General features: G+C 29.4%; 1 protein-coding gene across 2 annotated transcripts; it reads left to right on the forward strand.

Moving 5' to 3' along the window:
- Positions 1–13,667: 13,667 nt before the first annotated feature.
- LOC122504492 lies at positions 13,668–44,821 on the forward strand. Of its 2 annotated transcripts, XM_043615628.1 has the most exons (5): positions 13,668–13,944; positions 14,027–14,113; positions 24,154–24,276; positions 29,440–29,493; positions 41,946–44,821. In XM_043615628.1, exons 3-5 carry the CDS (start codon positions 24,157–24,159, stop codon positions 44,484–44,486), a joined length of 2,715 nt encoding a protein of 904 aa, XP_043471563.1. In that variant the 5' UTR covers positions 13,668–13,944; positions 14,027–14,113; positions 24,154–24,156; the 3' UTR covers positions 44,487–44,821. The 2 variants fall into 2 exon arrangements, with proteins under 2 accessions (XP_043471563.1, XP_043471564.1); XM_043615629.1 differs by lacking the exons at positions 13,668–13,944; positions 14,027–14,113 and having other exon boundaries at positions 24,200–24,276; positions 41,950–44,821.
- Positions 44,822–72,089: the final 27,268 nt, after the last annotated feature.

Genomic DNA, 72,089 nt, shown 5'->3' on the forward strand with positions numbered 1-72,089 from the left:
GATGTCTTGTGTCTATATTATTTAAAAGAGTTTACAGTCAATTTAAGACGTTATAAAGTCTCTAACACATTTAGCACTTCATTTTGAGAAACGATATGTGTTTTGAGTATCCGTCTCAAAGTAAGAAGACGTAATATTTGTCTTATACGCATTGTCACCTTTAATGTTTCAAAATAAGATACGAGATGAAATTAAATGTCTCAATATAAAACATATTTTGTATCTCAATGGTTTGAAACACTTAAAAGCAACTGATTTTTTTACACGAGTGAGATACCAGTTTTTGCAGTGCAGTACTTATACTATATTTCTAATTTTTAAAGCAAAAAATTTAATTATTTACCTCCTAAAAAGCTTATATTTGCTTTATAATATACTCCGTCGGTCCATTTTACTTTATATAATTTATCCTTTTGGAAATCCTTTAAATGCTTTGGTTGAAAATTTTTAACATTTTCAATTTCAGTAGTGAAAATACAATCATCATCGAAGAACCGACAATGAACGTGAGTAATCATCGTGAACACATTTAAGTTGAAAATTGCGGTTTGCCAAAACGTTACAATCTAAATAAGGAAAAGAGTTTCTTGTAATTTTTTAAGCATAACAATTGTATTAATCAGGTAATCTTCTTTCGAAATTTCAGAAAATAAATTTTAAACACTATAACGACAAGATATGCTGTTTTTCAACATGAATTCCAATCACTTACAATATTACATCTTTTTCGACTGGTGTGGTCAAAATTTTCAAAAAATGACATTAAAATCTTCTTTTTTTCAAAAATAGTAAATCTTTTTTAATGTAATTTTCTTCCAAAGAATTTTTTTCTCTGTCATAACATGACAAACTTTTTCAAGATTACTCAAATTTGATTAAAATGGATTACTTGGGGGTTTTTGGGGTCGCTGATTACGAATCTTAACTCAGATTTCGAAAATTCAAAATGGATGACTAATTTGACTAATTTTTAATATTACTCTATGGAGTAGTATAAGAAGACTTAACAGTCATGCCGGTATGATGTGAAAAGTGTGCCACCTTTTCGTACATTAAATTGTGCGCTACGTGGAGAATCACCCTTATACTACTCCATGTATTGCTCAAATCTGATAATACGTAAAAACAAGAAATTTCTTTAGCTATCGAACGCTATTTTAAATTAATGATTGAAAGAAATAAAAATTTGCAATGGATATTATTCTGTACAGCGATCGGAGAGACGTTTTTGATTGTTTTTGTTACATTTATAAAGCGTTATGACGGATAAAAAAGCTTTTGGAAAAAATAGCATTAAAAAAGCGACTTTTTCGACTTTTTTTGAAAAAATTTATTTACAGACTGTTGATTTTTATTTTAAATTACTATCAGAATTTGATATCTTGATTATTTTTGAGATCATGAATTCAATGTTTTACCATTATAAGCTATTTGTCGCTTGAGTTTCAAATGCTATACTTTCTATGCAGTTAAAGCGCAATGGTGATTGCGGTGAGGATAATACGAAAATATGTAATAAATTTTTTATATTTATCATTTTACCATGTTATAAGAAAATCATTAACAAAAAGGAAATAGTAACAAAAATATACAAAAATTTTATGACTTTTGATGACACGTAGGGAAAAAGCGGTTTTTTGAATGTAAAGTTTTGAAACTATCACCCAGTTATTAGCCCTAACTTACAATTAGAAATTAAATTTTTAAGTTAAATATTTTTTAAGAAGAAATATTATTAAACTAGCACTCGGTTATCAGCCCACTTAATTTTTCAAAATATTAAGATGTTGATATTAAATAAAAAAATATTTAACTTCAAAATTTAATTTCTAATTTTAAGTTAGTGCTAATAACTGGGTGATAGTTTTAGCGATTGTAGGACACTTTTCCCAAAACAAGTTTCCCAACGATTTCTTTTCCCAAAAATCTTTTTTCCCAAAAAAACTTTTCCCAAAGACAATTTTCCCAAAAAGTTTGAATAATTTAATTACTTATTTTTGAAATAAATTTTTCCAAAAAAATTTGAAACCGTAAAAGTATAATTAAAAAAATTCAAAAAATTATCATGAATATTAAAGTGTCAAAAAGGACAATGTAATAGTATATTGTGTGGCAAGGGCGGAAAGTTGTCAATTCCTGACCGAGTTCGAAATTTGCCGCACGAGCGAAGCGAGGGCGGCAATCGAACGAGGTCAGAATTGACATTTCCGCCCGAGTTGCACACGATATTTTTTGTCCAAATGCGCGATAAACAAGACGCATCCGTAAATTCAAAAATGAATATGCACTAATTATTAAATGTGTATGAAACATTTTTATTAAGCCAAAGGCGAGTCCGAATATTTTTGATAAATTTAACAATAAAATTTTACTTAAAAATTGACTCCGTTTTGATTTGAAGCAATAGAAAGTGATAATATAATAATTAGTAGTATTTATTTAATACTGCTAAAGCAGCGGGCGGAAAAGTCGGTTTCCGCCCGCTAAGGCCATGGAGGCGGGCGGAAAAGTGGGTTTTCCGCCCGCTGTTGGTAAGCGGGCGGAAAAGTAGTTTTTCCGCCCGCTGTTGGTAGTCGGGCGGCAAAAGCTTACTTTCCGCCCGCTATGCATGCACGGAAAGTCGAGTTTATCGCGCATGTAGGACAAAAAATATGTTCATTTAATAGATATACTAAAATTCAAAAAAGCTTTTTAATTACTTAATTATTTAATTAAAAAAAAAATTTTTTTTGTTGAAAAAGTATCGATTTGTTTTTCAAAATTTTTTTATCCGACTTTCACAGTTTCAAATTTTTTTGGAAAATTTTATATCACAATACCATTAATTAATTTAGATTCTACATTGAACAGAGATTGAAACAAGACCAAGAACGCTAGTGTACGTTGACCCAGCTTTGTCCATATTTAATCAAAATTTCAATTTATAAATTACTACGAATTTTGACAATCTTTCAAAAAAGGTAACTCACAAACAAATAATGAAACAAAAGTTGAATTTCATGTTTCCGAATATGAATAATTTCTATGAGACAATTTTGATTTGTTTGGGAAAAGGTTTTGGGAAAGTCATATTTTTTGGGAAAAAATATTTTTGGGAAAAGAAATCGTTGGAAAACTTGTTTTGGGAAAAGTGTCCCCCTACCAGTTTTAGCTTCATTTCTTGAAACTGTTAAAGATTACAATCTAAAACATGCAAAATGGATTTTTATAATGTCCGCGACTGATGTTATACATAGATTTTGGGTCAGTCCATTATACTTCATCTAAAGTCGTTGCGGCCTATTTTTAAAAAAATCTCATAATTTGTAAAAATGATGTTTAATATCCATAAAATTCAATTTTGAGAATTTATTTTATAAAATTTTTTGAATTTAACTTAGAATTTTAATTTTTAAGTTGAGTTGCACAGAAAAAAGGTTAGATTGACAGTTATGTAAATTTAGTAAAAAAGCATGGAAATAATTTAGAAAATAGAAATTTCTTGAATTATATTTGTTAAAAATGAGCTAATTTACTTGTATAAATAGATTATTATGTAAACATACTTAAAATAATAGATAAAAATTGATTTTAAAACTTAACTATGAAATGTCAAAAGTCACTACATTTTAATTACATTTTTCTAAAAAGTTTATAAATATTAAAAAATGTATTATTATTTAATGTAAAGTATTTTCAATGTACTTTCATAATATGTGCTAACTTTTTAATTTTATAATATAGAAATATGAAAAAATGTACCTTTAATATTGAGTGTTTCATGATTTTCAGTGATTTTAATCACTTTTTTTCTTCTCAGGTGCAAGACTAAAAAATCCAATTTTTGTCTTAATATTTAAGTTTGACCTTCTTTTCCATTCTATTAAATTTTGGTGATGGAGAACGAGCTACTTTTTAGTTTAAATTTAGTTTAAAAAATCTGCTGAAAAAACGAATTTGTTAGTTAAAATGCAGGTAATTTTATAATACTGAAGTTGGCTATCTCAATAGTCATGCAAAAATCTACTTGCATTTTAACCAACAAATTCGTTTTTTCAGCAGATTTTTTAAACTAAATTTAAACTGAAAAGTAGCTCGTTCTCCATCACCAAAATTTAATAGAATGGAAAAGAAGGCCACACTTAACTATTAAGACAAAAATTGGATTTTTTAGTCTTGCACCTGAAAAGAAATAAGTGATTAAAATCACTGAAAATCATGAAACACTCTATACTATAAAATTATAAAGTTAGCACATATTATGAAAGTACATTGAAAATACTTTACATTAAATAGTAATACATTTTTTAATATTTATAACCTTTTCAGAAAGATCTAATTAAAATGTAGTGACTTTTGACATTTCATAGTTAAGTTTTAAAATCAATTTTTATCTATTATTATAAGTATGTTTACATAATAATCTATTTATACAAGTAAATTAGCTCATTTTTAACAAATATCATTCAAGAAATTTCTATTTTCTAAATTATTTCCATGCTTTTTTACTAAATTTACATAACTGTCAATCTAACCTTTTTTCTATGCAACTCAACTTGAAAATTAAAATTCTAAGTTAAATTCAAAAAATTTTATAAAATAATTCTCAAATTTGAATTTTATGGATATTAAACATCATTTTTACAAATTATGAGATTTTTTTAAAAATAGGCCGCAACGACTTTAGATGAAGTATAATTGACTGACCCTTTTACTTTTATTTTTTTTATACATTTTCATGTTACTTTCCTTTTTCAAATCAATGTCCTCACAATCCTAACAAATCCAAGCTCGATATCTCAGTTTATTTAAAAGTGTGACGACACACGAGAAAGCATTTTTAGGACTATTTCCCTTAATTGAGAAATTTCATAACATGATATTAGTGTATAAATTGTTTCTTAGTGTGAATAAATAAAAGTACTTATCTATATGTAACAATTTTTGGTAAAAGGGGACATCTTTCGCGTTTGCGAACGAAGGAATTAACTTTGGTGGATTAGCCACAAAATAAAAAATTTTCTTAAGTTACAAATTGAACAAGGTTGCCACGCTTTTGTTTTTTTTAAATTCCCTAACTTTTCCAGGTTTTCCAGGTTAAAAAACGGAATTTTTCCAGGTTTTCAAAAATACAATTTTTCGAAAACATCAATAACTTCATTTTTAAATAAATATTTAATCATTATTTTTTATAGAAATTAAGATATTTAAAAATTTGAAATTCAATAACATACAAGAATATTATAAAACTTGTTACATTGTTACTGTAATTTCTTCAAAAATTATTTTTTGAAAAAGTTCTTTGTGAATTTTCAAATTCTTTTATTTACAATTTAATTTTACGAAATTTCGATTATTCTGAAATTCTTCAATTAAATATATTATAAATTAAAAACTTCAAATAATTAAAAAAAATTCCATTAAACTTATTAAGAAAAATTTATTCTATAGATTCTTAATTAAAAATATGAAAAGTTCAAATTTTCAAAGATTTTAATTTGAAATTTATATTTAAATCAATTTTTATTAGAAAATTGTACGAGAACTCAATTATTTAAATGCAAAAATAAATAATTTATTGAATAATTGAATGTTTTTTAAAATTTAACTCTGATAAAGAATGTTGTCAACAAATTTTTAAATAATTGAATTCTCTTGATAAATTTTAATAAAATTTATAAGAATAATTGCAGTTTTCGAGAAATTTGATGAAAATTATATTAAAAATAATTTAAATTCTGACAAGAATTTTGTTAAAAATTTTGAAAATAATTGAATTTCAGAGGAAAATTTTATTATTTATAAAGATAAATGAAATTTTGACGATAATTTTTGTAAATTTTTAAACATAATTATATTTCTTAGAAGAACTTGATTAAAATAATTTTGTAAAAAATTGAAAAGTTACGCAAAAAATTTCATTGAAATTTTTGAAAATAATTTTATTCTTTAAAAGTAATTTATTTAATAATTTATTGAAAATAATACTTAAACTTTAATAAATAAATTGTATCAAAAGTAATTAAAATAATTAAATTTCTTTGTTAAATTTTAATAAAATTTTTAAGAACAATAACTTTTTTCGAGGAATCCCATTAAGATTGTATTAAAAATAATTGAAATTCAGCAGTAAGTTTTATTATTTATAATAATAATTTAACTCCTGTAAAATGTTATTATTTATGAAAATAATTAAATGTTTGCGTAGAATTTTAATAAAATTTTTTTTAACTAATTGAATTCTTTTAGGAATTTTTATTAAAGTAGAAGATGTTAAAAATTATTGAATTGAGGAAAGTTATTGAAAATAATTAAAATTTTGAAATGAATTTTATTAAAATTTTTGGAAATAATTGAATTTCTGCAAACATTTGTAATTGCTTCAAAATTCAATTTGCTTGAGTGTTTTTAACTAAAATTCTTTTATAAATCGACTATTTTTGATAATTAATTAAACATATATTAAAAAATTTAATTAATTTCAGAAGAATTTTAGTTTAAAAAATTTTTTTAACTCTAAGTTTTTTTATATTTCTAATAAATTCATTTAAAATTGGACATTTTCAACTGAAATCTTTGGAAGTACATCTACTTTTTAAAGTTGTAAATGCAATTCTTTTAAAGTTGAATTAATTTTGAAATATTCAAGTGAAATTAGTTTTCAAGTTATTTTCAAAATAAATAAATACAAATATTTATAAAGTGGTGACTTACTTTTTCTATTAATTTTTTACAAATGTCTGTAAAAAAAGCTTGGTTCTACGAGGTACACAATTTTTTTTTATTCAATGTTTTTGCAAAATGCCAAACACACGGGGTACACAATACTTTTAACACGGAAACAAACAAAAAAACAGAATACAGGGTTGAGCACATTGTAAAAAACTAGCAGAAGTGTGCTTGAAAAACATAAAGGCCTTTCTCCAATAGGATCACTCAAAACTATATAGGCCTAAGGGTGGAGTCCCGCCATGACAGCGTTTTGCGTTGCGTCGTAATGGGAGAGAAAAAGACGCAAATATATGTTTGCTGCATTCTCTCTCATTACAACGCAACGCAAAACACTGCCATGGGACTGCGGCCTAAGGGTGCGATCCCATTAGGGTGGAGTCCCATGACAGCGTTTTGCGTTGCGTCGTAATGGGAGAGAAAAAGACGCAAATATATGTTTGCTGCATTCTCTCTCATTACAACGCAACGCAAAACACTGCCATGGGACTGCGGCCTAAGGGTGCGATCCCATTAGGGTGGAGTCCCATGACAGCGTTTTGCGTTGCGTCGTAATGGGAGAGAAAAAGACGCAAATATACGTTTGCTGCATTCTCTCTCATTACAACGCAACGCAAAACGCTGCCATGGGACTGCGGCCTTACAGCAGAATACGTCGACCGAAAACAGAAAATCATGAGTGCGAAAGAAATAGGTAGATATTGTTGTTCTTTTTACTCTCAGGATTTTCCGCTTTCGGTCGACGTATTCTGCTCACATGGGATCGCACCCTAATTAGGCTTTTTCAGTTGTGACGTCAGAGTCGATTTCAGGTGTGACGTCAGATAGCTGGAGGGACAACAAACAGACGACGCAATGTAATTCTTATGGGAGGAAAAAATTTTGCATTTTCTTTTCAATGTTTTACAAATTTAATGAATTTTAAACACTTTCTATCTACATATGTGTGATTTAAGTGAATTCTATAAAATAATTGTAGTGAAATTAACACTTTACACTTCACAGAAACTTGAAAATATGCTAAAATGTATGTTTTTGAGGTTAGAAACGTTTGTTTACCCATATTTTATACATAGAGATAATAGTTGTCAACAGACGTTTCTAACCTCAAAAACATACATTTTAGCATATTTTCAAGTTTCTGTGAAGTGTAAAGTGTTAATTTCACTACAATTATTTTATAGAATTCACTTAAATCACACATATGTAGATAGAAAGTGTTTAAAATTCATTAAATTTGCAAAACCTTGAAAAGAAAATGCAAAATTTTTTCTCCCATAAGAATTACATTGCGTCGTCTGTTTGTTGTCCCTCCAGCTATCTGACGTCATACTCGAACTCGAAATATCTCGATGTAGTGAAACAGCCTAATGGAGCGTTTACACCTTCTGTAAAAATTGTCCAGAAAGGAAAATTTGCATTGGAGTAAGAGAGACAGACTGTGTATCTGACTAAAAGAGTCAGATACACAGTCTGTCTCTCTTACTCCAGTCTCCAATGAAAAATTTTCCGTTCTGAAAATTTTTACCGAAGGTGTAAATGCTCCATAAGGGTACGCTTACATGTGAGGAGAATACGTCGACCGAAAGCAGAAAATCATGAGAGTGAATAGAACAACAATATCCACCTATCTCTTTTGCACTCATGGCTTTCTACTTTCTGTCGCGTCTGCATTTGCGTCGAGTCCATTCTGGATCATGGTAGTAGTAGTAGTAGAATTTAACATTGGCACTATACTAGCGTTGCTCTGGATCATGGTAACGATTCGCTCTGCATTTTGCAGATAGACCATAAGTGTAAGAGAGATGGAGATATATGTTGGCTATGTTTGCACTCATGTCCTAGTTACAAAACGCCATGAAAAACGGTGCCAAGGGACTACACCCTTAGGCTAGAGTCCCATGACAGCGTTTTGCGTTGCGTTGTAATGAGAGAGAATGCAGCAAACGTATATTTGCGTCTTTTTCTCTCCCATTACAACGCAACGCAAAACGCTACCATGGGATTCCAGCCTTAAGCTGTATCTACAATTAGAAAGTAAGACGCGAAACGCGAGAAATTGCCATGTATTTTTCTCGCGTTTCGCGTTTGCGTCGCGCGTTTCTCACTTTTTTTTCGTATTGTAGAGGCAGGTTTAGGGTGGAGTCCCATGACAGCGTTTTGCGTTGCGTTTTGTAACTACACTGTAAAAAAATCTGGTGTAAAATAACACGAAACTTGTAATTTCACACATCAAAATTATAGGTTGTACGTAGTAAATTTATTTCGTTCCAAAAGTAGTTTTACTATTTTTAATAATTTTACATTATACGACTATGTAATTTAATAGTTTTGTGTAAATTTACTACGTCCGAAGTAGGAAAATTTGATCACTATGTCCGACGTGGTATTTTTACATTGCGTGTATTTCTACACTTTGACGTAATATTACGTCGCACGATCTGTACAATTACATGGCGAATGTAATTTTCTTATTCCTTTAAGATTTTCAAAAAATTTTCAAGTTTTTATAAATAACTCTAAAAAAAGTGTATATAATGTACATTTATAGAAAGTATATGCTAATTTATAAGTAAATAATAATATAACAAACAAAATATTTCATAAATACAAAAAGTTACGACTGAAAATATTATTTCAAAAAATATTTGCAGGTTATGTAGATTACAGTCGGCGTGTAAAAATACCACGTCGGACATAGTGACCAAACTTTCCAACGTCGGACATAGTAAATTTACAGCAGATTTTTTTACAGTGTAGGCTATGAGTGCAAACATAGCCAACATATATCTGTATCTCTTTCACACTCATAGCCTAGTTACAAAACGCAACGCAAAACGCTGCCATGGGACTCCAGCCTTAGGGTACAGTCACACGATCAATGCATCTGCATGATGCATGCATGCACAAACATTTGACTGATCACACCTCAATTTTTCGCTCTCGAAAAATCATTTTTCTGGCGGGATATTTAAAATTGATTAAAATTTAAAAATAACGTATTACTAATTATTACAATAAAAAATAAAAAAAATTGAACGTTTATTATAAGGAATTAATTGTAAATAAATTTCTCTTAATTTGTGGCATATTTTAATATTGTGAATTTTTATAATTTAAAATATGCCACAAATTAAGAGAAATTTATTTACAATTGATTCCTTATAATAAACGTTCAATTTTTTTTATTTTTTATTGTAATAATACGTTATTTTTAAATTTTAATCAATTTTAAATATCCCGCCAGAAAAATGATTTTTCGAGAGCGAAAAATTGAGGTGTGAACAGTCAAATGTTTGTGCATGCATGCATCATGCAGATGCATTGATCGTGTGACTGTACCCTTAGGCTGGAGTCCTATGGTAGTGTTTTGCGTTGCGTTTTGTAACTAGGCCATGAGTGCAAATATAGCAAACATATATCTCCATCTCTCTCACACTCATGGCCTAGTTACAAAACGCAACGAAAAACGTGGTCATGGGACTCCAGCCTTAGGGTGAAGTCCCATGGCACCATGGCCTTACTAACCTAGGGTTTTAGGAAACTATTGGAGAAAGGCCTTTACAAACTACGTCACACTCCTAGGGGTGTGGGGTGTCGAGCTGTGCGTGACATAGTGTGAACATTTTTTTTTGTATACTCAAATGCTTTAATGCTGTCCTTCCGGTTTGATGGAATTTTGAAAAGTCGTGTCACTTCTATCAAATATTCTTAGTTCGTGACATACGAATGTTCATTTATGTCATGAACTGAAAACATTTTGACAGAAATCATACGACCTTAAGGTTGGTTCCAGAATGGACTTGACGCAAACGAAGACGCGACGCGTCCCAATGCTAATCAAAAGCTGTATCTACATAAAGCTGCCTCTACAATTAGAAAGTAAGACGCGAAACGCGAGAAATTGCCATGTATTTTTCTCGCGTTTCGCGTTTGCGTCGCGCGTTTCTCAACTTTTTTCCGTATTGTAGAGGCAGCATAACCTGCCTCTACAATACGAAAAAAAGTGAGAAACGCGCGACGCAAACGCGAAACGCGAGAAAAATACATGTCAATTTCTCGCGTTTCGCGTCTTACTTTCTAATTGTAGATACAGCTTTAAGGAAAAAAAATGAGAAACGCGCGACGCAAACGCGAAACGCGAGAAAAATACATGGCAATTTTTTGCGTTTCGCGTCTGCGTCACGCGTTTCTCATATTTTTTTCGTATTGTAGAGGCAGCAAAATGGGGACGCGTCGCATCTGCGTTTGCGTCGAGTCAATTTGAGTCCATTCTGGAACCAACCCTGGTTTGAAATTACGTAAAATTGGTTAACAATCATTTTCGAATGAGTTTTTTCTTTGCAAAGAGACACTTTTTACAAAATCTGCCCACAACCCAACAACATAAATCTTCTTAATTACCTAAATTCAAAATATTTTCTTAATCCGTGTAGAAACGCACTTACAAAATGAAAAAACGAAAGTAATGTAATAAGGCTGTTTCCAGAATAGATAGACGCAAAGCTGACGCAAACGCAGACGCGATGCTTCTCAGGGAGCATTTACACCTTCGGTAAAAATTTCCCGAACGGAAAATTTTTTATTGGAGTAAGAGAGACAGACTGTGTATCTGACTCTCTTACTCCAATGCAAATTTTCCTTTCTGGACAATTTTTACAGAAGGTGTAAACGCTCCATCAATGCTAATCATGTTGTATCTACATGGTAAAGATAACGCGAGACGCAACGCAAAACGCGCTAGAAATGCATGGTATTTTTGTGCGTTTCGCGTTGCGTCTTACGTTTGCGCCAGCTTTGCGTCTATCTATTCTGGAAACAGCCTAAAGCTGTATCTACAATTAGAAAGTAAGACGCGAAACGCGAGAAATTGCCATGTATTTTTCTCGCGTTTTGCGTTTGCGTCGCGCGTTTCTCAACTTTTTTCCGTATTGTAGAGGCAGCATTAGGGTCGTTCCAGAATGAGCCAAAACGCAACGAAGACGCGACGCGTCCCAATGCTAATCAAATGGGAACGCGTCGCGTCTGCGTTTGCGTCGAGTCCATTCTGGAACCAACCTTAAGCTGTATCTACAATTAGAAAGTTAGACGCGAAACGCGAGAAATTGACATGTATTTTTCTCGCGTTTCGCGTTTGCGTCGCGCGTTTCTCAACTTTTTTCCGTATTGTAGAGGCAGCATTAGGCTGGAGTCCCATGGCAGCGTTTTGCGTTGCGTTTTGTAACTAGGCCATGAGTGTGAGAGAGATCGAGATATATGTTTGCTGTATTTGCACTCATGGCCCAGTTACAAAACGCAACGCAAAACGGTACCATATGGGACTCCAGCCTTAGGCCGCAGTCCCATGGCAGCGTTTTGCGTTGCGTTGTAATAAGAGAGAATTTTTTTTTTTCAAATTTCAGAGAATGCACCCTTAAGGTGGAGTCCCATGACATCGCCTTTTAGAGTTTAACGTGCAGGACCTCCCGATACCGGTATACCCACACGGTCCCCCATGGGACACGGGGCCGAGATACGCTCGGCCAACGTCGATGACCAAGATGTTCTGGTCATCTACCGATTCCCGCAAGGTCAGTGAGGACCATTGCGGACCCTCGGTGGGGGCCGGGACCTTTCCAATCCCTAACGGCTATGCAGGCCGCTACCCGAGTTGAGACCGCAACTCACACGTCGTGACAGCGTTTTCGTTGCGTCGTAATGGGAGAGAAAAAGACGCAAATATACGTTTGCTGCATTCTCTCTCATTGCAACGCAACGCAAAACGCTGCCATGGGACGGTCGGTAGAAAAAAAATTTACCGAAAAAGTCAAAATCGCGTTCACACTTCGCTTTTCCGATATAATGGAAAAACTGTTTCTAGCGGAAATTTAAAAATTTATATTTTATTAAAATGAATTAACACTGTTTTAAGTAAGAAAAATCAAGTTTTTATTAGATGAATATTGTTTTTTAATGATTTACAATAGGAAGATGAATTTTCTTGATAAATAACCATGTAAATAAGTATTAATTAACTTTTGTTTTGAAAAGTTGTAAGCAACGTCACAGCTGTTGTTGATGCGGAATTTTGTGTGAAATTCTAAATATAATCACAAATTATTAAATAATATTTATATAATTTAAATAAAAATGTTTAATGGGGATATTTAATATGCATTTTATTATTAAGTATAAGTTATTTTTCGAAAAGTAGTAGATGTAATTGTGTACATAACCTATAAATGTATGACAAGCCTTCAACATAAAGCAAGTAAATTTTTTGTAAACAAAATATGCAGTTGTAATTTATTGTTTGATAATTTAAATCCCTAATAAATCTTTATTTAGTTTTGTTTAACTTAGACGAGGAACGTTCATAATGGATTTTTTTTCACATAAAATTCCGCATCAACAACAGCTGTGACGTTGCTTACAACTTTTCAAAACAAAAGTTAATTAATATTTATTTACATGGTTATTTATCAGGAAAATTCATCTTCCTATTGTAAATCATTAAAAAACAATATTCATCTAATAAAAACTTGATTTTTCTTACTTAAAACAGTGTTAATTCATTTTAATAAAATATAAATTTTTAAATTCCCGCTAGAAACAGTTTTTCCATTATATCGGAAAAGCAAAGTGTGAACGCGATTTTGACTTTTTCGGTAAATTTTTTTTTCTACCGACCGTCGTATAAATGTATCTACCTATCTCTTTTGCACTCATGATTTTCTGCTTTCGGTCGACGTATTCCGCTCACATGGGATCGCACCCTTACCCATCCCTTATCCCATGTGAGTAGAATACAGCTGCGGTTACCTCTGCAGGCTGCCTGCCTGCGCAGGCAGAGCAACGAGAGTAAGGGAGAAGTTTGAAGTCACTGACTCTCTTACTCTTGTACGTTACCATGACAACCTGCAGGCAGGCAGGCTGCTTGCAGAGGTGTAACCGCAGCCTACGTCGACAGAATCATGAGTGCGAAAGATGAACGGACCTTGCATTGATTGCTATGGTAACCCGTGCCACGCACACTTTTATTATCCTAAGTATTGGAGATAGCCATAATAAAGTAAAAAGTTTAAAGTGATGCTATAAAAATTGATTTTTCATAATAGTAATATTTAATAAAAAAAGATTCATAAGCAATCCTATTTTCGTACTTTAAGAATTTTGATCTGCAAAAGTGAAAAGTTGAAGATACTGTGTAAAATCACTCAGACTTCTAATTAACCCTGAAAATGATTTATTACTACAGTAAGTTTGAAAATTTTAATAATGAAAGATTTAATTATTATAGATACCTATTTAATATTAAACGTATATTTTTTATTTTCAGGATGGCGCAAAGTTGTTACTTGAACCGATTTACCGTAAATTTACGAATATAATCTTTGTGAATTTTTCATCTGATATGCAATCATAAGTAAGTTTATATGATTTATTTGAATAATAATTTATAAAAATTAAAATATAATGCGTTTTAATTAATCATACTTGTATCATTTAACAATATTTAAAAAAATTATTGAAATTTGACTTTGTTAATTTAATACATTGAAATGAACCAATTTAATTTTATAATTATAATCATAAAACATATTTTTTATTTATTTTTTTATTTTAAAAATGATGTATCGTTGATAGTTTTAAAAATCAGTTTAATTTTCAAAAAGATCTCTTATTGTTAGACTCTCATAGGGATAGCTCTTAACAGTGATTGCCATCATAATATTTATTTTTTAAATATTAAAGATACATCTATCTTTAATTGTCTCATATGCGTATTTTAGTTCTGCTTAAAAGTTTGTTTATTTAAGGTAAAATATTAATTATAACAAAAAAAGTCTTTTTTTTAATATTGTTAATATTTTATGCATTAATATAATTAATTTATTCAGAAATGCTATAATCATTTTAACTTGTTTTTGATCTAAAGTCACATATTCCCTTTCGGTCCCGTTAATATTTTAAACCGTTTTACTATCGGCCCCTCATTTACAATACAAGATCCCTTAAACTGGCAATCACTATACCGTTTACCCTTCCTTTAGTTTAATTAATTAATTAAAATGTTGTGCATGAATATAGCCCAAATATAATTTAATCAAACTGTCATATAAGACTATAATTATTACAATTAATTACTACAATTATTTTTTAATATCGAATAACCACTTAACTTAAATGTTATTCAATATAGAAACCATCAAAATGTATTTGTCATTTGCTTCAACTGTTATTTAACAAAGTTATCAGTTAACCGAATTGTCATGTGATAGAATTGTTATATAACCTGGACATGTGAACTGTTTCCAAAACATAAAACATGGAATAATTAATTCATACTTGAAAATAGGCTAGCAATTATTTATTTGAATTAAATATGTAATTTTTTCAGTGAATAAGCACTATTTCTTATACGTTGCAGAGAAATAAATGGATTTTCTGTTTTCATATGGTAAAATTGTTATTTTTGAGATTTATGCAGTTGGAAGAACCATATTTATTGATACTTATTAAGAATTTATTAATCTAGTTGCAAAAAATGGTTCTTTTCATTACATAATAATAAAATTAATATTAATATGTATAAGAAGTCAATCAATTGGATTGACTTGGAGGATTGATAACTTCTTATACATATTAATATAATTTCACCAAGTGATAAATTCAATAATATTAAATAAAATTAATAATTTTAAGCTGTTGGCCATATTATATGAAATAGTTACTGCAACTTAATGGAGTAATTCATACATGGAGAAAAATATAAAGTAACTTTTACTACTTTTATAGAAAAAAATTTCCGGTAAAGTATTTCTTGTAATTTTTTTTACTACTTTTGGAGTAAATTTTGCTACGTTCGAAGTAAATTTTACTACCCTGGTAAAAATTTCGGACTAATTCCGGATTAAATACGGACAGATTAGTTCGAAATTATAATTAGTTATTATATTATATTATTATATTATATTTTATTATATATTATATTATAATTATAATTAGTTCGAAAATTGTACGAAAAAGGTCCGAAAATGATCCGCGCTAGTCTGATATCAATCCGAACGAAAACCTGAATCCGAAAACACTCCGGAGTAATCCTAAATGTCTACGAATTCAGTCCGTAATTAGTCCGCAACAATCCAAATTTATGACCGGTGAAGAATTCTTCTAAAATAAGTATACAGAATTGTCCGATATCAATATGTAAAGAATACGGAATCAGTCCGCAACAATCCGAGTTTAATCTAGTTAAAAAAACTTAATCCGCAAAATTTCCGGACCAATCCGAACTCTGTAAGCAAGAAATCCGGTATTAGTCCGCAACAATTTGAAATTAAGTGTGGCAAAATCCTATTCCGAAAAAAGTACGAAACAATCCGAAATCTGTATGCTAAGAATCCGAAAATTGTCTGCAACAATCCGGATTTAATCCAACTAAAAGGAATAATCCGAAACAAATACGAAATAATCCGAAATCTGTACACAAAGAATCCGACATTAGTCCGCTTCAATTCGGCATTAGTGTGGTAAAATCATATTCCGAAACAAATACGAAACAATCCGAAATATGTATGCTAAGAATCCGGTAATAGACGGCAACCCGAATCATATTATATCCCTGGTAAAAATTTCAGAGTAATCCGGGTTAATCTAACATCAATCCGAATGAAATTGTGAATCCTAAAAATCAGTCTGGAGTAATCTTAAATGTCTATGAATTAAATCCGTAATTATTACTCAACAATCCGAAATTATATAGTGCTGTTATTTTGTTTGGATTTATAATTTTTAGTGCGATATTATATTGTTTGATAAAATTCCATAATCTTAATAATTTAAAATATTTTATTTGTGAGCTTTTGCCCGTCGACGACAGGCATCCTCAGATATTCAAAACTGAAATACATGTAATTTCTAATTAAAAACTTTATAATCCGAAAATATGTCCGTCAAAAAACTCATCTAAAATAAATACGAAATAATCCGAAATTGTTATGTAAATAATACGAACTCAGTCCGCAATAATCCGAATTTAATCCAGTTAAAAGATTTAATCCAAAACAAGTATAGAACAATCCAAAATCTGTATGCAAAGAATTCGGTAATAGTCAGCGTCAATCCGAATAATTTCTGATCAAAACACCACAGTCCGAAAATAAGTCTTATTGTAAATATATACAATCCACAGACAGTTCAAAACAATCCATATTCAATCCAATTCAAAGACTTAATCAGGAATGATTTTGGTATAATATTGAATTTGTATATTAAAAACAATTTGTATTAAATGCAGATAAATTCAAACTATAATTATAATTTCGTATGACAAAAACCTGACCAAAACCAAATTAATTTCGGATTTAATAATTTCACATTTGCAAGTTGCGTATTATCAGACTAACTTCGGACTAGATCGGACTAATTCTGGATTCACTGGTTATACACAAACCGCATTGAGTTTGAATTTATCCGGACAAATTCCGAGCGACAAAAACCTGTCCATAAGCAGACTGTTTCGGATTAGCTGCGGATTCACTGGTTAAGGGGTTACGTACAGTAGTTTTCAATTATGCCTTTTTAGTTTGAACGTGTCACACTCATATGTTCCCATGAAAACATATGAGTGCAACACGTTCAAACTTGGAAGGCATAATTGAAAACTACTGTACAGTTAGAGCTTCAAAAAAAGCTGTTTTTTAGGAATTTTTTGTGGCAACACATTTAAATAATTAATAACAAATCTTTTTCCACATAAAATATACAGTACCGTCCGAAATTGTCAGTCCACCCATTTTCAAAGGAATGACAAAAATTTTTTAACATAAAATTCATGAAAAGTAAAATTTTTTTTGGTTTATATTTTGAAAGACGATAAAATTTTGAAAAGAATAAGACCTTACAGAACTCATTTGGCCAAAATTTGTAGAAGATATTATTAAAAATCGTCATTTTCAATGTTTTACAAAAATTTGAATAACTTCTTAAATAATGAACGCTTTTTAATAATCTTAGGCTTATTTTAAAGACCATTGTCTACAGAATAAGAATTACTTATAGGCATTAACCTGTAATTTTTAACTTGGAATAAGCATGACGTCAAAGTTGGACAAAAAAATTCAAAAAATTTGAAATAATATTATTAAAAGAAAAATAATTTTTGAAACTCAAACATATATTTTTATTAAATTTTCTTGAAAAATCTACACCATATCATGTTTTATATATATGTTCTAGAATAGTTTTTAGTACAAAAAATTGATTTCAAATTTTTCCAATTTTTTTGTCTAATTTTGACGTCATGCTTATTCCAAGTTAAAAATGACAGGTTAATGCCTATAAGTAATTCTTATTCCGTAGAAAAAGACCTTTAAAATAAGCCTAAGATTATTAAAAAGCGTTCATTATTTTAGAAGTTATTTAAATTTTTGAAAAACATTAATAATGACGATTTTTAGGAATATCTTCTACAAATTTTGGCCAAATGACTTCTGTAAGGTCTTATTCTTTTCAAAATTTTATCGTCTTTCAAAATATAAACTAAAAAAAAATTTAGTTTTCATGAATTTTATATTAAAAAATTTTTGTCATTCCTTTAAAAATGGGTGGACTGACAATTGCGGACGGTACTGTATATATATATTTCAAGAAAATTTTCTGAAATTATAGTCCATAAATATAAAGAAATATGCGAATGATAGAACATTTGCGTGAGCTCCTTAAATAAAAATGGTTTCGCGGTGATCACGCTATCTCTTGACTAGATCATCTAAAATCAAATCGTGAAGAAGAAATCGTTAGGTAATGATATAATGCTGTACTTGAACGAAGGGATTTGAAAAATTTTGATTTTTCGCAAAATGGCAGATGTTGAAAGTCAAAAATTGTTTTTTGACCAAAATTTTACTCATATTTTCGGCTATACCAAAAAAATTTATTGTCAAAAAAAATCCTTCGTTCAAGTACCGGACAATTATATAACAAATAAATGGTAAAAATTTCAAACCGATCGGTAAAGCCGTTCTCAAGTTACATAGTGATCACCGACTCTCAAAACATGGTTTTGAGAAAAACGAGTTCAAAGTTTTGAATACCGCCTCCTGGCCACAGTAACGGCTGAGACGGCTCCATTTAAAATTCTATATCTCCATAAATAATAGTCCTATTTGTCTCAAATTTTCAGAGAATACTTTTGAAATGGTTTACTTTTAGAAAATGCATTTTTAAAAAAATCGATTTTTTGAAAATCCTAATGATAGATCGTCCAACATCCTTCCGGCAGGACGAAAAAGACTCAGGTGAGTCCCTCCGAAATCACTAAAGAAAACTAACATGGATTCAGATAAATAAAAAATGATATATATCATTGGAAAGGTAACGAAACAAGCTTTCAGCGCATATAAATATCGGGCTTGTAAGTTCAAAACTAAGGGCTGGGTAGTTTGAAGAAGTTACATGTTCCAAAAATTCACATAATTTTTAGTCACAGAATGACGAAGCCCGGTCCTCCCGGCAGGACGCTTTTCGCTTTATTTAAGAGACTGCCTAGCCTAGGTTTATAAATTTAAAGACTCGATATTTACATCATTTGAAAGCTTGTTTCATTACCTTTCCAACGATATATTTAGTTTTATATTTATCTGCTTCCATATTAATTTTATAGAGCAATTTCGAAGGGACTCGCGCCTGAGTATTACTCAGATATACTGAAAAATATTAAAAATGAATTTTTTTTTAATTGAACAATTAGGTTTCATTCTTTGAACGTTTCTGAAGAGAAAGAGACTTGTCCGGCCAAAAAATATTGATTTTTGGGGATTTTACATTAAATTTACGAAAAAATGTTTTTTTCACTGTTTAGAAACATAGAAAGTTTGAAGGCTTTGAAAAATGGTTTAATATTATTATTTTAAAAAGTCAAAAGTATTGATTTTTTTGTCTTTTCGTCTACTTTAATCCCAAGGAGTTCCAGAAAAGAAAAGTTGAATTCCCTTTTTTTAAAAGCCTTTTTTTCGGAACGTCCTTCCGGCAGGATGGGCGATTGGACGATTTATCACTAAGTGTACGTAACCCCTTAAACCAACCGAATTACTTCTGCATTTACTAGTCGCATATGATCTGACTAACTGCAGACTAAACCGGACTAATTACGGATTCAATAGCTATAAAAAACGATCCCACTTTTTATTCAGGGTATTTGCCTATAGTGAATAAAATATTTAATTCTGCAGTCAATTTGTTTTTACAATTTCTTTTCGTAGCACTTCATAAATTCTATTATGAATTTGAACTCCCATGCGAGCGTGGTATAGTGGTTAGTGTATTCGATTTCGGTGCGATATAATGTTAGATAAGTGTAGGTTCGAATCTCCAAGCGTTAGAAATTTTAAATTAATGTAAATAAAATTGCGATAGGTAAATCGAAAAATATGTTGAATGTACCATAAAGTAATAATAATTAATATGTGTAACTTGTATAATTATTTTTTTAATAACATTCACTAAATTGTCTGGACTAATTTTTGACTGTTTCGGACTAATTCCGTATTCACTAGTTAAAATTAACTGATTAATGTCGGACTTCATCGGACCAACTCCGGATTCACTAGTTGTTCACAAATCGTATAGAGTTCGGATTTTTCCGGATTAATTTCGGGTGACAAAAACCTGACCATAAACCGCATTGTATCGGACAAATTTCGGATTAGTCCGAAATGTGTCCGGTTTTTTAACCAGGGTAATTTTTACAAATTATTTCGAATGTAGCAAAATTTACTCCAAAAGTAGTAAACATTGACAGAAATACTTTACAGGAAATTTTTTTTACTATAAAAGTAGTAAAAGTTACTTTATATTTTTCTCCGTGTAAGACTGAACATGACAAATTGTTCTAAAGTATGAAGCAAGTCATCGTAGCAAGCGAGCGTGATTGGGTGGTAACGCACATAGCACCGAAACTTTCCTAAAAATTTATTAAGGGGGATCCCTCATGAAAAATGTGCAAAATATGTAAAAATTCAAAATTTTACAAAAATTATATTTTTTATATTATGTTAGGTTGCAGAGGGCGTCAAAATCGATGCTTTTATTTTGAGGCGTTCCGCGGTTGCCACTAAAGAACATATTTTTTAACAATATGCAAAAAGTATTAGACAGAAACATCCATCCGTTTACTCAGAATCCGTGCAACCGATTTAAAAAACAGTGTTTTGAGAAAAACACAGTTAAAGTTTAAGTACGATTTTTTCATATTTATTGTTAAATGGATTTTATAAGAGCTTACCAAATTTTAATTTGCTTTTCATATTCGTCGCGAGCCTTTTTATTGTTAAAAACAATACAAAATTGAGTAATTCAATGCATTTGTCTAAAAACATGAACTGATACTTATAATGCTAACTCGCAAACCGAATAAGATATTTTAACGTTTTTGGTCTTAAATTAAAGATGAGACTTAAAGAATCAAACCTACATAAGCTTTAAATTTTGTCTGCAATTTTTAAAAATAAGACAGAGATTAAAAAATTGTCAAGAAAACTTTAATTTTTTAATTTTCTTTTTAAAATTTGTCGATTGGTAAAATCTTTGTGTAATTTCTTAAAATTTTGAATTGTATATAATTTAACATAAAATATTATGAGCTTTCAAAAGGTAGATTTGTTAAGTTTCTGACATTAGTTTTTACGGAAATATCATGATTTAAAGATTGGTATGTTTTTGGGCCATGCACGTGGAGCCATTCTAATGGCAGTATGATGTACTATAACTTTTGATAAGAGATAAACTATGATGAATTTGTTGGAATTAGGAGTGTTAATATAAATAATTTTGGTATAGATTGAAAGGTTGGTATTATGTGAACAGTATTTGTGGCCCTAAAATGTTTATTTTTCATGAAATAAAAATAATAATAATAATAATAATATTATAATTATAATTATTATTATAATTATAATTTCTGTATGTACGGGTGTTTCTAAATTAATGTCCCGATTATGAAACACCTATTTTATTCAATTAGTAAATAAAATTGTATTAACATATCCCAATAATTTGAATATCAACTATAAAGAATTAAATACAAAGAATAAATTCTAGTTAAATAGATAATTATATAATCCATTTTTTGGTAGAAAAGTAATGCGAAAATACTGAAAATGTTTGAGGTTGTGTTTGCTGCGTATATTTTTTGTCTGTTCCATCAATCGGGACATGAAAATAATAAGTGTACCTAATATGAGACGGTAGTTTGACAGTAAACCTGGCTAACCTTAATTTGAAAGCTAAAATGCAATTAAAAATTTCTTTTTAAATTAAATACTACACAGAAATAATAATTCTTATATCGTGTAAAATTTATTGAAATAACTAGAATATTCTTATCACCAATTTTAATTGCATTTATTTTAATTTTTGTAATACTGTTCCATAATAGGGACAAAATTATGAAAGCGTTTCATAACTGGGACCTTTACCTTATTAATCTCGTGACATATAAATTCGTTGACAAGCTGTTTTGACAACTTTTCGAGGTTTGTTTATGGAAATTTAAAGTATATCCAAAGATATCTCAGAGATATTACTGGGACATAAGTACGACGTCCTACAAATACACAGGTCCACAAAAAAATCGATGAAAGGTTCCCTTGACCAAACATGGTGTATTATATGTATTTTGGGCCACTGAAACCGAATCTGAAGTCCGTTTTGCTTCATCACGTCAGGATTTTTTCCTAACCTCAAAATGCATGTCGGATTTTGCATGACAGAAAAAAATTTAAAAATATTAACGGATTTAGCATTTAGCCTTATTTTGGGATAGAGGTGTTTTGAGGGATCCCTGATTACGAAATTAAAGGCAAATTTTCAAAATACAAAATGGCGAATTCAATATGGCCGTCAAAATTTTCAAAAAATTCTTCAATTTTTAAGAAATTCTTCAATTTTTATAAAATTTTGTATCGAGGGATTTTCGAGGTCACTGATTACGAAATTAAAGGTAAATTTTTAAAATATAAAATGGCGGTCAGAAAAAAACATTCTTAAATTTTCATAAAACTTTGTACCAAGGGGATTTTATGGTCGCTGATCACTTATTTAAAGTCAGATTTTAAAAATACAAAATAGCAAATCCAATATGGCTGTCGGATTTTTACAAAACTTAGTATCTGTGAGTTTTTGAGCTCGCTAACTATGATTTTGAAATCAGATCACCCACCAATGTAGAGCTGCGGTTGCTTGATGACGACGCCTGCAGGCCCGCCAGCCGTCGATACTGGGGTTCCGACTCCCCGCATCGTACTTTTTTTTCGTGTGCCTACCATGACGGCGTAAAGGTTAGTTTAAAATGGGATTAGTGTCAGGTACACGTACAACTAAACCCATTGCAGACTCACCTTAAGGAGCGGGATGCAGGGAGCCGGATCACGGAACAACTCCGTTGCCCGCCGTCACCACGTGGAGGTGCCCTGGATGCAGGCTCACGATGTAATTTGTGGGCAGCGGCCCTAAATCTTCTAGATACCAAGTTTTGTGAACATTAAAGAAATTTTTAAAAATCCGACAGCCATATTGGATTCGCTATTTTGTATTTTGATAATCTGACTTTAAATAAGTGATCAGCGACCCCAAAAACCCCTCGGTACCAAGTTTTATGAAAATTGAAGAATTTTTTTACCGCTATTTTGTATTTTGAAAATTTACCTTTAATTTCGTAATCAGTGACCTCAAAAATCCCGTGATACAAAATTTTATAAAAATTCAAGAATTTCTTGAAAATTGAAGAATTTTTTGAAAATTTTGACCGCCATATTGGATCCGCCATTTTGTATTTTGAAAATTTGGCTTTAATTTTGTAATCAGGGACCCCTCAAAACCCCTCTATCCTAAAATTAAGCTAAATCCGTAAATATTTTTTAATTTTTTTCTATCACGCAAAATTCGACATGTATTTTGAGGTTAGGAAAAAATCCTGACGTGATGGAGCCAAACGGACTTCAGATTCGGTTTCAGCGGCCCAAAATACATACAATACACCATGTTTGGTCAAAGGAACCTTTCATCGATTTTTTTTTGTGGACCTGTGATATCCATAAATATCCCCTAGACATTCACAGAATATCTTGTGCTGTACGGGATCTTTTATTGTTTAGTTGCTGTCTTAACTTTAAAAAATTTTGCAAACTGGCCGGTTAGGATTTTTATCTATAATATTGCATTTATATAATTTACAATGACAATAAAAATAAAGAATCATGTGAACAATAATAATAATAATATAAAAAATAATACAGGATTGAATTATAACGAAATAAATATTTTTTTAATAACAAAACAAAAATGTTTCACATTATCAGGGAAGCAATATTAAAGGGCCGGAGATATTGACACCTGGCCGGTTTGCCCCACTCTTCCCTAATGTTTCAGTAGAAATTAATAACCTATGTAATACTAAAATTTCAGAAGATGGCAGCCAAGAGACTGAGAAAATTATGGTTAAATGATGTAGATAAAGAAGTACCTCGAACTACAAAGTATCGCATGAGATTGAATTCCAGAAAAGACTACAATTTAATTCCTCAAAACGTAACTACATAATAGAAATATATTATATTTAAGTAGGGTAAAAGCAAAACGAACCTTGTTTTTTGTTATCTTTTAGTGAATTAAGGTCATTGCACCAGTTTATGAAGGCCTAATTCGTTTTGTGGAAAGAGGTGTAGAAACTTATTCATAAACATTTTAATCATATACAATTTAATAATTAGTACATTCATTAACCTTTGTGTCCATACCCAACAAATTCTACGTTGTCTCGCACCCGGGGTACCCGGGTACCCACTAAAGCAAAAAATTTATAAAAAATAATCTGAGCAGCAGAACTAGGGGTATTTTGTCAATAAAAATCAATAAAAAAGTTTTTTTGTTATAAATAAATAAAAAATTAGTTTAAACTATAGATATGCAGTGTCAGCACTCTGGGAGGCTGAGACAAATTGTTTAAAATTCATCAGATTCACATGAAATTTGTTACTCGGGGTTTTTTGGGGTCGCTGATTACGAATATGATGTCAGATTTTAAAATTCAAAATGGCGGATCCAATATGGCGAACGACAATTTAAAGATTTCATTAGATTCACATGAAATTTGGTATTCGGAGGTTTTCACGGTCGCTGAAAACGAATATGGGGTCAGTTTTTAAAAAATCAAAATGTCGGATCCAATATTAGTAAACGCCATATTGGATCCGCCATTTTGAATTTTCAAAAATTGACATCATATTCGTAATAAGCGACCCCAAAAAATCCCGAGTAACAAATTTCATGTAAAACTAATGAAATTTTTAAATTGTCGTTCGCCATATTGGATCCGCCATTTTGAATTTTAAAAATCTGACTTCAGATTCGTAATCAGCGACCCCAAAAACCCTCGAGTAACAAATTTCAAGTTAATCTAATGGCAAATATATGTATATGTGTTAATACAAAATAAAAGCTTTATTTGCAAATTATTGTATTATTTTTATTTTATTTGCAAAATTAAACTTGTAGATAGTGCTCTCTCTCGCGGAAAGTTAACCAAAGTTCGAGAAAAATATGTACGAAAAACGTCACTATGTACATAGTTCTCTACTTTTGTGACTTTTGAGATCAGTTTACTGACTAACCTATGTACATAGTGCTCGTGAATCAGGATTTCAGGGGTCAAGTGGGTTGAAAATCCTGAAAATTTTGTAGATAGGTCGTCTACTTCTGCAGATAGTGCCACTTTAAAAAATATTTCTCGAAAATCTCAGTAGATAGTTTAATTAACCGCTAATTATCTTCTAATCTAATTAAAATTTTCAATTACGAATACGACTATTAAATTCGACTTTTCATTACGAATCCAACGGTATAAAGAACTCATTTTTCATAAAATATGTAGATAGTGCCTTTTTTAAACTGGACGGCAGTATAGTTTAAAATAATTTTTTTATTTATTTATAACAAAAAAACTTTTTTATTGAAGAAATTGATTATATTTAACATAAATATCGAAGATCTGGAGCGCTGAGACAAAATACCCCTGGTTCTGCTGGTCAGATTATCTTTTATAAATTTTTTGCTTTAGTGGGTACCCGCGTACCCCGGGTGCGAGACAACGTAGAATTTGTTGGGTATGGACACAAGGGTTAACTTGTACAAGAAAACTCAAAATCTTGTATAGGAACTTATACACGATTTTATACAAGTAGAGTAGGTTGCAAAAATAATTGAAACCTACTGTACATAAGTCTAATAGTTACCTTGACTTATTCTTTTTTATTTTTTCATTTATTGGTTTATAAACCTGTCTTCAGCCTTACAAGTGTTTATACATTTTCCGTAATTTTTCTTTTTACAAATTTCCTTATTATCAAACTTAATACTGAATTTGGCGTCTACAGAACGGCTTAAAATTAGGAGTACTCGCATTTGCCTGGACCACCCGTCTAATGGGTTTTCTCGACAGCGGAGAGGGAAACTGTAGAAAACCTCTCCTGAGTACAACAGGTTTATCGACAGTCGAGTTCTAATCGTGTGTAACGGACAATATTCTACGGTGCACATCATTATACCTAGACGTCAAACCTCCCGCTCAGATTATCTCACGTTCCGGAAAACCAACATTCTACATCCATTTTTAACCCCATTTTTTAACTGTTTTATGGGTGAAAAAAGGGGTAAAAAAAGGGTGGTTTGGAAAAAAATCCAAACCGCCGCCATTTTCTCATTTTTTTTCAAATTCATTTTTTGTGGTTTATACCATAGCCACTGACATATATTTTAAGAAATTCTTTGGATTTTTTGTTTCCGACATTTTGAAGCAGACATATCGTGTCAACCAGTTTTTTCCGGACAATCGTTTCAGCCGCCATTTTGTCACCATGAAGGGCAGAATAAATAAAAAAATATTTTTTTTTAATCCTCAATATATATGTTAATATGTGTGAAAAGAACCCAGTGTTATACTTCGCACAGACATTATTTCTATATTTTAGTTTGTTTGTATTAAGAAAAGATGGACATTTTTAGTGGTTTAAATAAAATGTGCGGGTTCTGGGACCTTTTGAGACGGGAGTGAACATTTTTGTACTGGAAGTGGGGGGAAAAAGCAGTGTGGCGACGGAGGCCTAACAAAACTGTACTAAAACTCACGCTCGTCTTTTTTTACGATATTTCAAAGTATTTTCTCAATCATTTTTTATATAATCAGTTACATAATAATTTACCTTTCATAAATAAAACCTGTACCATTTTAAATCCAATCAAAATAAATAAATTCATAACAAATCATAACTATCATCATTCTGAGTTTAACCATAAACAATCACACCAAGTGTTTCGATACATTTTACTATGAAAAAATAAATGTTGAAAAAACAAGGCAAAGGTGGTGTCCGGTCCCCTTAAGTTTTTAAAATTGTCCTTCAGCAACAAGAGTTGCCCTCGACCTCCACTCGTGTCACAAAAATCATCGTAAAGCAATTGGCTGGCTTTATTCTCGTGTTACTTACGATATTTTTTATTCCTAATGTACAAAAGTGGCCATTTCAGATAGCATACGACAGGGAGTAAAAGTCATTCACTTGTTCGAAATGTATGAAAATGGCGGCCGTTTTCTCCCATGCGCAAGAAAAATGCATGTGAACAGCTAATTTTCTTGCCCATGGGAGAACACGGCCGCCATTTTCATACGGTCAAAGAAATGAATGACTTTCCTCCCTGTTGTCAGCTATCAGAAAGCGACATTTTTGTGTACGTGGAATAAAGTGGAATATTCGTCCTTCAATTTAATGACGGTCAGGCCATAAACATCACCATTTTTCCCCAGTACAATTTCAGTGCTAAAACGCAGCAAATTTTTACTGAAATAGCACTGAGCGTTCAGTACTAATTCCCCAGTACAATATTTCAGTCCATTCTTGCGGCAGGGATGGGTCAAAAAATGTATTTAAAAAATTCTTAAAAAAGCAAAACGATAAGGCGTTCTAAATTTATTCTAGTTTAATAATTTACTCTCTAAATCTGAATCAGTGAAAATCCACTAAAGATCAGTGAAAATTACTGGAAATTTTTCTCACGCATATTGAAAATTTCATTTATTCTTTAATTGCCCAATCAGTGAAAAATGACTGAAATTTCAATCATTTTTAACTGATTTTCAGTGAAATTTCACTGATTCAAATCGCGAGAATAGAGTCACTGAAAATCAGTCAAATATCACTAATTCAGTTTAAGAGAGTATCAAGAATTTTTGATTCAGATAACCTGGTGAGGCTGTGAAACGCACGGCGCATAAGAAAATACGGCGCCGTATGTAGTTAAGTTACAGTCGCCATTTTTAATTCTTTTTTTAATATAAATAATTATACAACCGACAGATTAGCTCAGTCGGATAGATTCCTCGCTTGGTGGTCGTTTAAGGACTAAGGGTAAGTACCCTTGTTTCGCGCCCATTTGGCTTGGTATTTTTCCGGCACGTGAGACAATCTGAGCGGGAGGTTTGACGTCGAGGTATAATGATGTGCACCGTCGATTTTTGTCCGGTACACACCATTAGAACTCGACTGTCGATAAACGAAATCGAGACTTTGCATGGTATCATCTTGTCTCGTGGACAACACCACTATAAACTAGAGATTTCTTTGCTTCTGTGTTAGATAAAACTGAAAGAAAACTGCAAAAATGTGCAAAAAGCAAACATGGTTAAATAATACATATTTGAGGTACTCTGTACAATTGCACTACATTGTCCCCAACCCCGTGCACTACAATGCCCCCAAGCACTTTTTTCAGGTTGACTTCAATATCTCAATAAAAACAAAATTAAACATCAAAACAATACTAAATTTTTGTTCAGAAGTAAATTTTACATGGAAAAAGGACTTACCCGATACTTTTTTAACGAGCCTTACATTTTCTTCAAGTCACTAAAAAAACGGAAATATGGTTTCGAAATCTAGTGTTTTTGAAGTGACGCCACAACTTCTTTTAGAAGAAGCACAATAAAGCCAAAATAATATATACATTACTATAATTTGATACCTTAACCCTACCATATTAACGGCAAGTAATTCAATTCATTCGTTTAGTCAGTAAAGCCAGTGCACTACATTACCCCCTGCACTACATTACCCCCCTCTACTCTACTCCTAATTTCAAGACGTTCTGTAGGCGCAAAATTTAGTATTAAGTTTGTTAGGCAAAAATTTGTAAGAGAAAAATTTACGAAAAATGTAAAAACACTTGTATAGCCAAGTATGTAAGGCTGAAGACAGGTCTATAAACCAATAAATAAATATAAATATACAAAAAGTTTATATAATTATGTAATATTTAAATAAAAAATCCGCAATTCCAAAAATATTTTCGTATATATGAAAAAATAAATTCCCCAACTTCATGCATTTTTCATCATTGAGAACGGTAACCTCCCCTTAAATATTTAAACTTTGAAAATAGAAATGTATTTATTCATAGGTAAATAATTAATCTGAGTAACATGTAAGTTTACTGGGTTTGCAATATACATATACTTACTGCAAAAAGCAAAATGTCTTTAAAGTACGCAGATGCTGAGCTGCAAATTTTCCTACTGGAAATTTTAAGGTCATTTTGCTATGAGCAGTAAATTTGCTTAAAGTTTTATGAAAGCTTATAGGTTATTTCTGTATGTAATTACAATCTAACTAAAAAGAAAATATAAAAATTTTTTTATTTCAGGTGCCAAATGAAAATCAAGTTGATGAACTTATGGAATGTGATAATAACACTGCGGTAAGAAAAAAAAATGCAATTTATACACTGAGAGAAATTGACCCAGGTTAATACAACCAGAAAAAAGTGGTTAATGAAATGCAGTTGCACGGAGAAAAAAATAAGGTTATACCAACCGGAGACCCCGGTTAAAACTATTTGACCGATACAGGCGTTAACATAACCTCTGATTCCCAAGTCAGCACAATTTGACAGCCAGGCAGTTTTGGCCTGGCTGCCTCAAGTAGTGTCAATGGCTGGATCGATATCGGTAGTAAATTAACTGACGAAAACTAAAGACTCAACTGGAGAGCCAAGTCAAAACGGCCTGGCTCTCCGGTTATCAATACTTGACTTCATAAAATTAGCATGATGACTCAAAAGAAAGCAGTTACAACTTTTTTTTTCTCTCCGTATGCTGGACCAACTTAAAATTGTCTCTGTAACATGTTTTATGGTTACAATAACCAGGAATTTAGATATATTAACTAAAATTGCTTAAGAAAACAATTCTAGTTTAGTAGTCCGGAGTAAGCGCAGTAAGTCTTTATACTTTCTGCTATAGTTTGACTTTTAACACAACGTAGAATGCATTTGTCAAGTTTTTATTTTAATGTATATTTTATGTTTTTTCATCTTTCTTCTTATTAACAAAACTGTGTAAATTAAAAGTGAATATGGGGCAAAATCCCTGAACTGCCCAGGTCAAAAAATTTATGTTACTGAATTTTCTTGAAACTTTTACAAAATAATACTATTATTAGTAGAAGTCTAGATATAAAATATTATTGAATTTAATAAAATATTTTTTGAGTTACAGAGTTTTAAAATTTTGAATTTTTTTGAAAATATATTTTTTTCGATTTAATATATTGATAAATAAAATTAATCAAATTATAAGTGTGTATAGTGACTTTGAAAGGTTTTAACACGAGTTACAAGCTCATGATGAAAAGAAAGTTGTTTTCTTTCAACTTGACCTTAAAATTCAAGGTCAAATTCTTGATTTCAATATATCTCAAAATCGATTTTTTAAATCTTTTTCTAACCTATCCCAATGGAAAGCTTACCTTTTTTCCTATGTGAAAAAATTTTAAAAATCGATTTTGAGATATTGAAATTAAGAATTCGACCTTGAATTTCAAGGTCAAGTTGAAAGAAAACAACTTTCTTTCATCATGAGCTTGTAGCTCATGTAGAAACCTTTCAAAATCACTATACACACTTGTAATTTGAATAATTTTACTTATCAATATATTAAATCGAAAAAAATATATTTTCAAAAAAGTCAAAATTTTGAAACTCTGTAACTCAAAAAATATTTTATTAAATTCAATAATATTTTATATCTACACTTCTACTAATAATAGTAACATTTTGGCAAAGTTTCAAGAAAATTCATTTTTTGACCTGAAAAGTTCAGGATTTTTTCCCAATATATATATGCTGTTGATACAAATCTTTTTAGGGTGGAGTCCCATGGCACCGTTTTGGGTTGTGTTTTGTAACTAGGCCATGAATGCAAATGATAGCAAACATATATCTCCATCTCTCTCACACAAAAAAATTTTAAAAATAAAATTTTTTTGGAAATTTTTTCAACCTCTGCACATTTTTTAAAAATTGTAGAAAAAATTTGAAACTTACATAAGTGTGATCATTCAAGCCTCATCTTTAATTTAAGACCAAGAGAGTTTAAAAATCTTATTCGGTTCGTGAGATATCATTATAAACGTCCGAGCATGTTTTTTGACAAATGCAGTGAATTAGTCGATTTTGAACGGTTTTTGGCTGAAAATGCTCTGCCGTTTATAATGATATCTCGCTAACCGATTAAGATTTTTGAACTCTTTTGGTCTTAAATTAAAGATGAGACTTGAATGATCACACCTATATAAGTTTCAAATTTTTTCTACGATTTTTAAAAAATGTGCAGGAGTTGAAAAAATTTCAAAAAAAATTTTATTTTTTAAATTTTTTTGTAAAATTTGTCAATCGCTGCAAACTTTGTATAAATTATTAAAATTTTCAGTTATGTATCATTAATCGTAGAATTTAATTATCTTTCGAATGGTATATTTGTTAATTTTCTGACATTTGTATTTACAAAAAAATCGTGATTTAAAGATTGGTATGTTTTTGGGCCGTGCGCGTGCAGCCGTACCGATAATTCTCGACGGTAGTGTAATTTTAACCTCTTAATCATACATAACATATTGATAACGTATAGATAACGCTACATGTTATAGCTTTACATCCACATCCACAATTTCAGTGTCAACCATGATTCTAGATTAAATTAAATTTATATTAACCATGTTTTATCGAAAAATTGGTTGTATGAACCAGGAATTTCTCTCCAGTGTATGTGTCGTAGGTCAATAAATAGTTCAGACCATTATGAAAAAAATTTTAAATTTCGAAAAGTAACGACCACTTACTACTTTTTTTGCTTTTTATTACATGAATTTTTGCAAATTTTATTTATAAGAGGACAAGAATGTTTTATAGTATTCAAATTTCAATATTTAATTAAAAATGTATGTTTACGCTTCCATAGATTTTTAAATAATAACGGTTTTAATTTCCATTACAAAATAATGATTAAAAAACCAACCCAATATTTCCAAAATTCTTCCCTTTTATCACGTCCAAATAATTCCGAATACTTAATTTTCCTGTCAACCATAATTTCTAAAAGAATTATATTTTTAATAATATTTACTGGAACTTTAAATACAAAATTAATTGTATTATTTTTTGTAAATTTTTAATAAGTGTATGAACATTATGAGATAATATATTGACTTGTGTTCATAAACTTATTCAACAAACTAGCTGTCGTACCCGTCTTCGACGGGTTTTAGTTTCTACCAATACATTTAACAGTGTGTCTACTAATTTGGAAAATAAGGAAATAGCTCAGGAATTTAATTTGACCGGAAAAAAATAATAATTAGTTAGGTACCATTATAGCTATTTCAGTAGGAAAATATTACTATTTGAATCAGTGATTGACTTTTTATTATCAAATTAGTTATTTTAACCAATTCAAATGCAGAGAACAATATTTGTCAATTTGTAGTACTTTAATTAATGCATTAAAAATTTATCAAATTTCCCACCCAGTTTTTGGAGTTATAGTAGAGTCTAATTGGAACTAATTGTATCGCAAAGGTTACGACTGCTAAAACCTAACATAAGACCTATATTTTAGACTGAAAGTAGGGCTTAAATTTTGACCCGGGTCTGTTTTCATAAATATTATACATCAATAAAAATTAAAGTAAAAAGCAATTTTTTAAAAGCGAATTAATATAATGAAACTTTTTCTTAATTTGATTGGAAAATTCCCAGCTTTTTCCAGTTTTCCCCGTTTGGTAGTTACCCTGTTAAATGTATTAGTAGAAACAAAAAACTGTCGTAGACGGGTACGACAGCTAGTAATATAATCTATATTTTATATGAACTTAAGAAAGAGTATTTTCATAAAAATAAGTAAATTTTTATAGCCATTTGTAGATTTATTTATGGATAAAATCAAGTAAATTTAAATTTAACAAAAAAAAGATAAACCGTGAAAAAGGACAAAGCAGGAAATTTTGTTAAATAAAATAGACACCGTGTTAACTTTTGTCTTTACATTGCTCAAAACATCTCTAAAAGTTAAATCTAGAGTTAAAATAAAAAAAACGTTTTAACATATAAGTTTTTGCCTAGTGGCATATAATATGCTTGTATTGTATCAGAGGTGACTTACAATTCTTGACATCCTGCGAAATCATTTTAATCATAAAAAATTTCCATTTTCAATATTTCTGAAATTCTTGAAAATATTAGATTAATTTGATAAATAATTCTCAATTACACTATTTTTACGTCAAAATAATAATCAGAGACTCCAAAAATACTACTGAATTAAACTTCATAGTAATTAGTATCGATTTTTTGATATTGAAAATATTTTTATATTTACTTATAGGATAGTATTTTTTGCAAAATTATGCTAAAATCTGACTAAATAACATATAATATTGAATTTTAGAAAGTTTAAAAGCTATCCATTAAAAATGTGAAATTTGGAAATTTTCCATTTTTTGAAGTTTTTGAAAATATTTTTATATTTACATCTTAGTTATAGGATAGTATTTTTTGCAAAATTATTCTAAAATGTGACTGAATAACATGTAATACTCAAATATAGAAAGATTAAAAGCAATCCATGAAAAATGTAAAATTTTGAAATTTTTGATTTTTTGAAAACATTTGTATACTTACATATTAGTTATAGGACTTTATTTTTTGCAAAATTATGCTAAAATGTGACTAAATAACATGTGATACTCAAGTATAGAAACTTTAAAAGCAATCCATGAAAAAATTAAAAATTTTGAAATTTTCGATTTTTTGAATTTTTTGAAGAAATTGAATATCTCCCGTTCTAATTAATATTTTTTAAATCTGTAAATTTATAAACCTTCCTTGGGTCAATACCTAATAACCTACCAAGTTGGACTTAAATCGATTTACATGTTTTTGTGTGATTGGGGTACAAAGTTTTTGTGACAGACATACGTACATACATACGTACATACATACGTACATACATTAAATTTTTTAAGAATATTTTTGGAATCCCTGATGTCCATAATAACTAATCATGTTAACATTTTGAAGTTTTAAGCAATGTACAGACAGACATCTGATTTTATTAATAAGGATTATCCTTTATCTCCTTAATTAATATTACTCTTTCTACTTAGAGATTATACAGAAATTAATTTGAAACAGAAATATTATCTGTTTTGATCCTCCATCAACATTATGTCTGTGAGGGGCATAAAAAATTTAAATTTAATTTGTAGATGTTAAATACATAAAAGTTTGGAAATTAAAGCCGTATATAAGACAGAAGTTTTTAAAAAAATGCCTTTGTTCTAATACTTTTTAATTAAATATCACTTTTAGTCTAATTTTTTTAATTTTTGTAATGAGTTCAAATATAAAATACTTCAAAACTTTATATCTGCTATACAGTTAATACTTGAACAAAACATATTCTTAAAATAGACCGTAAATATAAATACAACGGTAAGAATAATTAAGCGTTTAACTTTGGAGAAAGTTTAACCCAATTTTTTTCATACTGTTTCAGTGATGCCTCATGATAATTATAGGGAAAAAAGAAAAAAATCGGTAGATTTAATTAATGTAAATTTAGTTTTTTGATATTTTATCAAGATTATTGGATTAAGTTTTATCACTTTAACACAAAATTCTAAAATTGATGGAAAAATTGTTGTATAGCATCAATTTTTCAAAAATTTCGAATCAACGCAACGCAGTCATTCGCAGACAAACTCAGAGTTTTGGGAACCTATTGGAGAAAGGCCTTGAGAATTGAGAGTGAGCTGTGGCAGTATAGCTTTATCATTAGAGTTAAGGGAATGTTGGGATTTCGAAGTTGGCAGCAGTACTCAAGAGCAGTTAGGGATAAGGTGTGTGTGGAAAGTAGTCCTGCTCTTTCCGCGCACTCGTGTGCGTAAAAACACGAGATTATACGCACAGTGTTACAGAATAGTTATTTATGATTCAAGTGCGTAAAATCGTTGATTATACGAGTGTGACGTTTGCAGCTCGAGCCGAAGGCGAGTGCTGCAAGTCACACAAGTATAATCTGATTTACGCACGAGTGTCATACAAAATTTTTTGCAACACTAAAACAACTAAACTTGCAGCAATATTGTAAATATTACTGAAAGTTTAGGTGTAGTGGGGGAACTGTTGAATGAAGTTTTCTAGAAGCTAAAATAAAAATGTGATTGTAAATTGTTGTTTAAAAGCTTTAATTCATGGTTTCTCATCAAACAGTCACAAGAATGCGTAAAGTAATCATTTTACGCACTGAAAATCACTTTACACACTGCTAGCGGTGTGTAAAGTAACACTTTACACACCGCTATAAAATGAAATACTTTACACACAGTTTTCTGTGTGTAAAATTCAATTTTACAGGTTAGTGTTGCAAAAAGAAGTTTTAATACCGCCTATGCCTTCCCCACTCTATTTGTAATACCTCTATGGAAAATTGTATGAAAAAGGTCAGAAAATGATCCGCGTTAGTCTGATTTCAATTCAAATGAAAACTTGTATCCGAAAATACTTCTGAGTAAACCTGAATATTTACGAATTCAGTCCGCAAATAGTCCGCAACAATCCAAATTTATGGCCGGTGAAGAATTCTCAGTGTTGCCAGATGTAAAAATTGAGTTTATTTAAAATTTTATCTGTCGATTTTTTGTCTTTAAATTATCGTGTGGTATCACTTGAAACTCTATCTGAAAAAATTGGATGGACAAGACCTTTTGGGTTGAACGTAGTCCAAGATCTTTGTGTAGGTTTATTATTATTCTTATTAAAGTTCAATAATGTTTATTCATCATTTTTATAACATTAGTTACTTAAAGCAAATAAAAATTTGATCATTTTTTTGAAGATCTGACTATCACACTTTCTGATTTTAGCAAAGTAGTTTATAGCAACTTCTAAGTTTTGAATATTTAAAATAAATGGTTACAAAAAGTAATAAAGGTTTAAGAAAAATATTTTAATCTCTTTTCTAATAAATGAAAATTAAACGAAACAGATCCATTTTACTTATATTTGTAATAATAGTAGTGGAAGCTTTGTCGTTAAAATAAAACATTTTTAAAAGTATGATATAAAGAAATGCTAAATTAAGGATTAAGGTACTGTAGGTTTCAAAAATGCCTTCCTAGTGTAAACTTGTCGCACTCATATGTTTCCATGGAAACATATGAGTGCGACACGTTCAAACTAAGAAGGCATAATTGAAACCTACTGTACTACTTTAAAATATTTATAGTTTTGAGCCTTTATTCTAGTCGCACGGAAAGTAGAAAATCTTGTCGTGTTACAAATCAAAGAAATACTGTCTCTCGCAGAAACAATGAACAGAACAATCTGCGATTAGTTCGACAAGACTACAGTAATGAAAGTAATAAGGTTTAAGAGTATGCACAGTTGTCTGAAACCCGATTCTAGGTGAACAAAACAAATTTCTGAAAATTGCTTTGATAAATTTTAAAAAAACTCGTTACTCCCCAGGCGGAAATTTCCAACCGGCGCGGATCCTAGCCCGTACTGATGCCGGTGTAACTGTATTGGCTGGGAACCGCTTGCCAACCGAATGAGAACGGGCATTCTACCGATTAGTGACTAGGCCAGGAGCTCGCTGGCAACCGGCTCGGAACTGGCATTCTACCGCCTGCTGACCGGCCGGGAGAAGTCGTTCCGTGTATAATTCAACCGGCTGGGACCTGGCACTCTACCGACTGCAGATTTTTCATTTAATAGCCAGCTGAGCGCTGGAATTCTACCGACTGACAACCGGGTCAGTTCCAAATGATAATTTCAACAAATATTAATAAAAAAATAATAATTAATTGCAAAAGATTAAATACGCAATTTTTTATTACATAGACATTTGAAAAATCCTAAAGCTTGGGGGTACCGAAATCTCGCACACTGTAACCACTATGCAACGGTCGCATGGGACTCTCAAATCTTAAATACTCTCAAGTGTCACAAGCTGAAATAAAACTTGTAGAATTACTACGCGTCAATGATACAGCAATATTTTTATTATTATATAATATATTAAAAATTGAGAATTAATAATAAATTATTAACATGAATATTAATAATTTATTATTAATTCTCAATAATAATAAATTTATATTAATAATATAAATTTATTTATAATAATTATAAAGTATAAGTACACAACAAATTTTTTTAATTGTTTAATTTTGAAAAAAGTCTTAATAAATAATTACTTAATATATTGATTAAATTCATTTATTAATTAATAATTATTTTCTAAAATAATGCAATTAATTATTGTAATAATTATTTAGTTATAACTGACAAATTTGGCCTATCCCTGGCCATTTACAGACAGGGATATGTCCAACCACAGATATTTTGCCAGGATGACGTTCAAAACGGTCAGGCCTTAGTTCAGGAACATCTCATACATAGGCGTAGCTAGAACTTTTGGCTAGGGGGGGCCCGGCCCCGGTTCGCATATTCTGATAGGTATATATTTATGGGGAGCAAGAGTGCTAATGTTAAATTTTCGAAAAATGTTTTTCTAGGCACTAAATTTAACAAAAATTTAGCCCTATACATTAAATGTATTATTTTTTATTAATGTTTATGTCATTTCTTCAGGGGGGCCTGGATAAATACAATAACCAGACTGCGCACCGGTCATACTTCCACTTATGAACTTTTTTCAAGACTCAATTGGAACGCGACGGTAGGCTGCGGCTGCGGTGAGGAGAACCTTGGAACATATTATTCATGACTGCCCCTTATTACAACCTAAAAGAAACAAATTTTGCAACTACTTGCAAAGAAAATACCCAAATGCTGATCCCAGAACGATCTCAATCGATGAAATGATCTTGCCTCCCGATAATGAAACGGTCATTGAACTGGGTGGGTTCTTGAGCCAATCTAGACAACCAATATAGTCCTACGGATTATTTGGCTTGTCTCCTAAATTCATTGCCAACGACGGAAGACGCACGATACGAAGCCGTTTGGGCCCATTCAATAAATCTTTCTAACAGTCGATTTACTTATTTTTGCTGACAATCTTATTCTTAAGTCTTCGCTCCATTTACCCGACCTTTTCCATTTAACCGACACATATTGCCTCTGACCAAATAGACAAATAGGGAGCAGCATAGATGATATGGTAATATCCAGACACGCACTTCCAGGGTACAAAATCTTCACAAATACAGATTGCCTATACCATTAACCCATGACTTAAGGAGGAACCACTCACCAAACTTTTGGTCCAAGTTTGACGGCCTGCATTTTTTAAGAAAAAAATTACACGTTATTGCCTATAAGTAATTCTTTTAGTGTAACAAATGACCTTTAAAACAAGCCTAAGATCATTAAAAAGCGTTCACTATTTTAAAAGTTATTCAAATTTTTGTAAAACATTGAAAATGACGATAATTTAAAAATATCTAAATTAAATATTGGCCAAATGGCTTCTAAAAGATCTGTTTCTTTTCAAAATTTTAACATTTTTTACAAAATAAAAAAAAATTTAGTTTCCATACAATTTTTGTTTTAAAATATTTTTCAATCAGCTGAAAATGGGTGGTCTCTCAATTTTGACCGGTAGTATAACTAATTTATGTATTAAATGTTTAATGAAAAATGTTTTTCACTTCAGGTAATTACCTGAAAATTGAAACTTTTAATCAAGTAAAAACGCGTTAGATACCTTTCACTGTGAAGCGTGACATATAGAACAATATAATAATATGGGACAAAACTCCTCAACTGCCCAGGTCAAAAAATGAATTTTCTCGAAACTTTCACAAAATGTTACTATTATTAATAGAAATGTAAATATGAAATAGAATTGAATTTGATAAAATAATTTTTGAAGTTACGGAGTTTTAAAATTTATTTGTTAATAAATAATATGAACTGAGTGAGAGTCCTGCAAGTTCAAGTACATGATTATGTACTTAAAAGTACATATGATCGTGTACGATCAGCTTGAGGAAATTGGAGCAGTTAAAATGTACATGAAAGAAGTTTTAAGTTGTAATTTAATTGTAATTTGGTAAGGCTTTCTGAAGTGTACCAATGGTTTTTGAAGCCTGTTCTTAATGAGATAATTAAATTTTCTTTATAGCATTTTATATAGAATTTAAAAGTTTTACAAAAAAAATGTTAGGGTCCGCATTTTATTTACAAGTTACAGCTATTTTTGTTACGCGCTGTTACAAAGACATTTATAAAGCATTTGATACATAATTTCGAAAATTTTAATTCAAATTAAATTCAAAATGGCGGATCCAATATGCGGCGAATAATATGGCACTCAAAAATAGCTTTATTTTGTAAATAAAATGCAGGCTTTAAAATTTTTTTTTTGTAATACAGTAGTATCTTTCAATAGTGCAGTTCTGAACAGTGCAGTCATTAGTGAGTTGAGTAGACAAGGGGTTTCGGGGGGCAAAGGAAAAGGGAATCTATGACGTCAAATACAGTGCCGTCGCTCATTTGATTATTTAGTATAATTTAGTGGTGCCCGGTATTTAGTAGTGGGGGACCCTTAATTTTCTTGACACGGACCTGAATGTTTTAGTTTTTGCTTGCTTCGAACAGTGCACAATATTCCCGACGACTGCACTATTGAAAGATCCTACTGTAGTTCCACATTTTACGTAGAATAAAATGCTGTAAAGAAAATTTAATTATCTCTTTAAGAACATGCTTAAATTTTCATTTGTTTATAAAAATTTTCTATTATTTAAAGAAATTACATGATAATTTAAAACTAGAATTGAAGTTTTAAAAAGAAAGATTTTTTAAATAAGTGGTTAAACTTTTATCGAATTCTGTCGATTAGTTTTCGAGTAATTCATTTTTTTCGAAAAAGGTGTTAAAAAATTAAATTGTTAATAACTTTTTAAAAAACAATTTAAAAAAAAACTATTTTCAGGTGCTGTTTTTATCATTATTTACTTTTGAAATATAGTGTTTGAATAAAATTAAAATACCCTTCGATAATCATGAGTACACTTCAGAAAGCCTTACCCAATTGTAATTTAAAAGTATTTTTTGTGCCTTTTTCACTCTTTTTTGAAAAAAAAACGCTCGTATGAAAGCGATAATATTACCAAAACACTAATTAAGTGACTGGACAGTTTCACTGAATGAAACAGTTCCCCTTTGTGAACAATACTTTTGTCAAGTCCCTGACCAGAAAATCTGATCATAATCGTGATAAGAATTTCTTTCCAGACACTGGCCGGTCAATGATTTGAAGAATTATTTAAGATTACACCTAGAAAAACTGGTCCACCACTGATCAGAAAAACTTGTCACAGAAACTGACCAGTTAGTAATGAAAAAACAAATCACCAGTCCCATAATAAAACACTCTTAGTCAATCATTTATGATTAGATATTAAAAATAATTTTTATGTTCCATACGGTCAAATACAGAAAAGTTTAAAGTAACTTTATAATTATAAAAGTTATGATCGTTTCACTGTCACATCACCAAAGTTTACATTTTTCTAAATTTTAACAAGATAAGCCGTCAAGTTAAACTTGCAGTTACACGGAAAAAAAAGTACGTGAAATTTTCATTGACTCGGAACTTGACTTTTGGATACGACACAAAATACTAAAAACTGTCTAGTACTTTTGAATGAGAGTTTCAAAAGCAGTCAATGAAAATAAAATAATAAAATAAAATAAAAAAAATAATTTCCACTTGTTCACACAGTTTTTCTGAGATTCACTCATTCATTCACATATTTGGATAATTAATCACAAAACAAAGAACAATTATTGTATCACTTTTCGACGTTCGTCAACACTTATGAACTAACCTATAACACATTATTATATATTATATATTATATTATATTATATATTATTCGCGTATAACTTAAATATAAACACACACTTAACACTTAAAAGTACATATCGAATTGTCCTTATATACCACATGGTGAAATTTTTCACGACTTCTGAGACATGCTATTTCACTGAAAACTGAGACTTACATAACATTCTGTTTTGTGAGAAACACAAAATAAAAAATATTTTTTTGAAAGTCAATTCTTGAAGACAAATATATATTAACACTATTTGTTTTTCATAAAATAATAGTATATTCACATCTGAAATTAACACAAATGGAAACAGACGATCAGCTGGCATTTACCTTGGGTAGAAACGCGCAACGCACACTGCGCATGCTCTACAGAATTTTCACGCGCAGTCAACTAATCTTTTACGTACTTTATAAAACTGAATAAATGACTTTTCGTTAAAATTTAAAAAACACTGTTGCCCATACTAGTACTAGAATAACTCTAGGACTTTTCTATATTTTCTAATAAAAAGTATATGATACAGCCTTGTATTTTGTGTCCTATCCAAGAGTCAAGCATTTTCAAGGAAGGATTCACGTACTTTTTTTTCCGTGTATGATTAGTTACTATCTAGTCACCGTGGCTGTGTGGTAACGCACATGCGTTGTGTCTCCAGTGAAACGACAAGGCTTCAAAAAAATGCAAAATCAAACAAAATACCTAAATATTTTTATGGAGAAAGAAATATTTTTCATTTTTATGTTTTATAAGTTTAAAAATAAAACTAACAAATGCAATTACAACTCTGATTGTGAGGTTTAAAATGAGTCAGAAATTCAAACGAGACAGTGAATCATATTGCCATTTGCTGCAACCTTTACATATTAAATATCTATATTTTGAATATCATTTTCGAGATTATCGGATATAAAAAAATTCTAGTTTTAGACGAAAATTTTAGATTTTACTCATTTCTATTTTATTGTTGTTGCATATTGTACACTTAAACATATTATTTAGATAGCTGATGGTGAAATTAGAAGCACTGTTTATGCTTCTGAATCTGATGAACCTGATTCTTATTGTCACGATAACGAAATACATGTCAATAACGAAAATGGCGAAGAATTTTACGAAAATGACGAAGAATTTTACGAGAGTGACGAAGAATTTTACGAAAATGAATTTCCTTTCGACGAAGATAATCAGGAAAATGGAACAGCTAGTAGTATATTAGAAGAAATGTTGAATTCTGAAGAAATGCATAATATTATTGATATACCTATATCAGTAAGTAAAGGTGAAATTCTCATGATGGTATTGAAATACGCACTGTTTCATAACTTATCACATAGTGCAGTAACAAATTTATTTTCATTAATTAATTGTATGTTTGTGCGATCGTTCTTACCTGACACTCGATACCTTATAGACAAATTGTTTTTTTCATCGTCTTTAGTAAAATACCATGCCCTGTGCCCGTATTGTGGAGCATACGTTGGAACATTTGTTCGACAAGATAAACATAAAACTTGTTTACTTTGTAAAAAACAATTCAATTTGAACGAAATGCAATTTAAAGATTTTTACTCTACATTTAATGTTGCCAACGATATAAAAGCAATAATTGAAGATAATGATGAATATTATCATTATGTTGTAAACGAAAGAGTCCATGAACCTGGAAAGTATAGCGATATTTATGATGGGGAAAAATATAAATGTTTTGTTGAAAGTTTAGATATTGAGGATAGAAACCGATACGTGTCGTTACTGTTTAATACAGATGGGGCAAATGCATTCAATAGGTTTCACTCACAGAATTCAGTTTATCCACTTCATCTTATTGTAAATGAGTCACCCCTAGATATTAGGACTTCAAAAACAATTGTTTGCGGATTATGGTTCGGTAAAGGAAAACCGGATATGAATGTTTTCTTACGTTCCTTCGTAGACGAAATGAATGAGTATTCTAGATTAGGAATTCCGTGCTTAATTCGAGGAGAGACTATCATCATCAAACCATACGTAATCGGTTGTGTTGTAGATTCCATTGCTCGTCCTCCTTTACAAGGTGTAGGTCAGTTCAATACTCCATACGGATGCAACTGGTGTATTCAAAAGGGTGAATGGACTCCAAATGCTGAAAACACTGGTGGTTCAGTCAAATACCCATTCTTACATCCTTTACCGAAAAACCGAACAAAAGAACATTTCGAAAAGTGTTTAAATCTTCTTAGAGATAAACGTAATCCTAATGATACTTTATCCATTCAGTATTCTACTGCTGTAAATCATACTCTTGAAAGTGACTCTGTAAATGTAGAAGAAGATGAAGAAGCTGAGAATACTGAAGGGGTTATTGCTAATAGCCAAAAGAAGGATAATTGTACTTACGGAGTTTTGCATGAGTCACCCTTAACTAGTCTCAATAGGTTTGATATTGTTTCCTCCATGATTCCAGATGACATGCACTTTGCAAGATTAGGGATAGCATCACAATTTACAAATTATCTCTTTGACAAAAAATCCCCACTGAAAGAAAATTTAACTTCTCTAAATGCAAAAGAAATCGACAAAATTTTAAATAATATTTCAGCCCCACACCAAGCTATGCGCTTAACGCGTTCAATTACCGACAGGCATAAGTGGAAAGCCAAGGAGTGGGAAAATTATATTTTGTATTATAGTTTACCAGTAATGCAACTATTTTTCGAGGAGAAACTGGTAAAACATTGGGCTTTATTTGTCGAATCATTTTACATAGGATTATTACCATGCATTTCTCATAATCATTTGCTTCGTATGGAGTATTTAGTTAAAAAGTTTATAATTTATGCAGAAAAGTATTATACAAAAAGAAGCTTAACTTACAATGTCCATCAGCTCTGGCACTGGATTGAATCTCTGTCGAATTGGGGTCCATCGTGGGCTCATAATTGTTTCGTGTTTGAAACAGGTAATGGGAAATTAGTTCGTTCTATTAATGCTTCTAAAGGAGCATCAAACCAAATTTGTAGAAATATTTCCAACGAACATTGTGACAGAATTTTAAGCAAAACCATTCTTCCTATTTGTACTGATAAGGTAAAAGATTATTACTTGTCTTTAAAAAAGGCAAGTACAAAACATACATGTAAAATATCTGTTGCTAGATATTTTGGTATTCCTCGTCCAGTGCATAAAGATTGGATTAACCGACTCGGATTGACTTTAAATGCTGTATATTACAAGAGAATGGTTAAAGGAAAATGTATTTTTTCAACGTCAGGTGATGCAAATGTTCGTACAAATAATAGTTTTGCGCAACTAAAAAGTGGTACTTTTATTAAAATTCAGAATTTTATTGTTGATGAAAATCTTGAAACAGAGCACGTAATTTACAAAGTTATTTGTACCGAAAATTTCATTCAAGATCAATATTCGTATCTGCAAAAAGTAAAAGAAATAAGTAATACTCTCATGGTCGCAGAAGTTGACGAATTAGAAAACATTTGTGTCTTTTTTAAAATTAGAAAGGTGGATTATATTTGTCCCGTGCCAAACTTATATTACTACTAATAGGCGGAAATTTAATTACATTAATAACGTCAATTCCTATAATTAAAATGTTATATTTTTTCTGTTATTCAAATATTGAATATAAACTATAAATAACACTTTATTACGTCAATAATTATTGCAAATTAAAAAAAATTATTAAAAGCAAATCAAATAAATTATGTGTTTATAATAGGCGTCGTCCCATGCCTCTTAATTGGCAAATTATTTTCCTCTATCTGACAAAGAACATTAATTTGTTACTGTTTATACTACTTCATAATTTATTAGAAATTTCAATTAATGTATGTTACCTTGTTACCTTGATGTTTTGCATTGTTTTGGTAATTATATTATAAGTCATAAGAATATGAGAATTGTAAACTTAATAAATACTATGCATTTTAATTACACCTAATTATTTTGTTAAATAATTTTATTCTATTATATAATATTGTTGTAAAATTAATATATCTTTATTTTTACTTATAATCATTTGATTTTTCCGGATTTTTCACTATAATTAGTGTAAACCCAGTTGAAAACGATTCTTACGACTTTTTTAAATAAAATTTAGGTACGAATTTTGCATGATTTTTAAAAAGAAATCCGCACTTAATTTTTGCTGTAAATTTTGTTTTAAACTGGACCTCTTTCTCAAACGAATTTTGTACAATGATCGTGCAACTTCCTAACAAATTTTAAGTAAGTTTTTAAAAACTCCCGCACGTAATTTTTGCTGTAATATTTTTTTGAAAATTGAACTGCAGTTTTCCTTACACATTTTATACAATATTCGTGCAAATTAAGAACTAATTTTTTATCAAATTTTTTAAAAATTCCAGTAGGAAATCGATAAGAATTGAGAACGTATGATTTACTTCTAGTTGTGTTATGTTGGTTTTTCTTCAAATACCCTATTTTTTCATTTTTTTAATGTGTATAGCATATAGTAAAAACTGTATAAAATAGATAAGAAAATTTAAAAAAGGTAAGCATACTTTTATTTACTTACCAATGTCTAAAACGTAATTTTCTCTCACTGTCATTGAAGATTTTCAAAAAGAGACAATAACTTGGTTACAAAGCACTCGAAAGTATATGTCCAGTGAGGTAAATAAATTATAAGAGAAGATTTTATTGTATTAGAAAGCATTTCGGTGTGATAAGCATTTTAATTTATTTGAAGTTAATATTCTAATATCCACAACTCTGCAATATCAGGAAGCAATTATAGACTGTATAAACCAGGCACATAAGACAGATTCAGGATATAGCCAATATTCTGCATTTGTTTTACGTACTCGGCTCTATTGTGCTTAAAAACATATTGTAAGTCGCATTCCTTCTATCTTTACGCAGCTAACGGCAATGAATATTATATGGAATACCCTTCGAAAATAATATTCATATCCAGAAATCAGGATTTAATAGGACATCTCTAGGATATCCTACGAATATCATAATTTCCCAATATTTTTGGATGGTTCGTAAGATATCCTGAAGATCCGGATGCTGTTAAAAAACTTATTACTCAGATTCAATCATCATGTCACTTTAAATTAGACAAATTTAAATATTGTATAATAAAGATAATTCTATGTGTACTTAAATGTAATTCTATTTCAATATAGAAATCGTAGGGAAACAATGGTTACTTTATTGACCGCTGAGATAGATAATCTGACCATAATACGTCTAAAGTTGCATAAGGGAATTAAATTTTGCTACAGGAATCCTCGTGTATTTCCAAGTACATCGTAAAAATGATCTTTTTTTAAATTCTACACATTGTTGTCAGGCTTATTCTATACGTTTTTAAAGGTAATTTAATATATGAAAATAACATTCTCTGATGCACATGTTATTAATTATGTCTAATTTAAACCTAAGCTTTTTGTAATTTTGTTTCAACATAGGAATCCTCGTATATTTCCACGTAGATTGGAAAAGTCGTATTTCTAAGAAAATGATGTAAATTGTTACCCGGGTAATTCCATGCGTATTTAAATGTAATTAAATTTATGAAAATTACATACTTTTGATGCACGTGTCACTAAGTGTTTAATATAAACTTGAGGTTTTTATAATTTTATTTCAATATAGGATAATCCTCGTGTATTTCCACGTAGATTAGAAAAGTCATATTTCTAAGAAAATGATATAAATTGTTACCCGGGTAAGTCTATGCGCATTTAATAGTAGATTATACAACAAGGCACAAAAATAAGGTTACCTCTTATGTAGCGTACTATATGCTTCAAGTAAGTAATGGCGTATTATGGACCATTATTGCCCTAGGGTAATAATAAGTACATCATTGCAAGAAGCAAGAAGACTAGAGACAGGAGGGTTAACATGGCTGTATTATCATGCACAGCAGTGAGTCAGTATTAGTGCGGTTGTGAAGGCGGAAATAAATTGCGCCAAATAGACCTTTGTGATTCTGCACATCTCACACACGCTTACGTTATATATTTAAATACGTGGAACGCGTAAGTGCAGAATCAAAACACGATATTTGGCGCAATTTAACCATACCTTCATAACCCCCTATTTTTGTCCTACCCCCACTACTGCAGTCAGTCCTCCTGTCTCTAGTCTTCTTGACTTGCTGTAAGTTAAACGGGCTGCGATGGGCTGGAGTATTGTATTATACATTATCTAGCCCTCGTACCTGCTATGGGCTAGCAATTGGTTAGACATTATTTCTCTCAATTTTTTAAATGAATTATGTGTACAATGTGTTCAGCGAATCTGAAAATCGGTAAATCCTTTTTTATCAGCCATTAATTAAAAATAAAAACTTTTTTGAACTTTTTTTCAAAATCGTTTTTTTATAAATTTTTTTCATATCAAAGTTATAATTATTATAATAACCCATGGGTTATTACGGGAAAGTTATTTGTATGCGCCTGTATAGGTAGGTAAGTGACCTTAATACGTCTGATTTGGATAATGGAATTTTTCAATATATGATTCCACGTGTATCATTCCAAGTATATCGGAGAAATTATATTTCTTTAAATTCTATAAATTTTTGCTAGGGTAATTCTATGCGTTTTTAAAAGTAATTTAATTTATGAAAATTACATACTCTGATGCACGTGTTACTAAATGTTTAATTTAAACTTGAGAGTTTTGTAATTTTGTTTCAATATAAGATTCTTCGCTCGAGCTTACTCGATGTATCGAGTACTTAAATATATTCGAGCTTTTAAATTATTAAAAAAACTATTACTAAGTAGAAAATTTCGAATTTGTGCGAATTACAGAATCAATAAAGTAAATAAATGTTTAATTTAAAAGTGTATTTCAATTTGCTTATTATAATATATACAAAGATAGTATGAATTTTCTGTAGAACTTGAAATTATTTGAGCTTTTTACACAGCTCGGCTCAAACTCGAAGTGATTAGGTCCGGCTTGATTCGAAAAATTAAATGCTTGATCGAGCTTCGTGCTTCTTTAACACCTCTAGTAATAATGAGAACATCATTGACCTATGCGCAACAGCCAAAAAAGTACACTTTATTGCCGTATGGAAATAATGGTTACTTTACTGACCGCTGGGTTATAAAGAGGAACTTAGTATACGTATGTACAGGTAGATAAAGTGACCATAATACGTCTAATTTGCATAAAGAAAATTAAATTTCAATATTGGTATCCTCGTGTATTTCCAAGTACATCAGAGAAATTATATTTTTTTTAAATTCTATACATATTGTTGTCATGGTTATTTTATGCGTTTTTAAAGGCACAGTAAAATCTCCTATAAGTTAATTTTCAACTTGTTAGTTTTCTCCTATTAAGGCCTAAGCACAACTAAGGTTGTTTTCGGCCTTTACCCGGTGGTAACACCGAGTTAATTCTGATTGGACGGTCTCAACAGACTTTTAATAAATCATATTAATAATTGGGCCTTCGTGAACTCGGTGTTAACACCGGGTAAACGCCTAAAACAGTTTAACTTGAGCTTTTTGTAATTTTGTTTCAATATAGAAATCCTCGTGTATTTCCACGTAGATTAGAAAAGTCATATTTTTGCAAAAATTCTATAAATTGTTACTAGAGTAATTCAATGCGTATTTAATGTAGTTAAAATTATGAAAATTACATACTTTGATACACTTGTCACTAAATGTTTTATATAAACTTGAGGTTTTTATAATTTTATTTCAATATAGGATAATCCTCGTGTATTTCCACGTAGATTAGAAAAGTCATATTTCTAAGAAAATGATATAAATTGTTACCCGGGTAAGTCTATGCGCATTTAATAGTAGATTATACAACAAGGTACATAAATAAGGATACCTCTTATGTTGCACAGCACACTTGTGTTGAATTCTGTCAATTGTGACCAGGGTAATTCCATGCGTATGTGAATGTAATTAAATTTATGAAAATTACATACTTTGATTTTGAGGTCGTTGAATTCAAATACGACGTCAAAAAAATTCAAAATGGCGGATCTAATATGGCGGACAAAATTTTTCAATTTTAACTAGATATTTATAAGAACTAGTATATAAAGGATTTTGCAATAGCTGATTCTAATTCTGACTTAAAAAAACACGTCTGCCATTTTGGATTTCTAGAAATGAATGTCAAATTTGAATTCAGAGACCACAAATACTCCTCGATACTGAAATTGTTAAAAATTCAAATGAATTTTTAAAATTATGTCCAAATACACTAAATGTGAGTTAAATTAAAAAAAATTCATGAAGTTGTTTTTAAATTGCTATATTACTTAAAAATAATAAATCATTATTTATATATTACTTAATCTAGTATCATTAAAAGCTATACTGTGTGAGTAATGATGTAAAAGAATTTGTTTTATAATTTACTTAAGAAATTGCACTTATTTTGCGCTATGAAGTTCACAGTTTGAGCCATCTTTTTCACGATCCAACGTTGGCTCGTTAACAAGCAAAGAGTTAATTTAAACTTGAGCTTTTTGTAATTATATTTCCATATATGAGCGATTCCACGTCAAGTGATCAAGGGGTCTTACGGTGCAATGTTTATTTTGAAAATTTTTTATGTTTGAACATTGAAAAAAAGAGATTTCTACTGACCGGAGAGCTAAAAACCCGGTTTTTGGCTCCGTTTAGTAGAAAACTATTTTTTTCAGTGTTTGAAAATTCTAGGCCTACTTTTGCATATATATATATATATATATATATATATATATATATGTCCTTTTAGTAAAAAACCTCAGCTTTTGTTAAAAAAAAATCGTATCCTTCCCCCCAAAAATTAAAATTTTATTTTTAATTTTGATTTTTTTAGGTAAAAAATTTTTTTTTTTAAAATACTTATTTCCAATTAAAAGAGCATGAAAAAACCTTTCGAAACTGTACGAAACTGTACTTTTTATGTTTAATTGTTTAAGAGTAAAAAATTATCAAAATAAACATTGCACCGTAAGACCCCTTAATCCCTTGACGTGGAATCGCTCTACATTCAATATTATACCATATACATTTATCATTAAGCATTATATTTTTCTGATGCACCAATCTTTCTTACTAGTGGTAAATTTTCTAAAACGCATTAAATAATTTTTAAAATTTTCATAAGAAAAATGAGAATTTAAACCGATTTTAGATACATAAAAAATTTTGAATATGCACACTAAAAAAAAGTTTTACTTTCAGCCTATTTTTGAGGCTGAATTTAATATGTAAACGGAGTCAGCCCCGTTATACAAGGACAGACTTATGTGAAATACATGGGCTGAATTTAAGGTGTAAACGGAGTCAGACTTTTTTTTTCCTGTGTGCTTATTATTCAAAATCAGCACATTTTAGGAAAGAACCAGAACTTCTCAAATTTTTTCGAAAACCAGGATATGTCCCGGAAAACCAGGACGTCTGGTCACCCTATTTTAGTTAGTTTTTCACCTAAGAAGCACAAAATTGTTCTTGTTAGTACCAAAATTACAAATACTATAATATCTGAGAAAACAAAAAGCCAGAAATGATTTTTTTACAATAAAACAAAAGGAGGAACCGACGTTTTTGACAAGCTGTGTCAAAACTTGAGTTTTTTATAATTTTGTTTTAATATAGGAATCCTCGTGTATTTCCACGTAGATTGGAAAAGTCTTTTTTTAATTAAGAAAATTATGTAAATGTTACCTGGAAATTTCTGTGCGTATTTAATTACATTATGAACATGAGTATTTAAATCACTTAATATCGTAATAGTTTCTAGTTTTTGTCTCACACATATTCTATTCAAAATGCAGCAGTTTGGATATTTTTTCTGTGAAATTGGTATATATTCAGCGATATAACTTTTTTTATCATAGTTGCTTCTTAATTATTATGTTTTGGCATATAAATCCTCCAGGATTATTAATGTTTTAAACTAGTACACAATTTTTTATTCCTCGTAGAAGTCTTCGAGGATATATTTCACACTCAGAAAAAATTTTTTTCTGAGAAGAACTGATTGATAATTTTTGTTATTGGGTAAACGATGTAACAATTAAAGCTTTTTGTGTAGAATTATTATATAATAAGATAATAATCTGATATTAACATAATAGCAAATTCTCCACTATATTCTTGCTAAAGTTATTGCTTCTGAATTATTCATTTACATTATCAAAATTTCTTATAGAATAAATCTCTACAAATTTGTTACAAATCCAAACTATAATATTTGTATTTCGTAAAAATTTTGGTTTGAAACGATAAGGAATTAGTAGCTAACTCGATATAATCTTTCAATTTTAAATTCCGATTCTTTATTTGAAGTTGTACATCTCTCTAATGAAGTCTGCATATCATTTTTATAATTTTCCTCGCTAGAATCGACGAGGAAATCCTGTTTCATAATTAAACAATGATTTCCATGCGGAAATCCATCCTGATTTCTATGTGGAATCCTTGAGGATATTTTCAGCAGGGGGGACGGTACCTTAAATCGTAAAACCATGTGAGCGAGTGAGAACATGATATCTGTTCATCTTTTTCTATCGCAAAATTTATGCTTTAAGGTCTAAGCACAACTGGTTCGGTTTCGGAAGACGGTTTCGGGATATGTAAGATTTACATATATTTTGAGGTTAGGAAGCCCATATACCGAAACCGTCTTCCGAAACCGAACCAGTTGTGCTTAGGCTTTTACGCAAACGATTGTACGCCGTCATGGGACTGTACATTAAAGAAAATATAGTAAATAAAATACTTAGGTACAGCCAATTTTATTTAATACTAAAATGAGAACATAAGTAACATTTCTTATTGATAACGTTATGTGAATGAGAAATTAATAAAAACTAAATTTAATTGTAATAACCATATTGAAGAAACATTAAATTATTTATAAAATTTTATTTTGATTACATGATGGTAAATGTTTTTAATAATTATAAAACATGGTGATATACAATGGGGTTTAAAAATTTCAGTACATTTGTACTGATTAATGTTATGTGCTGGCTTATTTTAAAATTCAAATATTTCTGTAAAAATACCCAGATAGAACAAAAATTTGCCACAAGTTTGCAGCAAGTTTTCATTGCAAACTTCGAAAATTTGCATGGCAAGTTTGCAGCAAACTTGCTGCAAGTTGTGAAATTTTCGCCTTGTGGCAAGTTTGCATGCAAACTTGCAGAAAAATTGCGTGGCAAGGAAAATGAAAATGTCTGCGCATTAGTTTTATATGACATATAGAGCTGCGCACTACATTTTGACACCTTCCCCAAGGGGGAAGGTAACATGTAACAAAATATGTACATTTTAAATACAAAAAAATTTTTTTGAAAGTTTTTTAATTTTTCTGAAAGTTTTCAGCAAGTTTATTACAACTTTTCTGCAAGTTTTCTATGAAAACTTGTAGCAAATTTACATGCAAACTTGTCACAAGGCGGACATTTCAAAACTTGCCGCAAGTTTGCTGCAAACTTACCATGCAAATTTTTGAAGTTTGTAATACAAACTTGCTGCAAACTTGTGGCAAATTGTTGTGCTATTTGGGTAGATGTGAGAGCTATGACAGTAGGATCATTTTAAAGTTGAATAAATTTTTAAAGTCAAATAGTATAAGATGTAAACAATTAAATAATGTAAATATTAAACATATAACTCTTGAAAGTTACAGATTTGAAATGAATTTAAAAAATTGAAAAGTTTGCAATGTATTTTACTGATTTTTGATAAAAATAATTAAAAAAAAAATAAATAAATTAAAAAACAAAGTATTTATATTTTTAAATTTAAAGGAAAAATTAAAATTGAAAAAGAAAATTAAATAATTATTAAAATATGCAGAAATTGTTCAATAAATAAAATTTTTGCTAATTAATATTTTTACTTACAGGTATTGTCAAAAAAATATTCGAAAATGAAAATGGATGAAAAATTAATTATTTAGTGCACAGGCAAGTGGATTAAATGATCGTAAGAAACATCAGGAGGTCGTTCATATAGAAATACAAAAATAATGCCAAATATTTCTAAGAAATGAATAAAAAATAATTAATTTATTAATAAGTTGAAAAAGCATAAAAGAAATTTACAATTTCTTATAACATTAAAGAAAAATAAATCATTTTTTATTAGTTCAAAGCATCATGATTCATTTCTTTGAGAATTTTATTTAGTTTATGTATGAGTTACAATCGTGTTAATTGTAATTTTATATATTTGTATGTAGAAACTGTCTAAAAAAAAATTAAGTTATTTTCAATTTTTCTTCATTTTAAAATGAAAATTATGTTATGTCAAAAAATTTGAAATTTTTTAAAATTAAACAATATTGTTTGTAAGAGTTATTGAAATTGGAAATATTAACAATTTTATTAATTGATGAGTAAAGATTTTAGAATTATTCAATCAATATAAGTTGCTTGTAATTGAGAAAATCATCTGCATATTTAAGATACAATCTTACTTTTTGGACTTTCAACAGATTTTATTTTCACTAACTAGTTATAGAAGTGGAAAAACGAAATAATTATACATTGAAACCTCCATAAATATCACTTCATCGACTGAGATGTTTAGGTTGTCGATATTATAAACTTGAGAATATTTTCTTTAATAAATAGGCATCTATTTCAAAATATTTTTTAAAAATTTTTTATAATTTATCATGTAATTATGTTATTATTTCTTTGATTAATAAAATTTTACAAGCGAAAGTTAAATTAAAAATTTTTAGATAATTGTTTAAAAAAAAATATTACACAAATAAAATTAGTGCAATAATTTGAATATATATTTTATAGTCTTCTAAATTTTAAAAATTTGCAATAATAAAAGTATTTCGCTGAGATTAATATGGTACACATGATTGTAACTCCTTTAAGAATTAGAATATTAAATTTATATTTGCCGATGTATTTTTTATTTATTCTTATTAGACTTTAGTCTCTCCATAACAAATGTCATAGCTCATTTAAAAAAAAGGTGTAAGCTATCTAGCATGACTGCTCTTAAATAATCAATGTTATTAATTAATAAAAAAGGTGATATTTCTTCCATATGTAGATGTTGAGGTTTTTTTTAATATTCTTTTTTTAGTCAGCCGTTTTGCATAAATGTAAGTATTTATTAATAAATTGCATAAAAGATTATTGAATTATCTTTTTTTTCTTTTTATTAAGACTTTGCATATTTAAAAAAATAAGAGCAGAGTGTGAAATTTATTATATTTAATTTATAATAATGCAAATGTGTTTTAAAGAAAAAAGTTTGAAATATAAATTAAAATTTTTACTAAATTTATTTTAAGAAACAATACATACTATGAAAAATGACTTAATAATTAATTTAAAATTTTTGGCTTCTAATTTAATATCATAATAAATTGCCACGATAAAAGATATGAACAAATAATTGTGATTAATTATTTGTATAAGAATGGTTATCAAACAAATATAAGATTTATAAAATAAAATAAGACGATAAATTTCAAAAATGACTACAAATTTGTGATCATTTTAATTAAAGTTTTTTATGTTAGATATTAATAATGCTGGTGGAGCAGGTTTTTGAATAAATTAATAAAAAATTAATAAAATATTTTCATTTTTTATTAACTTAAAATTTAATTATATCGACATGTTTATTACTCATAAGCACAATGTTTTATAAGTAATTAATTGTTTATATACTTTACAAACAATGCCACGTTTTGTATAACTAATTTTTATACAAAAAATTGAAACCTCTTTTTATAGTAATGAAAGATTTCTTACATTTTTTTTTAAATATGTATATAAATAATTTTTGAAAATTTACATCTTGCGATGAAGACAAAAAACCAAAAAAAAACAAAAAATAAAATAAAAGAAAATTAAAAGTTTTATGAAATTTTTTCAAACAATTTCATCAATTAAATTTAAAAAAAAAATGTTGTTTGAATTTCTCGACAAAATTAATACAATTGTAAATGAATACTGTAAAAAAAATTTTTTTTTCTAAAACAAACAATTATTACAAAATAAAATTATAAAAAAAGAGTAATAAAAATAGTATTCAACTATTTTTATGAATCATAAACGCATTTTTTTGCCGCAGTTGTCAGCAAATCCAAAATAAGCTGAGGATGATTTTTTGATAATTTTTGCAAAACATCAATTCCAAGAATGCCTGATAATAATTTTCTAATCAAAAACAACATACAACATTCTTTTAGTTTAAATGCTTTGTGATTTTCACCAATTATAAGCATTGAAATAACATTTTGACAAGTTAATTTTGAAATTAGTTCATTTTCACAAATTCTTTTTAATGAAGAAATTTCATACTTATCAGAAGCTATGAATAGTTCATAACAAATTTCTTCAATATTTTCGACAAATCCCGTGTAAATAAAACGTAAAAATTGAAGAAAAACCAAAGGCTCAATATCATCAATGTCAATATTAACATGTCCTTCTAAATCAATGAGCATTTTTCGGAAAACTTCACTTTTCGCCGATAAAACTATTTTATGGGCGTTATAAATTGTACCATTATTTTTAATGTTGACATCACTCCAAATATTTTCATTGAAAAAAATTTCAAAACCCTCATTCTTTTGTTCTGCTCGATCAATATTTTCGAAAGAGTCATCGATTGTTTTTAAATTCCATGAAGTGAAATATTCTTCTGCAACTTTTATCAATAACGGCATGGAATTACAAAGGGTTTCCAATTGTTTGGAATTAACATTTTCATTAAAATTATTTGTGATAAAAGTGTGACAATTTTCGATGAGGCAAAAAGAATGAACTTTATCTGCGATTTTAAGTATTTCTACTACATTGTCGATTCGAACATTTTTTTGCAAATAAGTCTCGCAAACTGTTATCAGTGAGGTAACAACATATTTATTTGCAACGATCAAGAGCGAGGAGGCGTATTGATTTAAGTTTCTCACTCTCCCATTGTACATATACACCAAGAATTGATAAAATACATTAAAATCAATATCAACGATTTCAACGACATTGTCGATATTTTCCTTCATCCTATGAGTGAACATACTCTTAAAAACCGGCCTCTTTGATGACATAACAATTTTATGAGCTGGAATTACTACATCACAGATGTGGAATTCGAAATCGCTTAAAAATTTTTTACTCACAAAGTCCTCAAAACCAGTTAATATTGGCTTAAAAGCCTGCTTAATGATGCAAGTAATAGTAAGATCATCATTTTCAATGAAATTTTTGAGTTGATTCAAAGCTATAAAGTTTCGAAATCCAGATTGTGATAATTGTTCACTTTGAACACAGAAAATAGTGCTTCTTTTGAAGCAATTATCGTTGTTATTATTTTTTAAAATATATTTCACTTTAAGCGGTGGAAGATTTTTGTTCAATCGAGGAAACCATAGATAAATAGAAACGTTCCCCTCATCATTTTCATGATGACATTCCGAGCAAACTGAATTACTATGACTTCCACAATTTCCGCAGTAAATTTGTTTAGACCACTTTAAAACGATATTCCAATCGTTAGCGACATTGCCCTCCGATGGAAATTCTGGCGAATGCAATTCATTTTTGGTCATTACAATTTCATTGAAATTTTTAATATTCCAAATGAAGGTGGTTGTTTCTAAATCCATTATTACTGCAATTTTCTGCAATTCATTTAAATCTGAAAAAAAATTAAAACTTTAAAGAAAAAAAATCAAGAATGTAAATTGAGCCGTTTAATATTAAGAAGACAAAAATCTGAAATCCTCTAGAACACAAAAAATATAACTTTTAACTTTAAACATTTTGAATTCAAAATTAAATGTTATATGCATTGAAAATATATTTAATTTAAAAAGTAGAAATTCAATTGTACAGGATAAATTTGATTTAAGGAAAAACAAAATTTTTAATATTTCAATATTAAATTATCAAATTGTAAAACTGCTTTAAATTTATAAGGTCATGTTGAATTAGAAATTGTAAAATTAAGTTAAACATTGTTTATTCAGAAGCAATGTAATGTACAAGAAAGAAAAAATATTAGTTATTTTTAAAATTTTTTGCCTTTTATGTTGTAAAACTAAATATATACAAAAAATAGAAAATTAAAAAAATGAAAATTAAAGTACTTTAGTATTATTTTTATGTAAATAAATTAAGATGTTTCAGAAGCAATTAGATTTTTAGCGATAAGATAATTTTGAATTGTAAATTGAGAAAAAAATTTAAGTTAATAAAAAGTAAGATGCATAAAATGTCTGACATATAAGCCCATAGCTAACCTCAAAATTTTTTTAACGTAAAATATGCTGAATATATGTTCAAAGATGCTTTTAGTATCATTATATTAATTAAGATACATTAAATAAATAAATAGTGACAAAAAAAAGGAAAAGAAAAAAAATATCTTAAAAATTACTAACAAAACCCTACTTAAAAAAACCACGTATAAAAACACGTGTAAAAACACATGTAAAAACACGTGTATTCATATGTGTATTTATACGTGTTATAATACGTACGAATTTGAAACAACACTTATACGTGTATTTATACGTGTATTTATACGTGTATTTATATATGTTTATAATTTTTTAATATTTATATACAAAAATATTCTCTATATTTTTACTTATGATTGCATGTTTTTACACGTATAAATACACGTGTATTTATACGTGTATTTATACGTGTATTTATAAAACTATTGAAATTTTTATTTTTATTTTCTTATTGTTAATAATTATGTAAAGAATTAATTTTTTTCATGTAATTTATTTATAACATTTTCCTATAAATAAACTTGCAAAAATTATTAATATAGCAGTTATTTTGTTACAATTTTTAAAAAATTAACTTTAATTTTGCAATTTGTGTATCTAATTATAGTAATAAATGAAGATTAAATGTAATACTATCTATTCAACGATTGTTTAAAAAAATAATTGTTTATATTGACTACTTTTTGATACAAAGTATCTAGAAACTTGAAATTTTTTCTATTTTGCAATTAATTACGCAGGATTGTAGGTAATGGATACATTTTATGATTTCAACAAATAAACAATTATTTAAATAAATAATTATTGTATTTATCAACTTTTGACACATATTACCTAGAAATTTTTTAAAATTTTGTAATTATCTAGCTGAGTAGTATAACAGAAATATAATTAACGAATTTAATAATTCAGGGATTGTTTAAACAAGTAATTGTTGTTATTTACTAATTTTTAACATATAGCATATAAAACCTTATAGCCTATCTTAATTTTGAAATTTTAAAAGCCAAATATTATTGAAAAAAATAAAGTTTGTAAATAATAATTATTTGTTTAAACAACTCGCGAGAATTTCTCGAATTTTACTCTAACGAATTTCTCGGTTTAATTCTTGAGAACATTTTTATGTGGATGCCTTAATAAATTATTAAATGTAATACCAAAAGTTTGATAAATTAAAAAATAGATAAGAATCTACATCTTTCTTAATTACTAAAGAAAATTTGTTTTTAATAATAATCAATTGTTTAAAGGAATATTATTTATATTTATATTTATTATATTTAGCTATTCTGGAATCAGCCTGATGAAGTGGTGATCGGTGTTACGCGCCGAGTTACCGGTTAATACGCAACTCTAACAAAAGTGATTGATTGGCCGGATTCAACTTGGTTAAATCCTTTAAAAAGGAAGCGCGATAATTTAAATGAAACAATATTAAATTCCGTATAACGGAAGGGAAACCTGTTCGAAAGAAGATAATTTATTTGTCTCCTTTCGAAGGTAAACCCCTTTAAGGAGGAACTGGATAGAAATTAGAAATTCTCAGAAATTCTTGAAACTTTGAGGGTTTCTTTCTTTTGATATAATAAATAAGTACAAAAAATTTCATAATATTTCACTGCATAGTTTAAAAGTTATAAAATTTTAAATTTAACACGGTCTCTTATGGAGAAACCAACAAATTGGATCTTCACAAACGAAAAAATACTGTTTAAAAATCTCAACTTTTTTTAATATAAATATATATGAAAGCTAAAGATGACAGCTTTAATAAATGATTAATTTTGTGTGTCTTCACAAGCTAGTTTAACAGAAAATAATAAAAATACTAAAAGAAACACAAGTTTCTCAAAAATTTTAGTAGAAACATAGCAACGTCGCAGAAAAATACAGATAGTTGACGATAAAGAAAATCGAACCAATCATAATGATGCGCGCCAAATTTTAAAACAAATCTCTTATGAATAATATTGAAAACGAGAGTTTAATTATTGTACTAATTAAGAATTTAAATAATTAATTAATCAAATTTAAATATTTTTTAATTTTAAATTATTCGAAAATCTAATTATTAGCCATTTTATTTTAATTTTCGTTTCTTAATGGTGTTCCGCAGTGATCGCCTTTTAAAAATGGCTGCTCAAATGTATATTTGATTTGAAAATGATTTTTCTCCCAATTCGGGCAGTTATTGCAAAATCGGAGAAAATACAAGATATCCTGAATATTTTATCTTTCATTTGCTCGCAAGAAGTAAAAGATTTATTTAGATTTACAACGACAGGAAGTAAAATAGGAAAAAGTTAAACAAATGCGTGATCCATAAAATTACCACCAGAGGGCTGCACCTAATGGGCACATCTAAGTTTCTCATTGTACTTCCTGAAGTCGTGTATTATATTGGATTTTCAATTTCTTGTGCACAAATGAAAGAACAAAATTTCAGGATAACTGGTATTTTTCCCTATTTTGCAATAATTGTCCAAATTGGGAGAAAAATCCTTTTCAAAATATATATAAACACTATAACTTAGAAAATTGAAAACAAATGTCAATTATTTTCATATCTCTTTATTGCGCTTGCGCTTGAAGTTGCTTTCAGTTGAACTGTCGCATCGCCTCACACTTGTGTAAAAATAGTGCTAACTCACTCGCTCATGCAGTTACCAGACTATTCGACAATACTGCCAACGTTTGCAAAAAAAAGTTTTCAGATTGCAACGTTGCCATGTTTTTTAGTTGATTAAAAAGTTTCTTAATTAAAAAATTACAATAAAAAAAAATCATTATATAGCATAATATGCTATATTTGAACTAATTAAACATTTTAAAAACATATTTACAGCATATTTCCTAATAGATTAGAAATTATTTTTTAGTAACTTTTATTTTGTTAGGTTATAAACTCGTACATTCACGACCAAAAATTTCATTCAGCATTATTAAAAAATATTAATTTCTTTAAAAAAACATTTTAATTATTATGTAATTGATATTTTTTAGTCATATTTAATTACTATTTTATTCATTCGCAACATTTAGACATTCCTATATTGAATACTTTTAGAAATATATATTTTCCCTAAATGTCATAAACTTTTTGCCCGATTCACCGTCCAATTCCTCCTTAAGTTTATTGAAGTACTTTGTTCAATCAAGCTGGCTAAGGAACTTAGACGACAAGAACCTTTCTAGTCAAGCGCAAGATTAGAACTCTACAAGTTTGTTGTCAGACGAGACGGAGATGCTCTCCGTCTTGTATCCATTTTAGTCTGAATGCGCATGCTCGCTATGACGCGCGCTCTTGTTGGATATGTATTCAACATCGAGACACTAACACTTTTAAAGCACGACACTGTGAATTCTATACACACATAAAAGAGTATCTCTTATACATACTATTTACTCATCATACTTTTCTATATTTCTAATAAATTGTTTGATTATGATTAATGAATCTAAATTACAATTACACCACATTTAAATGTGTGAAGTGTCAGACATTATAATTATATTATACATAAACAATATAACATGAAGTATTTTACATAATTCGAATACACAAACATACTCATGTGCATATATATCTCTGCACATCATACATGCATATATATATTTATTATTATAGAAATTATAAATGAAATCAATTTATATTTATTTATCAAGAAAAATGCCAAATGTGGAATTTCCAAAACGTGCCTTTTTCATGAGAAAAAGGATATAACGAATTTTGAAGACAGATGTAATTTTATTGCTCTACCTAAGAAGGGTCATCTTAAGAAATTGGTTCGCATATTTTTATGACACCTTCTTTACCTACGGTTTACAACTCTATTGGATTTCTAGAAAACGTTGTTTTTTTAGTTGACAAGAAATTCTATTTCCCTATTACTGGAAATGTGTTTTTGAGTCTTGGACTAAGTTTTATGATTTTATTAGAAAAACATATTGCTTGGAAATCCCTAAAGCTATTTCTTAATATTATATTTATATTATGATTACATTATAAATCATCGAGTTCATGAAAATGATTATTTACGGGATGTTTATGATGGTAGAAATTACCAAAAATGTTTAAATACCTTAAATGATTTTGATAGGAAACATTATGCCACGGTAGTTTTTAATACTGATGGAGCCCCCATATTCGAAAGTTCGACTTATTCTATCTGGCCAATTTTCCGAATGCTGAATGAGGTGCCATATAGTGTTGGAAGTAAGGAATTAATTCTCGCAGGTCTTTGGTTCAGCAAAGACAAACCTAATATGAATATATTTCTGTAACCTTTTGTCGAACAAATGAATGAAATTTCGAAAAATGGAGTGGAGTGTATTTTAAATGGTATAAAAACTTGTATTGAAATTTTTCCCTTCATTTAGTGTAGATTGTATTGCTCGAGCTGCAGTGCAGGGATTTTCTCAATTTACCGGTAAATATGGTTGTTGTTTTTGTCTTCATCCAAGAGAATGGGTTCTAACTAATCCAAATAATAAAAAATCTGGAAATATTAAATACCCACTACAAGCAAATATTCCAAAACAAAGAACTGTAAAAAACACAATAGAATGCATGAAAAAAACTGTTACGACGAAAAAACCTATTTTTGGTGTCAAATCTCCCTCTCAATTAATAAATTTAGAAAAGTTTGATATTATTTATGGTTATGTAGTAGAGTCTTTGCATAATTGTTCAGGAATCGCGAAACAATTTGCCACAATGTGGTTCGGGAATAAAAAGAAAAGTGGATTACTGTCTAAGTCAAAAGTACTTCAAGTTGATAAACTTCTAAATGAAATCAAAGCACTAAATCAAATTGTAAGATTGACAAGAACGCTTACAGAAAAAGAATTTTGAAAAGCCCGTAAATGGGAAAATTAGACTATCTATTATAGCATTACAGTCCTTAAAAGCATATTACCAGATCATGTTCTTTTGCATTGGGCACTTTTTGTAGAAGCATTGTATATCTTAAGTCAACAGGAAATTTGTATAGCTGATATAGAACGTGCTGATGCATTATTGCATGAATTTGTTGCAAAATCTGAAATATTATATTCTAAAATATGTATGACTTTCAATATGCATTTATTATTGCATCTTTCCACAAGTGTTTTGCATTGGGGTCCTTTGTGGTCCCATAATGCTTATGCGTTTGAATCAGGGAATGGAAATTTGCTGAACGTCATACATGCGGCAAAAGGAATACACAGTCAAATATGCAGACAAATTAGTTTAAAGTACAGTTTTCTTGATTTGAAAGATTATGTTAATCAATTCTCTTCTTTCCCTGTCAAAAACTATTGCATTAATGTTGGAAAAAATAAAGGTAAAAAGAGTCTCTTGTGACGGGTGAAGTTAGATATTTTGATAAAGCATCAAGTGTAGATAATTCATTATTACGAAAATTTAATTTTTCACCACAAACTGTATCTTACAGTAAAATTGGAAAAAAACAATTGCTTATATATGTCATGTAGAAAACAAAACGAACGATCTGATAACTCTTTCGCACAACTTAAAAATGGCTCGTACGTAAAAATTCATTATTTTCTAGTTCATGTTGATAGTCAGATAGAATATGTAATTGTTGAAAAGTTAATAAATACATCCGCTTATAGCAAGTGTATAATATGTTGCAAAAAGTTGTTCAAATTGAGAGTGATTATTTTGCGATTTCAACAAATGAAATCAATCAAATTTGTGTACATATAAAATTTGGTGAAGATGAGTATTTGTGTACAGTTCCTAATAGGCATTATTATTAATGGTTTATTAAGCAAAGGCACCCTTGAAATTTCAACCTATCTAAATTGTTCATTTCCTTCAGACAATTTTGAATATTTGAAATTATTTTATTTTTTATTTATTTGGTTTATTTATCCTATGTCTTTCAACAATTAATCATGTGGATTTTCAAAAATTTAAAATTTTTAAAAAACAGAATTTTGAAAATCGACTAAAATATTTCAAAATTTTTTTCAAAAATAAGAATTAAATCTTTATTCTTAATAATTGCGGCACCTTATCTATTTAAATATTGGAATGTTGAAATTTCGCCAGTCCTTGCCCTTAAATTGTCAGATTCAATTATTCATACATTAAAAAAAAAATATACACAACGTAATATATGTTTATAACGTAATTATGTTAATAACAAAGAATATGTAAAAACTATGTTTTTGTATAATTCTCGACGGTCTTGGTTTTATGACTTAAGAAATTCGAGATTACTTTTACTAATTTTCAATTCATTTACAACATTTCTAACCGTGGAGAGAATGTTTTTAAATTATAAAAATCATTAATAATTTAATTCTAGTGCGTTAATTTTGACTGTCTATTTTGAGATATTTATAGGGGAGAACCTCCAGTTGTGAGACGGGTTTTATTTTTGACCAGTAAATTGTAAACGGGTAAACGAAATTGTAAATAAAATACACCGTTCGGAAGGTAACAGAAATACGCAACTTTTATTAAAAGAAAGTTTATTGTTTCGATGAACTCGAAAAATTTTACGAAACATTTTCCGAGCACATCGCTTTTTTCAAAAAGAAAAATGTCTGCAGATGTGAGACACTCAAAGTATTTTTTATGCTGCCCAGATGGGTGTTGACACCGTCTTACAACTGGTGATATGCTGTGTCTCACACCCAGAAATTGGCGCTATTTTGAAAAAGGAAAATTAAATTATTTTCAACCGTAGATTGGAACAATGTAATATTGCATCACAAAATATAAGGAAAACACTAAAAGAAAATGCATTACATTTACCTTTTTCAATTAATTAACTTGGAAAAAAGTACTTTGCATTTATTAAAAAATCGCTTTTTAGTCGATTATCACACACAGTGTTGGTATTTAACAAAAACAGTTTATATATCCGCTTCGGCGTACACGAAAAAGTTGGCTCATATAAAAAGAAATGTTTTTATATATAAACCAATCGGCTTTTTAATATTGCATGTTAAAAAAATTGACTGTCTCATAACTGGAGACTCTCCCCTATTAATTTTTAATAAAATTCTATATAATCTTTTTTAGTCATCGTGTTTACAAAAAATGCTATTAACAAACACACATACTGATTTAAAATAATTTGTTACCAACAAACTCAAAAAATTATTCAAATGAATTTAAATTTGGAAGAGAACAAATATACTCTACATTTTGTACGTTAATGAAAACACAAATTGTTTTTATATCAATTGTATTTACAGCAAACAATTGATTGTTACGATAAGTGATTTTTTTAAAAGCAGGGCAGTTATTCTGCCATGCATTTTCAGTTATCAATGTTTGACAAAGAGTATATTCAGAGTTGGTCGTTTCATCTACAATAAAAAGTTTTATTTTTATAAATGATCCGTCTTGCATTTCTGCGTAAGTGTTATCAGAGCGCTTCGTTCTAGATTTAATTATTGAATAAATACACTTATCTTTTACAATTTTTTTGTATGATACTGTTTTCTGTGAGAGATTTAATTGATTTATTACAGCATCTTCTACTTTTTTAGCAGATCCAAAATATCTAATTGTATTAAGTTTAAAAGTTTTCTTTGTACTTTTTTCATTTAAATTTAAGTACAATTCTTTTACACTAGCGGAAGAGAAGGGTAAAATTTTATTTCTTAAAATAGTATCACATATATTGAAACATAAACTTCGTGCTACTTGGTGTGTAACTCCTTTGGCAGATTTTATTCTATCTAGTAGTTTTCCATTAGCACTTTCAAATGGATAAGTTGTGTGACAATAAGAAGGACCCCAATTACCAAGAGATGTGACCCAATGTTGTATCTGATGAACATTGTAAGTCATTGCAAATTTCGAGTAATTTTCCTCAGTTCCCAACAAAAATTCTTTGACAAGGAATTCTAAATGTTGAAGTTCAGTTATCGTAATAACGTTCTGCAAAGAAATATATATTGCTTGAACGAAGAGAGCCCAATGATTCCAAAGTTTTGGCGATAAATATAATTTTAGAATAGGTAAACTGTAATAAAGTATCCAATTTTCCCATTCTTTTCCTTTCCAATATGATCTTTCAGTCACTGGCCGAGTTAAGCGCATACTTTTATGAGGAACAGATATTTTGTCTAGTAACTTATCAATTTTCTTCAAATCTTTTTTATTCAAAGTCCTTTTCAAGGGTGAATTTTTTTTAACAAACCAATAATTAGTGAATTGTTTAGCTATTCCTAAGTATGCAAAATGTAATGGATCTGGTAAAAATCCGGAAACAATATTAAATTGTTTTAAGTTTATTAAAGGGGATACGCTTTTTACACCAAAAGTTAATGGAAAGTTACTTTCAATATCTGAAGATTCTTCTGGATCTAACATTTCATCATCATTATTATCAGGGTTTTCAATATCTGAAAACTCTTCTACTTCTTGTACTTCAACAGCATTATTAGGAGGATTTACAAGCAGTTCCATACATTGTAACATATGTTCTTCTGTTCGTTCCTCAGGCATGACTGATAATAATGGATATTTCCAAGCACCGCGAGTACTTCCAAATCTTGGTATATATTTACCTTTTTGCAAACACCAAGCACACCCACATTGGCCATTGTATAAAGTAATACCTTGCATTGAAGCACGAGCGACTGAATCTACGCAACAGCAAATTACAAAAGGTTTTATGTTGATTATTTTATTATCTATATTAGAAGGAATACCATTCTCATTCATATCATTCATTTGATCCACAAAAGCTTTTAAAAAAACATCCATGTTGGGTTTACCTTTTCCAAACCACAATCCACTAACAATTGGTTTGGATGTCCTAACATGTAACGGTACTTCGTTAACCATTAAATAGATGGGATAAGCTGAATGGGGTGAATTTTCAAATCTTACAGCTCCGTCGCAATTAAAAATACAAGTGGCGTATCGGTTTTTAATTTCAGGATCTAAATTATTTACAAAGTTTCTATAAGCTACTCCATCATAGATATCCTTAAATATACCATTTTCATGCGTTCGTTCTTGTACAACATACTTGTAATATTCTGAGTTGCTTTCTAGCAGCTCTTTAATATCGAAATTTACATTAAATGTTACGAAAAAATTGTTTAAATATTTATCATGAAGGTAAACTGTTTTTTCACAACTATTACATTCCTTTTCACGGTCAGATCTAACAAATGTACCAAGATACGTACTACAATCAGAACAAAGCGCATGATAATTAATGTAACTTGTTGTAAAAAACATTTTATCAATCATATATCTACTCTCCGGTAAAACACGTGATGCAAAAATGGTGTTAACGGTCTTAAATAATTGTTCTACACCTGTATGTGACAAGTTATTTACAATAGCATATTTTAAATATATCATTAGTAATTCTCCTTGACTTACAAATGCAGGTGTAGTTATATTATTTAATATATCTGGCGATTGTATTACTTTATACAATTCTTTAAAGGCAACAAATTGGCCTGCATCACTTTCCATATTCTCTTCAATTTCATTAATTGGAAAGTCATTTGGATGGTTTTCATTATCGCTGTCATCTTCTTCATCATTATTTTCGAAAACTTCGTTTATGTCATGTGTGTCATCTTCTTCATCATTATTTTCGAAAACTTCGTTCATGTCATGTGTGTCATCATATTCACTTTCATGATTATCATAAGTATTCTGAGAAGTAGTACTTAAATTCAGGTCGCAATTTTCTTCATTCTGTTCGCATATCTGGAAAAAGTAATGTTAAAAATCTTATTTTGTGCAACAAAAAAGTTATGTATTGCCTTATAGTGCAGAATTATAAATTCTTATTTAATATGATTATTAATGGTACTTTCTGGTGCAGAATTATTAAGGGGGAGTGACATCTTTGCATCACAATTTCTACCTTTTTTACATAGAAAAAATAAAGTAAACAGGAATCGGTTTAAATGTATTAATTTGTTGTATTTTTAACTTGCAAAATTTGTTTTAATATAATATTACACTTTGTATAATCTCATGTAGAAAGAGCAATAGGTGACCTTCAGCAGTCGAGCAGTCGAGTACGTAGAATTTTTTCCTTATTTCAATTTTTGTGGATTTAGCACCACATTGAACAAAAATGTTAAGATATAAGGGTCAAATTTTTTCACAAAATGTGTTGCCAAATACACAAACATTGACATAAAAAAAATTACGTAGCAGATTATTACATGTATCTCAGATTAAGAAAGAATTTCGATTATGGTTCTAGGTGAAACTGTTTTACAGAAAACTTGCACGCCCATTTGGAAGTGAAGTTCACTTGTTGCTCCCACTACATGAGATTATACGAAGTGAAATATTATATCAAAAACAAATTTCACAAGTTAAAAGTACAATAAATTAATCCATTTCAACCGCTTTTTGTTTACTTTATTCCTTCTATGGAAACAAATACCATAGTTCAAGTATTGTTAAATTGATCACAAAAGTTTTTGAAATATTATATATTTCCCGTGTGGAAAATAGGTGTTGGCCCACGCCGGGGGCCCGCATAGGTCACCCACATCCATGAGGGGCCTATGTCCAGGCGAGGCCTGGACAAACATGTACCATTTGTTCTAAATTAGTTATAGAATTTTGAAGTAATATTGTTCCTACAGTGTTCTAGAACACTGTTACAAAAATTTAATATAACTGTTCTTTCGCAATAAACTTGTGTTTATTTTCATTACACGGAACGATGTTATTATTAAATTTTATAAAAGTATTTTACAAGTGTAGGACAAAATGCGACAAAGAAAAATTTTGCTATCAACAAAACTGTGAAACTTTAACAAAACAAACCTACATAAAATTTAGTAAAGTTATATTAAAAGTTGTTAAAAGTTTTTGATATTTGATATAACTTTACTAAATATAGTATAATTTTTATTAAAGTTTAATACTTCTAATTTAAAAACTAATATAATAACTTTTATTGCGTATAGAGTGCAGCTTTGTTTTTGCATGAATTACAAAAAATCTTTTGAATTTAGATACTTAGAAAGACTCGTATCGATGAGTCGTGAAAAATTAAATAAATTTTTCACTGTCAGCTTGCATAAATTTTCAAGATTTTTAAAAACATTATTCACCAACAATAACATCAAATATTTAATTAATTTATTATCAATTATTGATTAATAGGTATATTATAAAATAATAAATTATTACTATTAACTAATTAATTAAAATTTGTTATTATTTGTAACATAATTATATATTATTATTTGTAATAAAAAAATTTACCGTCAACAGGGATGATTATGGAACAAAAAAACGCGATTTTTTGAATTCCTTCTTCACTAAAAATGTAAAGTGTACAAAAAAGTTTAATTAGCTATTCAAAAATATTGTGAACATTGTTCTAAAGATTTCCTTTAATTTCCATTCGCAAAAAAAATTTTTTGTCGAAGTTATTTAAACATAAATATTGCCAAATTGAAATAATGTACCACAAAAATTATACATAAAAAAGAATTACGCGTTCCATATTTACCTCTGATGTTCCATAATTACCCCTGTTGACGGTATATAATATATATATATATATATATGGGGCATTCCAGGCCAAATCGGAAATTATTTTGCTTTTGCATCTCAAAATATTTTTATTAAAAACTACCAGTGAAAACAAAACTTTTCATTATAAAAACGTCCAATTTGATCAATTTTTGACCGAGTTATAAGCATTTAAAAAAAATTTACATAAAAAACGTCATTTTTCATAAATCTGTATCTCCTAAACCGCTTTATGATAAAATTCGAAAAAATTTAAGGTATCTCATTTCAAAGAGTAAGGGAACAAAGTCGAGGTCGGCTACCTTTTTGACTTTTGTTTATAACTTTTTTTCAAAAATGAATTTGGACAATTGAAGTATATGGTTGGAATGTCTTGTTTAATAGGAACATCTTTTCTGTATGAAGTAAATTGATTGGTTTTAAAATGAAAAAGTTATAAAGATTTAAAAAAAATATTGTAGTCGAGGTTGGTCCTTAAAGTCAAGGTCGGCCATGTTTAAAAGTCAAAGGGCATTAATCGTTAAAAAATATAATAACATGTTTGGAGTTACAGAAAATTGATTCTTTATTGTTTACAGTTTGTAACTTAATGAAATAATAAAATAATAAAAATAAACAATATAAAAAAATAAATATAAAAAAAAAAATTTTGCACTAAAATATTAATAAGATGATCAATTATTTTATGAGTTATACAGAATTGCAGTTTTTGCAAATGAAGTTGCTCGTCCTCATCTTTGCGCATTTTAAACACATAGTGGCCGACTTTGACAGTAAGTAACATTACCGAATTGTTGTAACCATAAAGAAATACGTTTCGTGATTCGATTTTTTACTTTGTTTTTCTTTCAACTATGAGTCCCACAAATTTTCTGCATACTTGCCTTGACGATTCAATTTGTTTTTATCTTATATTAATGGTTTTTCACATTATGCACAAAACTTTTTTTGAGCTTTTTTTGTACCGACGTCACAGAAAACACAATTTTCGATCCTCCGAAAATGTAATTGAACAAAAAGTTAGGTTCTACTAAGACAAGCTTTGACAAGCATGCGCGTAGGTGGCGCTAGTGAACTTGCCAAAAAACGCGAATGGCCTACCTAGACAGTGGTCCAACCTCGACTATACTCCCCTACTAAAAGAAAAAAAATGTTTAAAAAAAATCTGAGATGCAAAAGCAAAATAATTTCCGATTTGGTCTGGAATGCCCCATATATTATAGTTATTTTTTTATTAAGTATATTACATTTCAGTTGATAATTTTAGCACTGTACATAACGGTCCCACAATTCAAAAGGAAGTTGAAGTAAAATCACTTCCAAGCTTGCGTGGCTATGCAAGTGTTCTGTGTATAATTCTGAATATTGTTACATAAAGTATAAGTTTAAATAATTATTAACAGTGATAATAATAATTTAGTCATTAATTTTAATAAAAAAGATAGTCTGTTTAAATTATTAAAGAAAATAAGAAAAATATTTTTCAAAAATTTATTGCAAAAAAAAATTCTATTAATTACACAGACACACAAAAAAATAAAAAAGTCAAAACCCAGAGGTCACACCCCGCTATTCCCATGTTTTTGGGGTCGCTGAAACCGAATATGACCATGAAACATTTTTTCCATCGGCCATTTTCCCGCTACCACCCTCTTACACCTGCTCCCTGGGGTTGAAATTTCAGTTTAAATAACAGTGAAGTAGAGTGTCTATTCCTATGTTTTTTGGGTCGCTAAAACCAAAAAAGAAATTCTTCCCTCCCTTAACCCCCTACAACGAAAAGTCGATTACGGTGTCTAAACCTACTTTTTTGGGTCGCTGAAACCAAAAAAGTCTACCAAAATCAAATCCTTTCCACCCTCGACTCCTTACAACTCCCTGCAATAATTTTTAAATATTACACGGAAAGAAAAATCTAGCTTTTAAAGCATGAGATTACTTTATACTCTTTTGGCAGTTGCGTTTGCTTACCTATAAACGCAAGAATATATGCATTTTAAGCATTAAGTATCTCAATGGAAAATACGTATGATGAACTTACTTTCATACTAAGAACTTAATAGTCTAATCGCAAAGACGTTATGCGCCCGGAGTAAGAGACATCGTCTTGCTATTATTGCAAAGAGTTTCACCGTTTTCGGCGGTGATTCAGCTGCAACAAGCGATTTGGCTCCTCTTACTTGCCCTCTCCAACCGTCTGACGTCGCATGTGTAAGAAAAGCCGGCGTTGTTTTGGTGTTAGTTCGATCTAGTGTACATCGTTTTTATATTTATCTTTCTCGTTTGATCGATTTTCTTTGGTAAGTATGTCAAAAATACATTTGTACATTGTTTTAAATGGATTGTTTAAACAGTATTCGTGGTAATAATGCACAATTAATGTAATGGAAATAAATTATATCCGAGAATTTAACAGCTGATGCAGACATAACCTTATTAATATTCCAATTTTTAAATTCTAAACTTTATTCAAGTTTAATTTGAAATGTTTTTACAATTTTTACCTTCGTTTTTGATTAAGAAAATGGTTTTTCTAACATTCGTAAATTTAAAAAACTTTTTAACTACTTAAAAGAAGTATTTCGGAGTGACTATTTCGCCCGTTAGAGAAAATACATGCTTCTTTTATTTATAATGTTTTTCCAATAAAAAAATATTATAAATAAAAGATGTAGATTATTTTGACATTTAAAAGAATAATACTTAGTTTAAAAAAATACAGGTTAATTAAAATAACTACATTTTTTGTTTATCAAACGGTTATTTAATTTTATTTACTTCCAGCAGTGCAAACACTTAATAACATAACCTCAATCTTGTGAAAATATTATAAAATATTTTTTTGAAACTTTTATATACACTATACTTATACTTTTATATACACGGAGAAAAATGAGTTTGCTATTATATGGATAGCGAGTTTTTAGCTATTACAGCTAATAATTAGCTGTTTTAGCAAAAAAAGTTAGCTAATTTAGCTAAATATTAGCTGCATTAGCTAACAATAATTGCTATCCATATAATAGCAATTAAGGATAGCTAAGGTAGCTAAAAATTAGCTAAAATAGCTAACTATTTTTCTCCGTGTAATTACATTTCCTTTTTAAGATTAATAATTGTGTTTCAGATAAGATATAATATAATAATAAGGTTATGTTTGCATCAGCTGTTAAATTCTCGGATATCATTTATTTCCATTACATTAATTGTGCATTATTACCTCGAATACTGTTTAAACAATTCATTTAAAACAATGTACAAATGTATTTTTGACATACTTACCAAAGAAAATCGATCAAACGAGAAAGATAAATATAAAAACGATGTACACTAGATCGAACTAACACCAAAACAACGCCGGCTTTTCTTACACATGCGACGTCAGACGGTTG

This window comes from Leptopilina heterotoma, unplaced genomic scaffold (assembly GCF_015476425.1).
Source record: "Leptopilina heterotoma isolate Lh14 unplaced genomic scaffold, ASM1547642v1 Lhet_3, whole genome shotgun sequence".
NCBI classification, from domain to species: domain Eukaryota; kingdom Metazoa; phylum Arthropoda; class Insecta; order Hymenoptera; family Figitidae; genus Leptopilina; species Leptopilina heterotoma.

Bases quoted from the DNA above. Each gene is read 5' to 3' on its own strand.
- LOC122504492 (XM_043615628.1), top strand. From the start codon at position 24,157: ATGGCAGCCAAGAGACTGAGAAAATTATGGTTAAATGATGTAGATAAA. The intron at 24,277-29,439 runs GTAACTACATAA...TTTTTATTTCAG, and splicing joins ACAATTTAATTCCTCAAAAC to GTGCCAAATGAAAATCAAGT. The intron at 29,494-41,945 runs GTAAGAAAAAAA...CATATTATTTAG, and splicing joins AATGTGATAATAACACTGCG to ATAGCTGATGGTGAAATTAG.